We start from the raw sequence: 72089 nt of genomic DNA, 5'->3' as shown, positions 1-72089 counted from the left end.
GGCGGCTGCATGGGTTAGGGAGGGTCTAGAGCACAGCCGGGGGGAGGGGAACGGGAGGTTGGTGGTGGCTTTAGACCAAGATAAAGCTTTTGATAGGGTTCAGTGGTTTTTTCTTTGGAGGTTGTTAGAGAATTATGGATTTCCAAGGGATTGGGTGGCACAGTTACAGTTACTTTACACTGGGGCCAGTTGTTTTCCTCTGGTAAATGGTTGGAAAGGGAAGAGTTTTGGGGTCACAGCAGGGGTTCGGCAAGGGTGTCCCCTCAGTCCTCTGTTATACACCTTCGCAATAGATCCCTTTGTTAGGCGTTTAGAGCAGGGAGGGAGGGAGGGATTTCGGGGGGTGGAGGTGAGTACAGGGTGTCATTTGAGGGTGGTAGCTTACGCAGATGACATCACAGTGTGGGTGGCGGATCCAAGGGAGGGGGAGAAGTTGCAGGAGTTGATTTCCAGTTACTCACGGGCCTCGGGGTCACTGATTAATTTCCAGAAAAGTCAGAGTTTATGGGTGGGTCCACCAGGGCTGGCATTTGCTTTGGGAGGGGGGTTTCCGGCCGCAATTGCCAGAATGAGAGTGTTAGGGGTTTATTTTGATCAAGGAGATTATGCATCTTTTAACTGGCAGCGGTGCATCCAGGCAGCTACAGTCAAGGTTGACAGATGGAAAGGCTGGAGGATGACAATGTCTGACCGGGTTCAGCTGATTAAGAGGCACCTGGTGCCCATGTTCCTGTTTCTCAGTTATATTTGTTTGGTGCCAGCACACTGTTATACTACCCTGTATAGTGTGTTTTTCCAACTACTGTGGGGGAATCGGCTGAACCCGGTTAAACGGAACATTACATACTTACCCCGGAAGGATGGCGGGGTGGGAATGGTGAACCCAGTGTTATTTTTCAGTTCCCTGTTCCTCCAGTTTAATTTGGGACGGGCAGTGGGTAGGGACCCGCCAGGGTGGGCACAAAGTGTCTTGTTATGGTGGGAAAGATTTTGGATTCCATGGCGGATGGGGGGAAGGGTGGCGGCTTTAAAGAAGGGGGCACCCATGCAGGTAGGGTACTATTGGATGTTGGTTCGGTTGGTAAGAGTCTGGGGGATCACGGTGGAGGAAATTAAGGCAGGGAGTAGGGAGGTATGGGTGGAAAGGGTGCGGGCCCAGGCCTTTTCAGCACCCCTGACACTCCGAGATGCACCTGGGTCGGTGCTGCGGCAGGGCTTGCTATTGGTGACATCGAGGCGGATTCCACCTAAGTACAGGGACATTGCTTGGCTGTCCTTTCATGGGAAATTGTATGTGAGAGGAAATCTCAACTATAGGACTCTGCAGGATCGGGATTGTCCAAGGGGAGAATGTGTGGGTACGGAGGAAACAATGGACCATTTTTTGCGGGATTGCCCCTTTTCAAGGACCGTGGGGGATAGAGTGGCATCGCTTTTGCACATTTCTAGCTTCCGGTTGTACTCATATGCTGATTGGGTCTATGGGCGGCAGCAGCGAAGTGGGGGTTTGGATCCGGTGACGGAGTTTATCATTTCGGTAATACTCAGCGGTTGGGCCGCTGGACGAAAATGGTGTTAAAGGGGCGATCAAGGAGGACAAAGCCGTAGCGGAGAAATTAAATGAATTCTTTGCTTCGGTCTTCACCGAGGAGGATTTGGGGGGGACACCGGTGCCGGAAAGAATATTTGAAGCGGGGGAGTCGGAGAAACTAAACAAATTCTCTGTAACCTTGGAGGATGTAATGGGTCAGTTCAGCAAGCTGAAGAGTAGTAAATCACCGGGACCTGATGGTATTCATCCCAGAGTATTAATAGAACTAAAAAATGAACTTGCGGAGCTACTGTTAGAAATATGCAATCTGTCCCTAAAATCGAGTGTAGTACCGGAAGACTGGAGGGTAGCCAATGTTACTCCGATTTTTAAGAAGGGTTCCAGAGGAGATCCGGGAAATTATAGACCGGTGAGTCTGACGTCGGTGCCGGGCAAGATGGTGGAGGCTATTATTAAGAATAAAATTGCAGAGCATATACAAAAACATGGACTGATGAGACAAAGTCAGCACGGATTTAGTGAAGGGAAGTCTTGCCTCACCAATCTAATGCATTTTTTTGAGGGGGTAAGCAAACATGTGGACAATGGGGAGCCGGTTGATATTGTATATCTGGATTTTCAGAAGGCGTTTGACAAAGTGCCGCACGAAAGACTCCTGAAGAAATTGCAGAGTCATGGAATCGGAGGTAGGGTATTATTATGGATTAAGAACTGGTTGAAAGATAGGAAGCAGAGAGTAGGATTGCGTGGCCAGTATTCTCAGTGGAGGAGGGTAGTTAGTGGGGTCCCGCAGGGGTCTGTGCTGGGTCCGTTGCTTTTTAATGTATTTATAAATGACCTAGAGATGGGAATAACTAGTGAGGTAATTAAATTCGCCGATGACACAAAATTATTCAGGGTCGTCAAGTCGCAGGAGGAATGTGAACGATTACAGGAGGACCTTGCGAGACTGGGAGAATGGGCGTGCAAGTGGCAGATGAAGTTCAATGTTGACAAGTGCAAAGTGATGCATGTGGGTAAGAGGAACCCGAATTATAGCTACGTCTTGCAAGGTTCCGCGTTAGGAGTTATGGATCAAGAAAGGGATCTGGGTGTCGTCGTCGATGATACGCTGAAACCTTCTGCTCAGTGTGCTGCTGCGGCTAGGAAAGCGAATAGAATGTTGGGTGTTATTAGGAAGGGTATGGAGTCCAGGTGTGCGGATGTTATAATGCCGTTGTATCGCTCCATGGTGCGACCGCACCTGGAGTATTGTGTTCAGTACTGGTCTCCGTATCTCAAAAAAGATATAGTAGAATTGGAAAAGGTACAGCGAAGGGCGACGAAAATGATAGTGGGGATGGGACGACTTTCCTATGAAGAGAGGCTGAGAAGGCTAGGGCTTTTTAGCTTGGAGAAGAGACGGCTGAGGGGAGATATGATAGAAGTGTATAAAATAATGAGTGGAATGGATCGGGTGGATGTGAAGCGACTGTTCACGCTATCCAAAAATACTAGGACTAGAGGGCATGAGTTGAAGCTACAGTGTGGTAAATTTAAAACGAATCGGAGAAAATTTTTCTTCACCCAACGTGTAATTAGACTCTGGAATTCGTTGCCGGAGAACGTGGTACGGGCGGTTAGCTTGACGGAGTTTAAAAAGGGGTTAGATAGATTCCTAAAGGACAAGTCCATAGACCGCTATTAAATGGACTTGGAAAAATTCCGCATTTTTAGGTATAACTTGTCTGGAATGTTTTTACGTTTGGGGAGCGTGCCAGGTGCCCTTGACCTGGATTGGCCACTGTCGGTGACAGGATGCTGGGCTAGATGGACCTTTGGTCTTTCCCAGTATGGCACTACTTATGTACTTATGACTATAGGTCGGCTGAACAGGTTAGTTGGGACATAATTAGGGGAGTTCAAGAGGTGGCTAAATGGGAACGGGTGACGGAAGGGTTACAGAAGGCAAATGTGTGGTGGAAACATGTTCATTTGAAACCTCCATAGGGGAGGTTTGGTATAGGGTGGGGGTTTTTAGGGGGGGTTTAGTTGGCTTTGTATAGGTGTTTAGGGTCTAGGAGATATGTGGGGGTTTTTATTGCTTGTACATACTTTTGTTGAAGTATTGTTTTGCGTTTCTTTTAATAAAAGAGTTCTCCAAGCATCCACCACCCTCTCCGTGAAAAAATACTTCCTGACATCTTTCCTGAGTCTGCCCCCTTCAATCTCATTTCATGTCCTCTCGTTCTACCGCCTTCCCATCTCCGGAAACGATTTTTTTGCGGATTTATACCTTTCAAGTATTTGAACGTCTGTATCATATCACCCCTGTTCCTCCTTTCCTCCAGGGTATACATGTTCAGGTCAGCAAGTCTCTGCTCATATGTCTTAGAACGGCAAATCCCATACCATTCTCGTAGCTTTTCTTTGCACCGCTTCCATTTTTTTAACATCCTTCGCAAGGTACGGCCTCCAAAACTGAACACAATACTCCAGGTGGGGCCTCACCAACGACTTGTACAGGGGCATCAACACTTCCTTTCTTCTGCTGATCACACCTCTCTCTATATAGCCTAGCAACCTTCTCGCTACGGCCACCGCCTTGTCACACTGTTTCGTCGCCTTCAGATCCTCGGATATTATCACCCCAAGATCCCTCTCCCCCTCAGTACCTATCAGACTCTCACCGCCTAACACATAAGTCTCTCATGGATTTCTACTCCCTAAATGCATCACTTTGCATTTCTTCGCATTGAATTTTAATTGCCAAACCTTAGACCATTCTTCTAGCTTCCTCAGATCCCTTTTCATGCTTTCCACTCCCTCCCGGGTGTCCACTCTGTTGCAAATCTTAGTATCATCCACAAATAGTGAAACTTTACCTTCTAACCCTTCGGCAATGTCACTCACAAATATATTGAACAGAATCGGCCCCAGCACCGATCCCTGAGGCACTCCACTACTCACCTTTCCCTCCGAGCGAACTCCATTTACCACCACCCTCTGTCGTCTGTCCGTCAACCAGTTCCTAATCCAGTTCACCACTTCGGGACCTATCTTCAGCCCATCGAGTTTATTTAAGAGCCTCCTGTGGGGAACCGTGTCAAAAGCTTTGCTAAAATCTAAGTAGATTACGTCTATAGCACGTCGATGATTCAATTCTCCAGTTACCCAATCAAAGAATTCAATGAGATTTGTTTGGCACGATTTCCCTCTGGTAAAACCATGTTGTCTTGGATCTTGCAACTTATTGGCTTCTAGGAAATTCACTATCCTTTCCTTCAGCATGGCTTCCATTACTTTTCCAATAACCAAAGTGAGGCTTACCGGCCTGTAGTTTCCAGCTTCTTCCCTATCACCACTTTTGTGAAGAGGGACCACCTCTGCCGTTCTCCAGTCCCTTGGAACCTCTCCCGTCTCCAAGGATTTATTAAACAAATCTTTAAGAGGACCCGCCAGAACCTCTCTGAGCTCCCTCAATATTCTGGGGTAGATCCCGTCCGGTCCCATGGCTTTGTCCACCTTTAGCTTTCCAAGTTGTTGATACACACTCTCTTCCGTGAACGGTGCTATATCCATTCCATTCTCAGGTGTACTTTTGCCAGTCCCTCGCGGTCCTTCTCCAGGATTTTCTTCAGTGAAAACAGAACAACAGTATCTATTTAGCAAATTGACTTTTTCTTCATCATTATCTACATAGCAGTTCGCTGTATCTTTTAGTCTCACAATTCCCTTTTTAGTCATTCTTCTTTCACTAATATACCTGAAGAAATTTTTGTCGCCCCTCCTTACATTTCTAGCCATTTGTTCTTCCGCTTGCGCCTTCGCCAGACGTACCTCTCTCTTGGCTTCTTTCAGTTTCATCCGGTATTCCTCCCCGTGTTCCTCTTCTTGAGATTTTCTATATTTCTGGAACGCTAACTCTTTAGCCTTTATTTTCTCAGCCACTTGCTTGGAGAACCATATCAGTTTCCTTTTTGTCTTGCTTTTATTTACTCTCCTTACATAAAGGTCTGTGGCCCTATTTATTACTTCTTTCAGCCTGGACCACTGTCCTTCCACTTCTTGTTCGTCCTCCCAGCCCATCATCTCCTTCCTCAGGTATTCCCCCATTTTACTAAAGTCAGCACGCTTGAAATCCAGGACTTTGAGTTTAGAGTGGCCGCCCTCCGCTTCAGCCGTTATATCAAACCAAACCGTTTGATGGTCACTGCTTCCCAGGTGTGCACCCACTCGGACATTTGACACACTATCCCCATTTGTGAGCACCAGATCCAGCATCGCTCCCTCCCTTGTGGGTTCCGTCACCATCTGTCTGAGCAGAGCACTTTGAAAAGCATCCACGATCTCTCTACTTCTTTCCGATTTGGCAGACGGAACCTTCCAATCTACATCCAGCAGATTGAAATCTCCTAATTTTTGAATATCTGCGATCAGATCTTTATCTAGTTCCTCTAATTGTGTCGGGGGTCTGTAGACAACACCCACGTGGACAGAGGTTCTATCCTCTCTTTTTAAGGTGATCCATATTGCTTCTTCTTTTCCCCAGGTCCCTGTCATTTCAGTTGCCATGATATCATTCCTCACATACAGAGCTACTCCTCCACCTTTAAGACCCTCTCTATCCTTCCTAAATAGATTATAGCCTGGTATGCTTGCATCCCATTCGTGGGAACCGTTGAGCCATGTCTCTGTGATTGCAACAACATCTAAGTCTGCCTCCAACATCAGGGCTTGAAGGTCATGAACTTTATTGCTTAGACTACGAGCATTTGTGGCCATCGCTTTCCATCTATATTTCTTGGTATGTGTTTCAACATTAGTGATTTGGGGGTGTCTTTTCACTTTGGGTACCTTCATGTCTTTTTGTTCCAACTCTATTGCTTTTTCCTCTGCCTCAGTTCTATTTTCTACAGTGTAGTAAATTTAAAACAAATCAGAGAAAAATTTTCTTTACCCAACGCATAATTAAACTCTGGAATTCATTGCCGGAGAACGTGGTGAAGGCGGTTAGCTTGGCAGAGTTTAAAAAGGGGTTAGATGGTTTCCTAAAGGACAAGTCCATAAACCACTACTAAATGGACTTGGGAAAAATCCACAATTCCAGAATAACATGTATAGAATGTTTGTACGTTTGGGAAACTTGCCAGGTGCCCTTGGCCTGGATTGGCCGCTGTTGTGTACAGGATGCTGGGCTCGATGAATCCTTGGTCTTTTCCCAGTGTGGCATTACTTATGTACTTATAATGGTGGCTGGTTCAAATCCCACTGCAGCTCCTTGTGATCTTGGGCAAGTCACTTAACTCTCCATTGCCTCAGATACAAAATTAGATTGTGAGCCCTCCAGTGTACCTGAATTTAACTCTACTTGAGCTATTACTGAAAAATGTGTGAGCCAAATAAATAATATGGTCTCTGTTTTATCTTATGGGATACCCATGCAACTATAACACAACAGACATTCCTAGATTTTCCCACTCTGGGCCCTTTTATTGGTCCACATTGTGTCATGACCTCTTCCAAAACATATTCTCACTGGCAGGAAATCTATAGAAAAAATGTTCACAATGATTTAAGCTATGGTTTATACACTCTAATTATAGCTCGGCTAAGGGTTATCTTATAAGATGGTATAAAAAAAATCCCAAGCTTTATTTTTATTAAATTGTGCATAATATGCGTCTTTATATGACCTTCCAGATACAATCAGTATAGTGAATGTTTCTGACTTATCAGTGGCCCATTTGCTCCTGAATGACATATTAGTTGTGTGCACAACATAAAAATATATTTCTTCTGAATGTCCTATTAAGCACATTAAATACATGATTGTGGTCTCTTTTGATCAACCTTTTACCACTTTAAATACATGACTATTGTAACCTGTTGCAACGCTCAGTACAGGATATATGATCTCTCTCAAAAGTATATATATATATTATTTTAATAAGAGGACTTTTACCTGGAGGACATCTGTGGTACCATACCGTGATGCTGTTTTTGCTTATTATTAATGAGGCATCCTCTAAACTAGCCAATGTAATTTTAGATTCTTTTGCTCTTATACCACCCATTACAGAACAGAAAATTGTGATCTTAGCACATGAAGAATATAGTTTCTGAAGGAATATTTCATCCTTCGTTCAGATGGCTAGCACCAAATTGCCTGAATTTGCTATAGTCCATCTCGAGCGGTGAACAATTAGCATTCCAATCTACTCACCACAAGAATGCTCTATCTCTACTTTATTCTCATGGTCAGGACAACACACTGTTATTTACCCTGTTGTTAACATTGGTTTACAATTCGATAATATGCTAATGTATCCTTTGGACCACCTTACCTGGGTGCAGCCACTGGATCATAAATGGACTTCATTCAAGCTTGTGGATCCTAGTTTGTGTGTGCAGACAACCTTTCATTTCCAGTGTGAACCTCATCAGTTTAAAGAGGCAGACAGCTCCTGCTGGAACAATTCTTCATCCTGCTCCCTGACTGCCAAACTCTCATACTCACCGCCTACCTCACACATTTTGTACTACCTTGGAACGGGGCACTTGTTTTTAGCTGTTCTTTTAACAAACTATTTTGTTTTCTATTCCTCTTCAAGGTACATGGCATTTGCCTTCCCAAGAACATTGTGCAGTACAGTTCGAACTAGTTACTGAAAAATACCTGGTGCAGACATATACCCAGTGGTGTGCTGGTAAATGTTTAACAACAGGCTCTCTCCCCGGTCCACCTCTGCGCTCCCCCCCCCCCCCCGTCCACCTCTGTGCCCCTCGTCCACCTCTGTGCCCCCCCCCCCCCAAATTGCAGAGCAGGTTATAGCCGGGGAGAGAGCCTGGGGGGGGGGGGGGGGGAATCTAATTCATGTTTAATGTGGGATAAAATGCCATAAATAAGTAAATAAAAATAAACTTTTAATGTTGAGCACCTGATTCTCAAAGTGGACATATTCCAAACACTATAATGAAAATAAAATGAACTTTTCTACCTTTGTTGTCTGGTGACTTTGTTTTTCTGATCATGCCGGCCCAGTATCCGATTCTGCTGCTATCTGTCCTCTTAACTCCATTTCCAGGGCTTCCTTTCCATTTATTTCTTTTCTTTCCTCCTTTCTTCTTCATTTCTGGTCCTCTGCAGACTTGACTGTCCAGTGGATCCAGCTTCAGCCTATTTTCTCCATCCATGTGCAGTTATTCTCCTCTCTTCCTTTTCCCTCTTCTCATCTCATTCCTCACTCTTCCCTCCCTTCCATCCATGTCCAGCATTTCTTTTCTCTCCCTAACCTCTCCTCCATCCATGTCCAGCAACCCTCCTCTTCCCCCTGCCCTGCCCTCCATGCATCCATGTCCAGCAGCAACCCTCCTCTCCCCTGCTCTCCATCCACCCATGTCCAGCAACCCTCCTCTCCCCCTGCCCTCCATCCACTCATGTCCAGCAACCCTCCTCTCCTCTCCCCTGCCCTCCATCCACCCATGCCCAGCAAACCTCCTCTCCCCTGCCCTCCATCCACCATGTCCAGCAACCCTCCTCTCCTCCCTGCCCTCCATGCTCCATCCATCCATGTCCAGTGACCCTCCTCTCCCCCCTGCCCTGCATCCACCCATGTCCAGCAACCCTCCTCTCCCCCTGCCCTGCATCCACCCATGTCCAGCAACCCTCCTCTCCTCTCCCCTGCCCTCCATCCACCCATGCCCAGCAACCCTCCTGTCCTCCCTGCCCTCCATGCTCCATCCACCCATGTCCAGCGACCCTCCTCTCCCCCCTCCACTGCATTCACCCATGTCCAGCAACCCTCCTCTCCCCTCCATCCACCCATGTCCAGCAACCCTCCTCTCCCCCTGCCCTCCATCCACTCATGTCCAGCAACCCTCCTCTCCCCCCTGCCCTCCATCCACCCATGTCCAGCGACCCTCCTCTCCCCCCTGCCCTGCATCCACCCATGTCCAGCAACCCTCCTCTCCTCTCCCCTGCTCTCCATCCACCCATGCCCAGCAACCCTCCTCTCCCCTGCCCTCCATCCACCATGTCCAGCAACCCTCCTCTCCCCTGCCCTCCATCCACCATGTCCAGCAACCCTCCTGTCCTCCCTGCCCTCCATGCTCCATCCACCCATGTCCAGCGACCCTCCTCTCCCCCCTCCACTGCATCCACCCATGTCCAGCAACCCTCCTCTCCCCTCCATCCACCCATGTCCAGCAACCCTCGTCTCCCCCTGCCACCCCCTCCATGATCCACCCATGTCCAGCAACCCTCGTCTCCGCCCCTGCCCTCCTCCCCTCCATCTGCCTTCTTCCAGCCCCCCCCGGTCATCTATCATCCGTCTTCCCTGTGCTCCCCGACAGACCTGGTTTCCTTCCTGCGCCGCTGCTTGCCTTTAAAAATGTTATTTTCCTTTGAGGCGCGCCGGCGTTGAAGGGAAGGCAGCAGGCTTAGCTCGGTTTCAGCCTTCCGTTCCCTTCCCTCGCATCATGGCTCCGCCCTCTTCTGACGTATTTCCTGTTTGCGTGAGGGCGGAGCCATGATGCGAGGGAAGGGAACGGAAGGCTGAAACCGAGCTAAGCCTGCTGCCTTCCCTTCAACGCCGGCGCGCCTCGAAGGAAAATAACATTTTTAAAGGCAAGCAGCGGCGCAGGAAGGAAACCAGGTCTGTCGGGGAGCACAGGGAAGACGGATGATGGACGACCGGGGCAGCGGGGGTGCAGAGGCGAGCCGGCTTGCACTGGCCAACAACCGGCTCGCAAGATGCCAGTAAATTTAACAAGCGGCTCTTGCGAGCCGGTGCGAGCTGGCTCCAGCACACCACTGCATATACCTCTGGTCTCCATCACTATTAATGGGACAACATATTCCACACTTCTATTTACCAATGACTCTATTGACATTTCATAAACTGCTGAACTTTACTCCAGGCCTATATTGATCATCGTAAGACAGTCTCTGAAAAAGTGAATCATACCATATCAGAATGGACAGATTCAACAAACTGTTGAAAATTTGCTACAAGATGCTCATGTCTCTGTTTGGGAACTTTTATTTGGGTATTCACCTAATGCTGATCATGTCTTTAATGCTCTTATTCACCCTATCCTTATTTTAACTGTTGTACTAATTTTTTGCATTGTCATGATCATGATCTTCCTGTGCTGTAAAATGAGACACATGTTCATCTCCTTGCAGCGCATATCCTACAAAATACCATCAACATTTTAAGGTAGTTACATAAACTTTTTTCCATTACTTTTTCCAGCATTTACCTCTGAAACAGTTTAATTTGGCATTTTCTACTGCATTGCACACACTAGGGTCAGCTGTAGTATATTGGTGTTTCCCAATCTCATACCTTCACTCATGGCATCCTGGTACTTTTAGGCCTTAAACTCCTCAGCAATTCCTGCATTCATTATACACTGTTCATTCTATGACGAGCACTGAGGTGGCATACTGGGTTTTCCCACCCAGCAGTAGGAACTATAATATTAATTATTAAGACACGAGGCTTGGACTCATAATGGTACTTCCTTATCTCCACAGATACAGAGATGATAATGTGCAGGACAGAGTATCTGCTGGAAAGGGCAGAAGTATGATTGGAGGTATGTGAAGCATAAAAGTATGGCAACCGGGCCACTCCTGTGTATAAAGCAGTGTCAGATACATGAATGCTGTATCAGGTACCTGTTTGCCTCCATCTTTTTCTATTAAAAAAAGAAAAGTGTGGGAGAAGTCAGCATCAATTAGCATGAGGCTGCAAGGCCTACTCAGAATGTCAGCTAAAAGCATCTGGGAGATTTTGCAAGCAGCCCTAACCACCTCTCCCCCCCCCCCCCCCCCCCCCCCCCCCCCTCCTCACTAATCTGATCTCTGGTGGTGTGAATACAGATCCCTTTGGGCATATTTTACACCTGTGCTTTACAGCAACAAAAGATACTAGAACCAATGCTCAGCACAATAGGAGGCCAGACCAACTGACTCCAACTAGTGGACTTTAAAAGGCATCCACACCTTATCAGCTCAAACAAACTATTACACAGGAATATGCTGGAAAAAGGGAGATCAGGGATATAAAAGGACACATTCACACCCAGGACAAAGGCATACTCACACCCTCCTACCTGCAGATCTTCTTTCTGAGAAAGCCATTCCATACACATCCCCCTCCTCTGCCCAACAGACAGGCAGGCTCAAACCCACAGAACTAGCTGCAATACCTTTCTGCCCTGCTGCAAGACTAATTTTATATAAAATATATTTTTCCACGCCACATCTGTGTGTTGTATTAGAGTACTATGAAACCCACTGCCACTAAGAAGTGGACTCAAGACCAGGAACCCAGAAGGGAGCCAAAGCTGACATCTGGCTTCTGGGGAACCTAGACCATGACGGACAATTCTGTATTATTTTAGGGCTATACCAAATATTCGTATTGAATTCGGCCCTGAATACATTATTTGTATTTGGTCGAATAGTAATTTAAATTCAAACACAAATAATCCAGAGCTCTACTGTGCTAAATCCTATTGAAATAAACACTTGATCGCTGATTTCACATTGCTTTTTTTATTATGTTAAAAGCTCAATGCCCATTATTCATATTCAGCTGAATAATATTTTTCATTACTCATATTTGGCCAAATAGATAAAATATGCTATTTTGTACAGATCTAATTATTTCCCGATTTAGGAATCAATTACTTCTTACTCTGAAGTGCTCATATACATGGTATCTTTAATATTGCTAATTTACAGAGCAATTCTAAATTGACTAATGTTACCCCCAAACACCAACACGTTTTATGCAGAGCTTGCTTTTAGTTGTGATAAGCAGACAAAACTACTTGAAGAGTTTCCCTTTTTCACAGGAGTATATATATTCAGCCAGCAGCGATCAGCAGTTTTTTGGCCAGTGGTGGCATCATCCCCGAATATTCAGTGCTGGGTCATATCCGGACACAGGCATTGAATATCCAGGTTTTGGTGGCTGGCTAAAACTAATTCGGGTAACTGCGATATTCAGCACTTAGCCCTCGAGCGCCTAAAACAGCGCACTCGAGGGCTCTCAGCGCAAGTAGCATGCAAATGCATGCTAAACAGGGCTTCTAGCGCAATTAGCTTGCAAATGCATGCTAATTGGCGCTTAACGCATTCATCCCCAATGATCAGCGACCAGCGCGCCAAAGATTGTGTCGCTGGCTGCAGCAAAATCAACACCAGCTCCGAGCTGGCGTTAGATTTTGCGGATCATTGGGGAGGAATGGTGAGCCCTGTCCAGCATGCAGTTGCATGCTGGCAGGCCCCCGTTCCCCCCCAAGCCAACAGCACACAGGACTGGAGGTCCGGTGGACCTCCGGTCCCCCCCTCCCCCCGACGATCCGAACCTCCCCGAAAGCTTCGTGGCCGCCTCCGGCCAAGCGTTGTCCCACCCTCCCACCAGCGCCGGGGGGGGGGGGGGCTGGAGGTTCGGTGGTCCTCCAGCCCCCCAAACCCCAAGAAATCCTTGTGGTCGCTGTAATCTACCGACGAGGGGGGTGGGGCTGGAGGTCCACCCCAACCCCCCCCCCGCGTTCTCAACAAATCCCTGGTGGTCCGTGGTGACACGTAACCCCACCCACCCTCCTCCCTCCCTCCCGGCCCCCCTACCTTTTGTTGGAGGAGGGACACAGCCTGCATGCCTCCCTCCTCTTCCTTTCGACGCCACTTCAAAATGGCGGCGCCCAGCTCCGCCCAGTGCATCCTGGGATGCACTAGGCGGGGCTTCATACCATGTAAGGGAATTGCTCCCTTATATGGTATGTAGCCCCGCCCAGCACAGGCTGCGTCCCTCCTCCAACAAAGGTAGGGGGGCCGGGAGGGAGGGAGGAGGGTGGGGTTACGTGTCACCACGGACCACCAGGGATTTGTGGAGAACGCCGGGGGGGAGGAGTTGGGGTGGGCTGGAGGTCCGGTGGACCTCTAGGCCCCACCCCCCCGTCAATGGATCACACCGATTTCTGGGGGTTTGGGGGGCTGGAGACCCACCGATCCTCCAGCCCCCCCCCCCCCCCGTCGCAGATGGGAGGGTAGGGCAGCGTTTCTTAAGCCGGCAACCAAGTCCTCTGGGGGTTCGTGGGGGGGGCTGGAGAACCACCGGATCTCCAGCCCTCCGTGAACATGGGGGGGGGGGTCGTCGGGGGGGACCGGAGGTCTAGCCCCCCCCCCCCATCGCTTGGTGGGAGTCGGTTTGGCCGCCAGCAGCGGTGGCCTCTTTGTTGGGGGATCGGCAGGCCACTTTGACAGTTTTGGGCTTTTGACAGCCCAGACCTGTCAAAGAAGTGCGGGAGGATTGTGCTGAGCGCATGCTCGGGCGCAATTCTCCCGCACTTCAACATGATAATCAAAGATAATAGCGCTGCTTAGATTTGCATGCATTATCTTTGATCATCGATGCAGAAAAGCCCTGCGCTGTCCCGGCGCTATTTTTAGGGCACTGTTTGGAACAGCGCGGGGCTTTTGATCATGAGGGCCTAGGTGTTGTCAGACATACTGGGGGGGGGGGGGGGGGGGGGGGGGGGGGGGCATGAACTCAAGTCTCTATAGCTGCCCTAGCGCAGTGGCTTGGGGAACACAACCCAGTGTCAGAATCAAACCCAGATCTTTTCCATGGTAACATGAAGCATTGCCTCTAAGCTGGCCCCAAAGTATTTATTAATGTACTTTGTAAACAAATATGTCCTAGCTTACAAATTTGAGTTTCCTTATCAAAACATACACTGAATATAGAAGAGACTGACAAGAAGATCAAATTGTCACATTTAACCCCATATATAGTGTCCTTCCTCAGAAAAGTCTATAATTGAAATGTGTGTTCCCTCTAAGCAGCTTTGAGCTGTGCAGAAATCCTTTGCTGGTATTCCTGTTGGGGTGGGGGAGGAGGCAGTGGGGGGGGGGGGGGGGGGCAAGATATTGTACTTTCAGTTGCAAAGGACAGACAAATCCCTTGTGCTTTCAATTGCAAGTGAGGGGAAAGATCAGGCTCAAAGCTGCTTAAAAGGGAACACTGCAGGTGGCTCTGTTTACCTAATATTCAATAGATACGATTAACCAGAAAGTAGATCTATTGTCAAAGGCAATACCGGTTTATTACCAATCTAGTTTCAACATTCAAAATGTTCCATAGCAATATGTTGCAGTCACACAGCCAGGAGGTGAGATGGATATGTACCTTTTAGAGCTCTGCTTCTAGCACTACCCACAGACATAAATGACAATGATGGGAAAACAGACAACCGTATGATAGAAATCTGTTCTTTATTGTAAACCTCATACAAAGTTTAATATATGAAATACTGTGAACTCTTAAAGTAGTCATAAAACTGTTTCCATTTGCTTCTGTACAATTGTATATAAATGAAATCCATTCCAATACTGTTTGAAAGTTAATGTCTTAGATGTCACAGAAAAGAAAAATTAGAGTTCTCTTGCTTTATGCTGAAACGTTAAACTTTTTTTCTTTTAAAGCAAGATTCTGTTAAATATCTTATCTGCCTTCTCCTCCAACTTGCCCACCACTTATGACCTGGGCTAGGCATGCTCCTTACTCTTCCCTTCTCTCTTGAAATCTAAAGTGCAGGGTACAGTTACATTGTTTTCATTCATAAAAAAGGGGAAAATCTGGAAATTTTAAACATGCTATTCATGTATATTTTTGAAGGATGAAAGACAATATTATAAGAAACTGAGCAAAGAAAAAAAAAAGCTAAGAATGTCACACATTAACTAAATTAACAAATATGACTACTTTTGGCTCTTGCCAGTTACTGAGCTGGCTTCTTACATTATCTAGTACTGAAACTTCTTTAAAATTGGCAGTACAAGTTACATTTTACTGAAGCCTTAACAACGGTCTCCATCAACTAGCAAAATCTATCCGTGAAAAGATGGCGACAAGGCTTGAACATCCACTTCTCCTCCAACACTTTGTCCTATGTATAGGATCAGCTCTGTATGTAAAAAAGTAGTAAAGCAAAAACACCTGTATCTACCTCATACTGGGCAGCTCTTCCCAAGTTCCCTATGCCAAACAGTAAAAGGCACCCTATTTTCAGTCCAGAAGTATACTCTCCAGCTGTTTTTAATTCCGCTCCTAGTCATGTTGCAAACAGTTGTAAAAAAACATTATGCACCATTTGAGCCAGTGTCACTTCCATATTGTTTAAATTTCAATAGTGTTCTGAATACAGTGGCTCTCAGGATTCCCTTTTAATTGATATAAGGTGGGTATTGCCACTAGCCACTGGAGCTAGTCTCCTGCCTTTACTCTATGTGATTTGCTGTGACATCCCTGAACGTCAGTATTAGTATCTGTTACAAATACTAAAAACAGAGGCAATTTTCTATCTCAGGCTTGATCTATCTGTAGACAGCATGAACGGATAACACAAAAGGAAGATAACTGTCCCCTTTCCACACCTGTGCTGGTACATCCATCCCTATGATCAGTGTACAATTTCCCTGAACGGACCACAAGGCCTCTTTTGCTAGAACCTTCAAACTCCTTTCCTCTTCATTGACACGTACAAAACCAGTCTGCCAGTCCATCGGACACCTGAGGCACATTCCAACGACTGTATAACTAAATGCAGACGACCTTCACTTCAGTTCCTTATGGTCCTATAGAAGAACCCCCGACCTGGAGAGGAAGCATTGTGATGTTGTAGTAAGGCTGTGCCAATGATTCATTGGCATGTCTCCAAAAAGCGGGCCCTTCACTGGACAGGCATGGAGTTACACGGTGACGCCAGGCCATTTAACTTGCTCACTTCCATTTGCCAATTTGGGAGCTTCTTGGCTGACAAGTGGCGACGGGCATGTTTGGTCAAGTGGTCACTCCGCATGAAGCGTCTATCACACATTGGACAGGCAAACTTCTTCTCACCGGTGTGTGTTCTGCGATGACGAGACAGTTCATCTGAACGGGCAAACTTCCTGTCACAGCCTTCCCAACTACAATTAAAGGGTTTCTCACCTGAAATAACCAAAAAAAAAAAAAAAAAAAAAAAAAAAGAACTAATGAAAGGTAAGAAAGTATGTTGCAATACGAAAGAAAATAAGAATCTTAAAGTGTTGCTATGCATTCTATAAAACCCAACAAAACGTATTACGAACATCACAAAATGATACAAAAGTTCCAAGGGTTAAAGAGTCATTAGTGAACCAGAAAATGCAGAGATGGAGCATTGCATACCTCATGGCTCTTAAAAAAAAAAAAAATCAGTCTATTTATACTTGGCTGCCTTCCACCCAAGAAATCTGCTGCAGCTATACCAGTGGGTACCCCCCATTCCACGGTATAATTACACACAGCACACTTCTCTGCAACCTAAGTTTTCAGAGCCAACCTAATCTAATATACTAAGCTTGAGATTAATAACCACCAAGGCTTTTCTGGCCATGTTCTGCCACAGTGGTTTAAAATGATATCCATACTGAGTATTTATAAAATACATATTTTTATTTGGATTTATTTACTGCCTTTTTGAAAGAATTCACTCAAGGTGGTGTACAGTAAGAATAAATCAAACATAAGCAATAGACAAATTATAGCAGTAAAAATATTCATACATTTGTCCTAATCATCAAGCTAAATTCCATATTTATTCACCCATATTACCAGGCCTGCTGCAGGTTCCAATCAGGATTTTCAGAACCATTAGTCTGTGGTAAACTGAGTAATTGTTCCCCCCACACTAGGACTTTTTTTTCACATTGCTTGTTTTAATGTCTATCCTAATGTAGGTGTCATAGCACAATACACATGCAAGTATCACAACAGGATCAAGGAAGGAATGTGTGGGGGTGGAGAGAGAATCAGGAACAAGTTGATATAAGAACTGTTTTCCAAATGCTACCAAAAAATATTCAGGATATTCAGCAGTTGAAAATTAAGCCAGTGTCAGGCACACTTCTATGGTCTGTGCCTTGAAACTGGCAAGGACAGATCAGGATTGAGTATGCATATGTTATATCATATACTAGAGTTTATCTTGTTGGACAAACTGATTGAATCATGCAGGACTTTATCTACCGTCATCTACTACGTTAGCCATTACAACAAATTCCCAAAGGAATCTTCTCCGAGTACTGCCATCAACGTCAAAGTTATTTCAAATATCAAAACCAATGCATTACCTGTATGAGTTCTCATGTGAGCTTTCAAATGGGAGCTCTTGAAATACGTCTTCCCACACCCTGAATGACTGCAAATGTGACTTCTGATTCTTGAGGAATCAGTCTGTGGCAAACCTTTTGCTGCAGTAGGGATGAAACCTGGAGCAGGAGCAATAGGAGACAGTCTTGTGCCATTAGGGCTTGTCATTTGAGGTTTTTGAGACAGTGGTTGAGGCATAACAAACATCACTGCACCTTTAGGGACTTGAGTTCCCATAAGCATGACAGGCTGGCAAAGGGCTGGCTGTTGGCTAGATGGAGCGTTGGGGACTACTGTTGCCACAACAGGGCTGTTTGCAGAAAGCGGAACCATCTGACAAAGGACAGGCACAGGTGGTAAGCCACCTGTTACAGGAGACGAAGGTACTAAGAATGGAGCTGGTGATCCCGACACAGGAACAGGGAGAGGACCTGTGACTAAAGTCTGTGACAAAGAAACAGAGCAAACACTTGGCAAAGCGTTTTTTTCTAATGCTGCTTCTGCCATGTTCTTGCTTTCCAAGGTTGGAGTAGGTAGCACCGCCGCACACAAATGTTTTCTTGAGGTTTCATTACTATGTTGGGTAGGTTTTATCATATCATTATCCCAACGCTTTGGCAGACTAGTTTTTGCTGGACAAGAGTTATAATCATACAGCAGTGCATCTGCGGTATGGCGGATAACACTTGTTGCCTGAGCTTTCGGTGGTCTTTGTGCAGGGACGCTGTATGACTCTTGATAGGCTTGTGCAACGTTTATCTTTGGGACAGTAGAGGAAGCTTTGCTTTGTATGACAGGCGGTGATGGCAGAACTGGCTGAAGTATTTGAGATGGTTCAAAGTCAGAAGGGCTGTAGGGTGGCGTCAAGCACTACAGGGAAAGAAGAGATGTAATGACTGAGTACAACAATCACTGTGTATTAAAATCTAGAAATAATCAAATGAATATAAAAGAAACAAACTTACAAATGCTGGCATTGTATTAAATTCGGCTGTAGAAGGGAGCAGATGATCTTCCATTTCATCAGACAAATCAGATGCAGGTGTAACTGGGCGAAGATCTGCATGCTTTTTGAAATCCGACTTCCAACTGCAGCTCATAAACATGAGTGCCTCCACTGCCTCAAAATCACTTTTTTCTGTGGTTCTGTTCCATGAGCATTCATGATCTCGCCTGTCTGTCATCTCCATGCCTTCCATCTGTCAGAAACAAATTTTCAAAAAGTCTTTCAGTGTGCAATATAAATACAACCAAGGCTGGAACAAAATACTGTGCCTCAACCACATTTATACCCCCCTGAGTGCAACCCTTCTCCCTCTCCATGAATCATATCAGAGGCCTAGTTGGGAGAGGGGGGGGGGGGTACAAGGGGAGCTGCTGCACCCCTTAATAGATTTTAAATGAAATAGCACTTATGTGGATTGACCCTTCAGCCTTGTACCCATGGTTATTTTACAAAAGGTCTGCTCCCTCTGACAACAAAACCTGGATATACTTACGATTCATATATACCTCCTGTGAATTCCAAATTTGGATATTTGTAAGATTGCAGCAGATTGGGAACTTATTTTGACTAACATAAAAATTATCCATGGATGCCACTGTACAGATGAGCTTGGATCTAAATTGTTGCACGTGTGATCTTGAATGCTCTCTAGATACTTATTAGATTGGTCAAGTTAAAAGCATCACAACCTGCTGCAAAACATCATCAAAACATCTCCAGATCAGTAGAGCGAATGGATATGCCTGTGGCTCTCACAGATGTCTCACTTAAGTGGAGGGAGCTAGCCATGGGAGATACCAGAAAAAGAGAAAGCAGGGAGGGGCGCCTTCTCAGAGGCTGCAGCGGATTGTGGTGACCTCATTTCAACCTCATCACGATTCCCAACCACACGCACCCCTCCCAGCTCCCTTCATCCGCCTCCGCCCGTTTTCTTTCACAGCCAATCACCGCCCCCGCCAACACTGATTGGATGCCAAGGTCACACAGCTCGGGATCCAATTGGCCGCAGAACGGCGGGATGGGCATGTGAAAGGAGCGTGATCGGCTCCTGTTCTACAATGCTCAGGAAACGTGAAACTGGGATTGCCGCCCCAGTCAGACAACCTTTCACCCAGTTCCCTCCGAACCTCAATTGAGCCGCAGCGGTGCGCGTACTGGTACAGAAGCTAGTTAAGCGCAAGTGCAAGAAGAAGGCAGGAGCGCGGCGCGCGCGTGTTGAATGCATGCATACATACATGAATGCTGACAGGGAGTTAAGCGTCCTTGCAGGCTTCCCCGAGTTACTCTCACCAGTGATAATACAGCCACCAAAATAGGGGCTGTCTGGAAAAACGCCACTAACAAGAAAGAAATCCCGAGAATCTAGCTCCAACTCACCCCCTTAGCGATTTATTTACTCAAAGTTTGATGTTTACAAACGTTTGATTCAACAACAACAACTCAGATTCCCTCTCATGCCCAGCATTAGAATTCTATCGCCTACTGTGATTTTCCCTGTGCCACTGGACTAGCTATATATTAAAGCTGAAAGGTTAAAAATCATAAGCTTACCAACTCACCATATTCTGATTCGTTATAGAGAGCTTAAACAGATCATTTTAAACCTCATTTATAACAACGTAACAGTTCTATGGCATTTACTTCTCTACCATTAGACATTAACAAAAAAGAAATCTGTGCTACAATAATCCTTCATCCCGTTACTACAACTGGGGGCGTTACCAGAAAAAAATATTAGCTATATCTGTACTAATAATACTATTATTGGAAGAAACCCGTTCAGATACGATGCACTTACACCTCGATGATAAGGCGAAGTCCCGAAATTCAGCATTGCCACAGCAGAAATGAAAAGGAAGAAAAGCAGGCGTTTGACCGTATGATTATTGCTGTTATAAGTAAATTATCGCTGTGTCGCTCTAGAGGTCCATGCGTCTACAGCCGCTGATACTAAACACCCGGCACTGCCCCTTCGCTGCTTTATTTTCTCTTTTTGTTCCCAGCTGCTCCATTCAGATAGCGCTTCGCTTCCCCCGCACTCCGCCCCCAATGGGGCGGGGCACGCACTTTCCAACCAGCCAGTCCCGGCCAAAGGTGTGTGAGCGGACAGCCAATGGGAAGGCGTGGGGCGCGTGATCAGCGCCTGCTCATCGTCGTGGCCGCCAGAGAACCAGAGCGTGGTGCATGAACGGTGCGCGGCGTGAGGGGGTCTGGGAAGTTCCCTGGCTGACAGACGGTGACTCACTGTCACGTCTTCTCTGTGTCGCCTGCGGTTTTAGCGGGGAGGGGGACGGAGATGGGCGGTGCCTCCTCCGGTTTAAGTTTTGCTGATTTTCTGTTCGCCCGCTAGAAAAAGTTTAACAAATTGGAATTGTAGGAGTCGCGTAAATATGCGGACCAGTTTGGGGGTTCAGGTGGTCTCCTAAAGTCAAGCTCGGGATTCTCACAAGGCGGAGGAGGTGGCTTTACTGAAAAACAAATATGGGTATATCTGATAATATTATTGGAGGTGAGCCAGTCAGATTTGGAGGCATAGCCTAGTGGTTTAAGCAGGCTGAAAACAAGTGAAGCAAAGGTTCAAATTCCATTTGTTCCACTCAAGCTCCTTATTGCTTTGGGCAAGTCACTCCCCCCCCCCCCCCCCCCCGTCATTGCCTTAAGTACAAAGTTAAGACACCCCCCAACTAGTAACATGCATTAATTTGCAACCAGAGCCCAAACTCGGGGGGGGGGGGGGGGTAAATATGGGTAGACACAGAACCCTGGGAAGGGGAGGAGTGTACTGTGCTGCTGTTTTGTATAGTGATGCCACACGGCATCTGGCTTCTGGTACTGAATGTGCGTAATACACACTGACTTCATCCTCCGTTGCTTCAGACGCTGCAAAACAACGGTTCGTTAAACCCAGGAAAATACCTACTGTACCTGAATGTAACTAGCCTTGAGCTATTACTGAAAAAGCAGGAGCTAAATTCAAGTAAATAAAAATTAATGGTCTTATGTTAAATCATATTAAAGCAGGTTAGCAAATGAGGCCTTTAAATTGTAAGTCTTCTGGGGCAGGGGAAATGCCTACCATCAGAACTTTATTTTGTGGGAAATGGGCCTGATCACAGCTGCCACTTTTCACACTCCAGAGCCAGGGGATGTTTTGCTCTAGCCCTCCCTCCCCGATAGCCTGCAGACGGAGCCTAGAGCACTGTGCTCACTTATCCAGCCCCTTTTTGCCTCTTGTAGAGACCATGAGAGGAGGGGGGTGATCCTGAAGCAGACAGTGCAGAGCAATTTGAGCAAAGTACAGATACTGGGGCAGACTTAAAGATCTCAATATGTATACCTTAAAAGAAAGGTGAGAGAGAGGGGAAGTGTGAAAGAAACAGTTAAATAGCTCCATTGCATAAATGCACAGGAGGTAAGTCTTTTTCAATTGAAGAAGCTCTGGAATAATAAGATGAAGGTGAAAGGGAATAGATTCTGGATTAAGCAAAGGAAACACTGTTTTACAGAAATGGTGGTAGATGTGTGGAACTCTCTACTGGTGGAAGTGATGAAGACGACTATAAATTCAAGAAAGCATGGAACAAGTACATAGGATCTCTGAGGGAGAGGAAAGGATAGTAGATGCTATTGAGCAGCTGACTGAACAGACCATATAGTCTGGATCCTCAGAAGCTTAGCCGAAATTGGGTGGCAGAGCAGGTGGGGGAAGAGAGGTTGGTGGATGGGAGGCGAGGATAGTGGAGGGCAGACTTATAAGGTCCGTGCCAGAGCCGGTGATGGGAGGCGGGACTGGTGGTTGGGAGGTGGGAAATACTGCTGGGCAGACTTGTACGGTCTGTGCCCTGAAAAAGGCAAGTACAAATCAAGGTAAGGTATACACATGAGTTTATCTTGTTGGGCAGAATGGATGGACCATGCAGGTCTTTTTCTGCCGCCATCTACTATGCTACTATGTTCATCTGCCTTAGTTTTCCCTGTTTTTATAATACAAGGGGATGAATTATCACAAGTTTGAAATTTATGAGCAGCAGTGTACATCTTCAAGGCTTTGACCCTAGCCTTGATGGTTGGTATTTCTGTTCATAAGTTTCAAACTTGTTAGTTCAACTCTGTGTTGTCTCTGTTAGCCAGGGCTTAATTGCTGGTAGAAAAACCTGCCACAGCATTCCACCACCTTTTTCTGGGCTCAGAGGAAGCAGAGCAGAGGCAGCGTAAATCGCGTCTGGTTCCCCCTATGCAGAACTGGAGTTAGAGGGATACAAATGGCAAATGCCCTAGGCCCCATGCTGTAGGGGGCATCAAGCCTGTCTGAAGTTTAGGAAATTAACAGCTTACTGGTGTGCTTTGAGGCCCTCTCCCAATTTTCTGCCCTGGACCCAAGCATGTGTAACACTGGCCTTGCCCTCATGAAAATGAAATAGAGCTGGTGATGTAAATCAGTTCCAGCTCCCTTGTAGAAATGGAGCAGAGCTGTAGGTGGTCTTAGATAATTTTTGGCTGTCTAATTCCTGGAGAAAGCAAAGCAGAACCAGATGCTTTGGAGCTGGTACCCCGCAAAGTGAGCAGCCAAATGGCCTTAATTTTTGTCTGAGTCTTCTGCATAATTGAGGAAGCCATGAGTGAATGAATGCTTGCTTGTCAGGCTGACAGTTGCTTCTACTATTTGATATGTTGGCTTTCTGACTTCACTGCTGCTTATCAGGTTGGCTTCAGGGGCTCAGTGCCTCTATGCTTGGTGACCATAGTAAGAGAGGGGTGAACAAACATGTGGATAAAGGTGAGCCGGTTGATATTGTGTATCTGGATTTTCAGAAGGCGTTTGACAAAGTACCTCATGAAAGACTCCAGAGGAAATTGGAGAGTCATGGGATAGGATTAAAAACTGGTTCAAAGATAGAAAACAGAGAGTATGTTTAAATGGTCAGTATTCTCAATGGAGAAGAGTAGTTAGTAGGGTTCACCATGAGTCTGTGCTGGGACCGCTGCTTTTTAACATATTTATTAATGACCTAGAGATGGGAGTAACTAGTGAGGTAATTAAATTTGCTGATGACACAAAGTTATTCAAAGTCGTTAAATCGCGGGGGGATTGTGAAAAATTACAAGAGGACCTTACGAGACTGGGAGACTGGGCGTCTAAATGGCAGATGACATTTAATGTGAGCAAGTGCAAAGTGATGCATGTGGGAAAGAGGAACCCGAATTATAGCTACGTCATGCAAGGTTCCACGTTAGGAGTCACAGACCAAGAAAGGGATCTAGGTGTCATCATCAATGATTCGTTGAAACCTTCTGCTCAGTGTGCTGCTGCGGCTAAGAAAGCAAATAGAATGTTAGGTATTATTAGGAAAGGAATGGAAAACAAAAATGAGGAAGTTATAATGCCTTGTATCGCACCATGGTGCGACCGCACCTAAAATATTGTGTTCAATTCTGGTCGTCGTATCTCAAAAAAGATATAGTGGAATTAGAAAAGGTGCAGAGAAGGGCGACGAAAATGATAAAGGGCCCCTCCGAAGGGACACAACCTTGTAGTGGTGGAGGGGCTTCTGTGTTTCAATGACTCAGAGGGCTATGCTGAAGGGTTACCCATATCAGACAGGCCTCTGAGGAGAAACCAGAGAAAGAGTGTCCCAAACTGGGAGAGTGGTAAGATGGCGACCTGAAGTTTATTTATTTATTTATTGCACTTGTATCCCACATTTTCCCACCTATTTGCAGGCTCAATGTGGCTTACAAAGACCTGTTATGGTATCACCATTTCAGGGTACAGAAATACAATTGGAGTTACAAATATATTAAGAGTATCAAGCCTAACAAGTCGATCTAATCAAGCAATTGTGGAAAGAAGGCAATTATAGTAAGGGAGGAGTGGTGAAGTGTTGTGGTTAGTTATGGATTTTCGTGGTAAGCTTTGGTGAAGAGATAGGTTTTCAGCGATTTGCAAAAGTTCGTTATTTCGTTAATTGTTTTCAAGTGATTTGGAAGTGCATTCCACATCTGCGTGCTTATGTATGAAAAGCTGGACACGTGAGTTAGTTTGTATTTTAATCCTCTGCAGCTGGTGAAGTGAAGATTGAGAAAGGTGCGGGCAGATCTTTTAGCATTTCTGGGTGGGAGGTCCACAAGGTCAAGCATGTAGGACGGGGCGTGTCCGTAAATAATTTTGTGAACAATCGTACAGATTTTGAACATGGTCCGTTCTTTAAGTGGGAGCCAATGTAATTTCTCTCTTAAGGGTTTTATATGCCCAACGGTCTTCTTTACGTAAATTTCCTCTCTGCAATTGCAGTTACCTTAACTGAGAGGAAGGCGACAACCAGCGATCAGCCGTCGATGGCCAGCGTTTTGTCCCCTGAGCAGCAAGTGCGGAACCGTTGCGCGACGAACTGCCCACAGATGAAAGGGTTGGCAAGTCCTTTGATTAGCGCCGGCGAAGGAGCGTCGACGCTCTTGGACCTGGAAAAAAACAACTCCATCGCTCCTGAATTATTCAACCACCATGTCCAAAGGAGTGGAGGAGTGAGTTAGAGGCATATGCTGAAACGGAGGACGTTTACAGCAGAACTTGAATCGGCGGAACCACTCCTGAACACCTAAGAGAAATCAACTTGGAGTTTTTGGCTCCCGTGGAGGTTACATTGAATACCATCTGGAAGGCGCTTCGGGACCTAACGGTGGCAGTAAATAATTTTGTTTCAGATATAATTTTATTAGAGAGTTACATGGACAATTCAACTGAACCCTTTGAGAGTAAAAAATTGATTTAACAAATGATTCTACATGAGCAAGAAGTGGTTATGATTTTGAAAATGATAATAGACCAGAAACTTTGAATAATAAAATGAATATTATAATAGATGATTAATATCAAGATTATTGTTTTTTCCAGAGTTCCGGGTATGACTCCTAAAGTTTTCCTCAGAAATATTTCCTCAAATTATTAATTTAAAAGGAGTGAAGCCTGTGAAAACTGGGATTACTTTAATCAGTGGGATTTGAATTAGAGACTTAAGTATATGTATTGTTAAATAACTTCTGGTTTTTAAAAGAGAGAGAATGTAATCAGATGTATTATTTCTAACTAATATTGGACAATAAGTATGTTTTCAATTAAATTATTTGACTATACACCATATTGGCCTTGAAGAAGCCAACCAGATGATCAATGTGGAATAATGAATTAGACGAGTAATATTTGGGGATAATCAGGTTAATACCACGTTTTTATTTTCTGTTTACTATTTAATTGATCTCCTTATCTTGTTTCACTCTCCCCATTTAGTGGTCTAAGGAAGAGAATAGACTTACCTGACTGAAATAATTCCTATGTATTACTTTCTCTGTATTTCCGGCATCAATAATCCACCCCTGCACACTCACAGACAAGAGTAAAAAAGGGTTCCCAAACACACAGCACTCACCCGCCCACCCCCACCCTACCCCCCTCCTCAGCCTCCTCCAACCAGAATCATGCCTGCTAACAACTGAGTAGACACTGAACTGAGGGCCAGATGCACTAAACCTAATGAGCCAATAACGAGCCATTAAGGAACCAGTAGTAAACCCTGGCATGCACTAAAAGCCATTTTACGACGACGGTAGCAGCTAATGAAAATGGAATGCAGATGAGCAAATTGTGTAGAAACCCTATTGTAATGAGATGCACTAAGCTTTTCCAATTGCCTTAACGCTGGAATCTCTAACGAGAGGTCTGTACCTCTCGTTGGGGCTGCGCGGATCGAAAACTGATGAAAAACCGCTATAAAAATCATTCCGCACCCCGCAGTAATAATAAAAAAAAGTGCAGTTGAGGCCGGCCATTGGAAAAAGGCGTCAGTTTTCGCTGTCATTCTGCCCCCTGCCGCAATATAAAAACAAAAGTGCAGTTGAGGCTGGCCACCGAGAAAAGGCGTCCGTTTTCACCATTGTTCATCTCCGCAATAATAAAGAACGCCCTTTTTGGCCGTACTTCACTCAGCTGAGAGTCCTGGAAGTCTCTGAGTCAATCACAGCGCGTTTAGCTCGGCTAAACGCGCTGTGATTGGCTCAGATACTTCCTGGTCTCTCAGCTGTGAAGCACTGCCAAAAAAAGACGTTTTTATTATTAAAAAAGGGGGGAATGGCCGGCCATAAAAAAAACCCTGTCCATTTTGGCCCCTTGCAATAATAAAAACGTCTTTTCTGGCAATGCTTCACTCAGCTCAGATACCAGGAAGTCTCTGAGCCAATCACAACGCGATTTGCTCAGAGACTTCCTGGTCTCTCAGCTGTGAAGCACTGGCAAAAAAGATGTTTTTATTATTAAAAAGGGGGGAATGACGGCCAGAATGGCCGGCCATCCAAAAAAAACATCTATTTTGGCCGTCATTCCCCCTTTGCAATAATAAAAATGTTTTTTTGGGTAGTGCTTCATAGCTGAGAGATCAGGAAGTCTCTGAGCCAATCATAGTGTGTTTAGCCGAGCTAAACACGTTGTGATTGGCTCAGAGACTTCCTGGTATCTGAGCTGAGTGAAACACTCCTAGAAAAGACGTTTTTATTATTGCAAGGGGCCAAAATGGACGTTTTTTTTTATGGCCAGCCATTCCCCCCTTTTTTTTAATAATAAAAACGTCTTTTTTGGCAGTGCTTCACAGCTGAGAGACCAGGAAGTCTCTGAGCCAATCACAGCGTGTTTAGCCGAGCTAAACGCGCTGTGATTGGCTCAGAGACTTCCAGGTCTCTCAGCTGAGTGAAGCACGGCCAAAAAAGACGTTCTTTATTATTGCGGAGGTGAATGAAGGCGAAAACGGACGCCTTTTGTCGATGGCCGGCCTCAACTGCACTTTTGTTTTTATTATTGCGGCGGGGGTGGGGTGAGCGGCGCGGCGTCTTCGGCATGCGCAGAGCAGCCAGCATAACACTTTGCTGCTCTGCTCATGCTCGACCGGCCAATTGGCCGACTGTTTTACGATGAAATAGAGAATGCAAGTGAGCTACAATGAGTAGCTCATTTGCATTCCCTTTCCTTGATGCATAGCCGTTCCCTACCGATTCGCTATGGAATTCGGTAGGGAACGGCTCTAATGACGACTTTAGTGCATCTGGAAGCAGCCAGGTCAGCACCCAACACCATGGGCCATCCCAATTCACACACAAACACTCACAGCCATCACTCCAAACACCCACTCAACCAACAAGCGCACCCCCACATATAAACCAAACCCAAACAAACCATTGTATCAGGGCCAGTACAGTACAGAAGTAACCAAGTAAAGCAAAACGACAGGAACAGGTCCAATCAGTCACCATGCACACCTGAGGCGCAGATCCTCCTCTAGATTTTGCTCCTGCCCTGGTCAGCTTCTATCAGGGGCTCACAGCGGGGCCTCGGGGAGCCTACAAAGGAGCCTCAGATTCATGCAGACCAAAACATCTCTGGGCTGGTTCCAAGTCTGGGACCCCACCATATGATGCACTCTTTCCAAAGTGAAGGATGCAGGGTCGCCCCCAGAGCCTTAATCTTGGATAACTAGGGCACAAATCAGTTCCACCACCTCTCAGAAGCGCAAGTCAGCTACAGTCTCTGGAATGCCCCTGAAGCAAAGATTACTCCAGTGGGACCTATTTTCAAGGTCCTCCAGCTTCAACACAATGTCCTTCTTTTGCTGCTCTAAGTGGCCCACCTGGGACCGGAGCTGGTCAATAACCTCAGTGTTGTCTCCAGCTGGACCTCCGCCTCCCCAATTTGAGTGCCTAAAGCCCCCATATCTTTATGGAGCTCCTCCAAAGCTCTGTGGATGTTGGAATGGGTAGCAGCCAGATCGGTACGGAGCTCCTGGAACCAATTATTGATCTCTGTACAGAGAGCCGCAAGGTCTGTGCCATGTGGGTAAGATGCTGTCCCAGGCTCCGCTACTACCACCGCCATTTTGGGATCAGCAAGCATGAGTGAGGAGTACGCAGCACTGGAAAAAGCCTTGATGTCTGTTTGCCGCTTACAAGTCGCCATCCAGCACACCTCTGAACTCCTCCAGCAAGCGTCCCCCGCAGCGCTCCAAAACCAGCAAACCGAACAGGGTGAGTTAAAACAGAAAATAGTGGGATGGTCCAGAAGCGATCTCTCTAGGCTGCCATCGGCATGACTAATGTCACTTCCTCCATTAACATAATATTCTGTTAGCAGTAGGGATAAAATGTACAATAGCTGTCATAAACATATAAGATCAAGAAAGAAATCCATACCCAATTCAGTGATATATCATCTTGGAAAAAATAGCTTTTTAAAAAAAAAAAAAAACAGTTTGCCTGTATCATTGCACCTGCATTATCAACAACAGAGATAATAATAATAAAAATAACAAAAATAAAATTACACCTGACACCATCACTATGAACACCGTAACGCTGACACCTGAAGAAAAAAGGTGGCACTTCCTTTATATCAAATTTCTCAGAACAAATACCTCTTTTTTATACTTTAGCAAACCAATCTGAAAAAAATATATATATATTTCTCACAGGATGCCTATGTGAAAAGTTCAAAAAGGCACCTGCCTCCAACCTCATATGAAGAGCAGTATGGACTCTAACTCACACAGCCCATTCACTTTGAATAGGCTGTGCCGGCAAAGCCGCATGGAAGCCACTAGTGCGGCTTAGTAAACAGAACCCTAAGTCCCTTGTGTCAAATTATCATCCAATTTCTAATTTACCCTTGGTTGGTAAATGTAGTTCTTCACCATTGGAAGACTTTTTAGAAAAAACCCATGTTTTACATCCTAGTCAGATAAGTTTTAGAAGCAATTTTACTCTTTTGGGATTTTGCCAGGTATTTCTGACCTGGATTGGCTACTGTTGAAAATAGGATACTGGGCTTGATGGACCTTCGGTCTGTCCCAGTTTGGCACTGTTTATGTAATTAAAGCACTGAAACTTCATTTATTAGATGGGCAACTTTGATACATACATATATAGATCAGGATGGTGGGGCTCTACTGATTCTTTTTTTTTATAAATATTTCTTTATTGAGTTTTCAAGATCTAATATAATAATTCGCACCTCCAACGTTCTGAAGCTGACTCCGTAGCAGTGAAGCCGGGTAGTGTTCATAGGGTTCGTAATCGCCCCGCCCTCGAGGGAACTAGTTGCCAGCCCCCGCGCCTCCCTCCTTCTCTCTCTCTGCCCTCCAAGCACGACCTGTCCTCTGACAGCCCCTCGCCTTCCTAAGTGCTGGCTATATTTTAAAAATTCTTACCTTGGGGTGCGGCGTCCATAGTGAAGGCAAGCGGCGCTTCAGACTGCCTTTGCATGTGTCTCAGCTCTGCCTCTGGTTCCGCCCTCATTTCCTGTTTCCGGAAGGGCGGGACCAGAGGCAGAGCTGAAACACATGCGAAGGCAGTCTGAAGCGCCACTCGCCTTCACTGTGGACGCTGCACCCCAAGGTAAGAATTTTTAAAATACAGCCAGCACTTAGGAAGTTAAGGGGCTGCCGGAGGACAGGTTATGCTTGGAGGGCAGAGAGAGAGAGAGGTAGGAGGGCGTGGAAGTCGAAGGAGAGGGGGGGCGTGGACCTCAGAGGGAGAGAGGGAGGGGGCGTCCTGCAACTCGAAAGGGAGGGGAGGTCCTGCAAGTCGAAGGGGAGGGGAGGGAGGGGGGCCTTGAACTTGGGGAGGGAGGGAGGGATGTGTGGGGGTGTGGAAATCGAATGAGAATGGGGGGCATGGAGGGGAGGCAGGGGGTCCTGGAACTCAAAGTGGAGGGGAGAGGATCCTGGAACTCAAAGGGGAGGAGAGGGAGGGGGGCCTGGAACTCGAAGGGGAGGGGGGCCTGGAACTCAGAGGAGAGAGAGATGGAGGGAGGGAGGCCCTGGATATGGGTGGATGGAGGAGAGGCCAGGGGAGAATGCAGAGTTGATGCACATGTAGGGGGGAGGGCAAGGGACAGAGGAGAATTGCTGCACCACGTTGGATGGCGGGATCAGGGGAGAGATGCTGCACATGGATGGATGAAGGGGCAGGGCACAGAGGACGTTTGCTGCATATGGATGAATGCAGGGGAGAGAGCATAATTGGTGCACACGGGACACACACTACACTCTCACTCACACAGACAGACAGACACACACACACACACACACACACATACATTCTCTCTCTCTCTCTCTGACACACACTCTCACACATACTCACTCTCTGACACATACTCATTCACTTTCTCACACATACTCTCTCCTAACAGTGTGACAAGGCGGTGGCCATAGCAAGAAGGTTGTTAGGCTGTATAGAGAGAGGTGTGACCAGCAGAAGAAAGGAGGTGTTGATGCTCCTGTATAAGTCGTTGGTGAGGCCCCACCTAGAGTTTTGTGTTCAGTTTTGGAGGCCGTACCTTGCGAAGGATGTAAAAAGAATTGAAGCGGTGCAAAGAAAAGCTACGAGAATGGTAAGGGATTTGCGTTACAAGATGTATGAGGAGAGACTTGATGACCTGAACATGTATACTCTGGAAGAAAGGAGAAACAGGGGTGATATGATACAGACGTTCAAATATTTGAAAAGTATTAATCCGCAAACGAACCTTTTCCGGAGGTGCGAAGGCAGTAGAACGAGAGGACATGAAATGAGATTGAAGGGGGGCAGACTCAAGAAAAATGTCAGGAAGTATTTTTTCACGGAGAGAGTAGTGGATGCTTGGAATGCCCTCCCGCGGGAGGTGGTGGAAATGAAAACAGTAACAGAATTCAAACATGCGTGGGATAAACATAAAGGAATCCTATTCAGAAGGAATGGATCCTAAGGAGCTTAGCCGAGATTGGGTGGCAGAGCCAGCCGGTGGTGGGAGGCGAGGATAGTGCTGGGCAGACTTATACGGTCTGTGCCAGAGCCAGTGGTGGGAGGCGGGGCTGGTGGGAGGCGGGGATAGTGCTGGACAGACTTATACGGTCTGTGCCCTGAAGAGGACAGGTACAAATCAAAGTAGGGTATACACAAAAAGTAGCACATATGAGTTTGTCTTGTTGGGCAGACTGGATGGACCGTGCAGGTCTTTTTCTGCCGTCATTTACTATGTTACTATGTAACAGTTCCCTTAAAAACATAATTGCCATTAGAGGACAACCTTGCCTGTTTCATTTCTTTCAGAAACGGGCCTTTTTTACTAGTCTAGTATAAAGAGCATACAAAAGAGTATTCATCCAAATGGATGAGCAACAAGCATATACAAAACAAAATGCACCAGACACTGGAACGCCAGAGCTTTTGACTGCTTTGAAGGTCAACTATTTGGAGCCCCAGTGGAGGGCTACCTTTTCCTCATCTTTGAAGGTATTGTCTCATAATTCCTGATGCAGGCCCGTGTCTGGTCACTGATGTACAACATCATTTCTACTTCTATCAATTAAAGGACATGTTCTGTTCTTGAAGGCTCCTGATGCTTTTTGTTTTGAATTGTTTGTACTCTGTATCCCTCTCTGTTTGGCTTTCCTCAACAAACACATACACCAAGATAATCAAGAAAATCAGATGTATCAAAATCACTGGTCTTATAAGTTAAAAAGGATAGCAATGCTATCATGTTGATTCTGATAGATTTGCCAGCTGCATTCAGTCTTGTGAGTCATGCTTTACTGTTGAGGAGGCTGGCAGATATCAGTGCATCAGATACCTTATTGTCCTAGTTTCAATCTTATCTGCAAGATAGGTTTTGTGCTGTTCATTGGCAGAATTCCATCTTGTGCTGCTATCCTCTGAGGTGTAGGGTTATTAATATTCAGTTATTGATTACATTTGATCCTCACAGTTTGCAATTAATCAAACATTGGTGCAAATATCCAGTTCACTCTCTCGGCATACACTTAAATTAAACCCTTATACTACTACTACTAATCATTTATATAGTGCTACTAGATGTATGCAGCACTGTACACATTATATGCAGGTACTTTTCTCTGTCTCTAGAGGGCTCACAATCTAAGTCTTTGTACCTGGGGCAATGGAGGGTTAAGTGACTTGCCCAAGGTCATAAGGAGCTGCAGAGGGAATCGAGCCCAGGTTGCCAGGATCAAAGTCCACTGCACTAACCATTAGGCTACTCCTCCACTCATACAGCATCACCTGTGGCTAATTTGTCTCTAGTAGGTACTGGTATACCATTTGTAGATATAATTAAAGCTTTGGGAGTTGTTTTAGATTGTAAATTGCCTTTTCAGTTACATTTTTCTGAAAGAAGAGCTTTTATACATTACAGATGATTTGTTCAATAAGATCATTACTTGATAAGAAATCTCTTACCATACTCTTTCATGTACTAATTCTTAGTTGTCTGGATTACTGTAATGCTCCTTTTCAGGGACTTCGCCAACAAGATATTAGACATTTACAGATGGTGAGGAAAAGCTTGTGACATGGTAAGACTGTGATTTCTTTTTGACTCTTCTGCTATATGGAAAATGTAACTTTTATTTTTCTCTATTTATTATGGGGTCCTTTTACTAAGGTGCGCTAATGGATTTAGCGCACACTAAATGCCGAGCAACTATATACCTATGGACTGCTTGACAGGGGCCCTTTTACTAAGCTGCGGTAAAAGGTGCCCTGTGTTAGTGGCCGTTTTTGCCCCCGCGCCAGGGCCCCTTCTACCGCAGTGGCTGAAAATAGCCAAAAATGAAATGGCCTTGCTGTATGTTCACACTTGCCTTGCGGCCATTTCGAGGGCAAAAGCTTACCACCTGTAAGGGCTCCTGTACATGACGCTGCCCAATTACCTACGGGTAACCCCTCTGCAGAAATATTTTTTCAACATTTCCACTAGCGCCAGAAATAGCATGCAGTGGGGGTGGATCTAGCTGCGTCACCCACGTTGGGCCAGCGGTAGTTCCGGATTGTCGCGTGGCAACCCTTTAGTAAAAGGGCCCCTTAACCTACACTAATTTGTTAACATACCTTAGTAAAGGAAACCCTATGTGATTATTGTAAACCACTTAGGCGGTATCTTGAAACTATTTTATAAAGACAAATAGGCCCTTGTGTTAATTGTCCCATAAAAGCTGCAGAAATCATGGCTAAATGAAGTTGTGGACATTTATATTTGCTCAAAAACAGGTGTAAATGTTCATACATAAAGGTTCCTGTTTATAAAGCTGTGTTAGCAGCTACCGGTGTAGTAATGCTGCTACAACCCATTCATTTTCAATGGGATGTGTCGGCATTGCCACTCGGCTTTGTAAACTCCACCCAAAATAACATGCCTTCACCTGAAGTAAAAGTATTCACATTCTTGTCATTGGAAGTACTTTTGCACAGGGATCATTTTATAAGCATTTTTAAATGTGTCTACACTTTATTTGTATTGTTTTTATATACTATTTTACTGACTAAGGAGCCATTTTATTAACCTTCAGTTGGCAGTAGTGCATGCCTACCATGCAGCAAAAGCGCTGCTGCGGGATGAGCTGAGGCATGCCACAGTAGTATGTCTGTCAGCGCGTGCTAATCCCGTGCTGAAAAATATATTTTATTTTTCAGTGCTGGAGGTATGACTGGGTGGCGAGCAGGCGTGCCCTGTGCTAATCGGGTAGCATGGGCATATTGCCGCGCGCTTTCTGATTACCACGGGGTTATAGCGTGGGAGCCCTTAGCACCTATAAAATAGCTGGCGGTAAGGGCTCCCACAGTAATGGCCACGCACCAATTGGGAAATTAGCATGTGGGCATTAAAGAAAAATATAGAAATGTGGCCATTTTACCGCCACACTAACAGTGGCCGCATCATGCGGGAAACCTATGTGCTGACAACAGCGCCGCCCGCTTTTTAGTTTGGCTTAGTAAAAGGGCCTCTCGGTAATTCAAAATAGTTTATAAAGTATTCATGTAAACAATTATAAAGATAAAACAGTAAAAAAATCTTAAAAATGAAAATAATAAAACAGATTAAATAATAAAAAAGAAAAAGTGAAAAATGGGCTCCATAATAGTCAAAAAAGATAAGTGTAATGTTTGTATTTTGACTGTTATGGAGCATGGGTATGGACGTTTTTGACCAGTGATGAGTTCAAGCCATGGTGGATGCTTTTTCAGCAATAAAATAAGCACCACAGGCTCTTTTTGAGGTCTTTTTTCTTCCAATACCAATTATATTTATATAGAAATTTTGTTGATGGTATTTGCAGCAAAAGGGTTTCCACAGTCTGTTTTGAGAATTATAGAATACTAGCACAAGTCTGTAGTTTCATGCCTAACTTTAGGCGTGAAACCTTATTGTTTGGCCACAGTAGAAATTTAAATAGCGGGGGTCATGTATCAACACACTGTATATCACCCTCACTAAATGTCTTTTTAGAAATGCTAAGTAGTAGTAGTAGTAACAAATCTCAATGCTACAATCAGTTTGCTCTTGACTTGCCTCTTCATCGGTCATTAATTACATTAATATGTCGTCAAAAAACTTTCATGTTGTAGAAAACTTAAAAATGTCATCTCCTTCTTGACTGTTATGTGGTGGGGCATTTTCGATATGACGTCTAAGGCTGACTTTAGACATTTTGTAACAAACGTCCAAAATCTGAATAGGAAAGAAGTTCATTAAAAAAAACAAAGAAAAAAGTATATCTTCTGCTTTCCAAAATACTGTTTCTGACAAGGTTTTGTGCTTTGGACGTTTTGTTTTTTGGTCCATTAAAAAAAAAAAAAACCCCAAAAACCCGTCCAAGTGAAAAACGTAGAAAATCAAGCCATTGGGATGTAGGAGGGGGTCAGCATTTTTAATAGACTGGTCTCCCAAACATCCCAGGATATAAATGGGGCACCCTAGGGGGCACTGCAGTGAACTTCAAAAACATTCTCCCAGGTACACATCTCACCGTTGCGCCCTTATCTTGTCTGCTGAGCCCCCCAAAACCCACCCAAAATCCACTGTCCAGAACTATACACCACTACAATAGCCCTTATGGGTGAAAGGGGCACCTATATGTGGGTACAGTGGGTGTCTGGTGAGTTTTGGAGGGCTCACCGTTTCCCCCACAAATGTGACAGGTACAGGGAGATGGAGACCAGAATCCCCCACTCCATGGTGCACTGCACTGACCACTATACTACTCCAGGGACCTGAATACTGTTCTAATGGACCTGAGTATAACATCTGAGGCTGGCAAGTAATGTTTTTAATCACATTTTTGAGGATGGGAGGGGGTTAGTGACCACTGAAGGAGTACATCCCTGATTCCCTCCAGTGGTCATCTGGTCATTTAGGGCACCCTTTTGTGCCTTATTTGTTATAAAAACAGGTCTAGCTCTAAGCGTCTTAGTTTTAGTCCCGGACACTTTTGTTTAGTTCCATTATGACTGAAAAACGTCCAAGTGTTAGGAACGCCTAGATCCCACCCTTACAATGCCCTTGACATGCCACCTTGTGATTTGAACGCACTTCTGACGGACTTGGTAGAAAAATGTGTAAAGATTGGTTTTGAAAATACCAATTTGGACGTTTTTATGAGAAAAACATCCAAATGCAGATTTATGCCACTTTTTGGATGTTTTTCTCTTTTGAAAATGAGCTCCAAAGTGTACTTAACTTAAATGTAGTTAGTACTTCCTGGGACCGCTCGCCGACATGCGGCATGTTTCACATATAGCTGCGTCTGGGTTTGGTCCACCAGCCACATCTCATAGTGCATTCAAAGCTATGAGACATGGCTGTTGGACTGAACCCTGATGCAGCTATATGTGAAACAAGCCGCATGTCGGCGAGCGGTCCAGGAAGTACTAACTACATTTAAGTTTGTGATAAAGTGACTGTGATAGTCAAGAGGGAGATGACATTTTATGTTTCAACGTTTTTATTAGTTTTCCATCAGGTTGACATCAAACATACTCCATATATTTTTCACTATACATCAGAAACCTGAACATTATAAATCTTCAAAAATATGCCATCCAAATATTTTCTTTTAACATTTCCTCCCTTCTACCCCCATCCCCTCCCTCCACCCCTCTTATGCCCATTCCCCCCTCTCTCATATACCCCCCTTGAAGGAGATGACATTTTAAAGTTTTCTATAAATTTAAAACATTGAATAAAAAAAAAGTTTTTGATGACTAAAGTAATTAATGACCAATGAAGAGGCAAGAGCAAATTGGCTCTTGTGAAATGAGTCACTGCTGAGGTCTTTTAAAGAAAGGGGCTCTTTTACTAAGCTACTTTAAAAAGTGGCCTGCGGCAGTGTAGGCGCGTGTATTAGGCACGCACCGGGCCAGTTTTTACCGTGTATGTAGAGGAGTGTGGTAGCCGTGTTAGTCCACTCTTAAGGTTATCAATAGAAATCAAACAAAATAAAACATGGAAAAGAAAATAACATGATACCTTTTTTATTGGACATAACTTAATACATTTCTTGATTAGCTTTCGAAGGTTGCCCTTCTTCGTCAGATCGTGTATGTAAAAAGGTTTTTTTTTAAATGTGATGGGAAAGGGCATGTGGTAAAACTGAAACTAGTGCGTGTCTAAAACCAGCCTGAGCCCTTAACGTCATCCATTGATCTAGCAGTAAGGGTTCACGTGCTACACGTGCAGTGACCGGTCGGTGCACACCAAGTGCTGATTACTGCCGGAAACAGCTCATGTGGAGGAAATAAATAATTTATCCAGGCATTATGGGTGCACGCCAAATCTGAAATTACCGCCAGGGGAGTTGGACTGGCCTGGTGGCAGTCTCATTTGGGCATGTGTCGCACGCTCGTAGAGCCTACTGCGGCTTAGTAAAAGGGCCACAAAGTATTTTGATTATGCATGTTGATTGTACTATTGAGGTTTGTTAAAAAGACATTTAGCGCTGGGTAAATTTAGGCGTGAGCACTTACGCCATGTCAAAGGCTGGTGTAAGTGCTCATGCCTAACGGTTGACAGTTAGGTGTGGAACTCCTTATTTCTGTAACCTGCACCTAACTCCTAGGCATGCCCGTGACCCGCTCATGTCCCTCCCACATCCACGTACCCCCCCCCCCCCAAAGAAGTTGCACGCGATGGAACACACAACTTGTAGAATAGTGACTAAGGACAGTTCAGTGTGCAAATGCTTATTGGTGCCAAATAGTGTCCATTCTCACCAACCTAAGTCAATAATTGGCTATTAACGCCAATTAACCACCAATTATTTCATTTATTATGTATTTATTGGGATTTATTAACCATCCTTATGAAGAGATTCACCTAAGACGGTGTACAGCAGGTACAGTTTAACATAAACTTACAATTTTGTTAACAGCGTAACAATAGTAAAATAACCAAGCATAAACATAAATACAATAAATGAGGTAAACCAGAAAACAGTAAATTGAAACCTAATAATAGAACTACTGTGAAAGAATATAAAAAATATACACATTTAACAGCACTGGAATTCAAATCCAGAGATATGATACAATGAGGGCATAATACTAATGATACACCTAATAAGCACAAATTAGAACATTCAAATAGCATACTCATAACTTATTCTATAAGTTGCTTGGACAAAGTTGCATGCTAGTCAGAAATTTGGGTGTGGAACTTTCTAGAATTAGGGGGTAAATCAGGATCAGTAAATCACTTTCATGCACACTAAATTTTTTAAGGCACAATAATGTATGCACAACCCAATTATATACCTGTTTTTCTGTCATTTTCCAAACTATGTAGGAACAGTGCTGTTGGTTAGCAACCTTTTGTGTCATTGAAGGATCTAAAAAGGTAGGCATAGGATAATATCCAAACCAATCTTTGGTCACAAGCCTGAAGATGCTCTATAACAGTTAGGCAGCAGGAAACTGAACCCTTGTACTTTTCTATGGGTGCATGTTTAACAGAACGCTTTCCTCAAAAGACTGTACTATAAAATAGTTTCTTGATGTACTGGCCATTTGAATTAAGCTGCACATGCAACTGCCCTTATGCTATAACTTATGTGTGCAAATTTGTGCACTAGGCATAAATTTGGGTGCACAAGTTTATAGAACCCGGGGGAAGTTATATGAAAAAATGCAAGATACTAAAAAAAATAGTCCTGTTCATGCCCTGTAGTAGCCACGAAATCATTATTGCTATCTGTGTCCTTTTTGGGGTGTTGCAGTGTATTTCTGTTGCTTTTAGTTCCTCTATTCACATTAGTCTATACTTAAACAGCACATTGCCCAACTTACAGTCAAACTGCTATTAGAGGCAAGATGGCAGCTGAGAGGAAGTCCTGAACGGTCTCTCTGTGTTTGGTGTCTTTTTTCCTCTTTAAATGTTTTTCTTGAGAAGTTGCACATTCACCCTGCTGTGCCAACTGGCTGTATCACCGGCTCAATGGACTGTCATCTCAAATTCAGAGGTCTGCTGTGTAATGTGCTGGAACAAAATGTTACATCCTTAGAAAAAAGGATTGAGAAAGTAGAGGGAGAGACAAAGTCAGTGGTCTTCTTTAATTTTTAAGTCGGGGCCACTTTGGATCCAAATAAGCTGAAGGAGAGCCACTAAATATTTTCTCATGTGAGACTGCAACACAGCTGACCAGTGAGTGTCAATGACATCTATCCCACCAGCCCTTCTTTGAACTTTTTTATTGAGGGTATCCTCAAGGAGCTGGGCATTTCCAAATGCATACTCTTCATCTTCTGAGAAATGCCTTGTCTTTCAAGCATACGGGGTTGCCTCCCATCCACTTTCCCCTTTCTGTCATGAGCTTGGGTAGAGAGGCAAAGAGCAGCAGATAGGCCAGAATGACGAGGGCCACCCCAGAAGTCTCCAGGGGTGCCATTGGCCCCTGGGTGTTGCACTGTAGAACACTGGACTAAGCAGTCTTCTGACAAACATGTTGCAAGTATGAAAGGTAAGGTTCTCTGATACATTGTAAAATTTAAAGTTTGGACAGTGTTTTGAGATGTAGGAGATAGCATTTCATAAATTTTCAAAAAGTGCTATCAGTAGCACCTTTAATAATATTCAGGCATTATTTATCTGAAGTTCTTAGGATGAAAAGGGCTGTTCTAGCACCTTATCTTGAAAGTATATTATTTGCTGCCATTTGTTAAAAAGAAACTGATCAACCTTTAGTGCAGGACTCGATAAATCCCAGGCATCTGGTCATCATGGTGACTGGAATTTTGTCCCTGGCACCTGGGATTTTTTTTGCTGATGCGGGAACTCTTGCACTGGTCCCTGCTCCCTGCTCTTTTGAAGCTGCCTCTGTCCTCCCACCTCTTTCACGGCTGCCTGTGCCCTGTGCGTCTTCGGAAGTCTGCCACTGCTCACAGAAAGATGAACCAGTAAGCCTTTTAGTGTCTGGTGCGCTTCCAATACCCTGTCGATCCTGCTGTCTCTGAAAGCATATATCGGAGGCGTGTCAGAGGGGGCGGAACCAAAGGAGTCTTGGACGTGTGCCAGAGTCTGAATGTCACAGTGCTTATTGTTTCATTTTTCAGTGAGCAGTAGCAGACTTGCAGAGATGCAAGGGTGGAAAAAGAGGCAGCCATGGAAGCAGTGGAGGAGGGGAGGAACAGAGGCGTACCTAAAAGCAGGGGGAGGGATGGCAGCAACCCCAGAAGTGGTGGAGGGGATGGAGGCGGTCCCAGAAGCAGTGAGGGGTGGCAGCAGATGCTGGACATGGGCTGGGCATAGGGAGAGGAGAGTGCAGAGGCTGGACATGGGGTGAGGATGCAGATGCTAGAAATGGGGAGAGGGTTCAGATGGATAAGGACTGGACATGGGGAGAGGGTGCTGATGCTGGACATTGTCTGGGCATGGGGAAAGAGTGCAGATGCTGGACATAGGCTGGGCATGAAGAAAGAATGCAGATGCTGGAGATGGAGAGAGGGTGCAAATGCTGGAAATGGGGAGAAGGTTCAGATGGACACGGGCTGTACATGGGGAAAGATGTAGAGAGAGTGCAGCTGCTGGATATGGGGAAAGAAGTGGAGCTGTTGGATATGGGGAGAGAGTGCAGCTGCTGGATATGGGGAGTGGGTGCAGATGTAGGACATGGAGAAAGATGGAGAGGGTGCAGTGCTCAATAGGGGAGAGAGTGAAAATGTTGGATATGAGGAAAGATCAGAAGAGAGAATGCAGATGGTAGACCCAATGGAGGTGTGAATTGGGAGATAGAAGAATCTGGACATGGGAAGGCAGAGGAAAGATGTGTAGCTAAATCGTATTTTCAGTGGTACTGCATTGTACTTCATGCCACTGAAAGTACGTTTGGCCAAGACACTTCAGGTTATATCTGGTTTTGTAATGTTCATACCAAATGTAGCTACAAGTACAGGTGCTGAATATCAGTGTCTGCACATGTAGAGTATATCTGCACTTGGGACATGGAAAGGAAGTTCCAGGATGACACCATTTGTTCTGTTATATGAAACTATACATGTTCTTTTACTGAAAATGGTTTCATAAAGATACTTGGACATTTTGTGTTATGCTGAATGTCCAAGTGTCTTTTGAAAATTGGCTCATGTAATATAGCCTGTGAATATGTTTCATTCCTTGTCACTTGCAGCAGATGAATCCAGGAACTAGTGGGTTAAGTCCGCCTACCAGCAGGTGGAGATAGAGATAAACAAACTAAAGGCAGTGATGCCAGATGGCCAGCTCCTTCCTCAGTTAGTATGTCTCTATCTCAGCAGGTGGTGGACGGCTTTTCTCCAGCTCCTGGGCCCAAGGCCTCTGAGGGTGCTCCTGGGCCGGTGGCCATTTGAGCCGGGGGTGGCGGACTGGTGGTGTCCCCTTTGGCAGCATACTCAGTTGTTGGGTCCCTGCTGCACTTCAAATTCCCTCTGAATAGGTTTTTGCTGTTCCTTTCCTTCCCTGTTTGTTTCTGCCTCCTCACTAAAAAAAAAAAAAAAGAACAGAGAAGTACAGGGAAGTGTGTTTTTGCTGAGAGCAGGTTTGTGTTACCGTTTGAGCCGTTGAATAAGGTTTCTGAGAAGGATCTAACACTTAAGACAGTGTTTTTGGTGGCCATTGCTTCGGCTAGGAGGATTTCTGAAATTCAGGCTTTGTTTCCCAGAGATACTTTTTTGCAGTTTTCTGAAGCAGGGGTGTCGATCTGGACGGTGCCGTCGTTTCTACCTAAAGTGGTTTCTGCTTTCCATGTCAATCAGGTGGTTTATCTTCCGTGTTTTCGAAGAGAGGATTATCCGGGGGAGTTTGCCTCGCTACGTTTCCTGGATGTGTGGAGAGCCTTGTTTCGGTACTTGCAGATCTCTAATGAGTTTCGACACTCGGATCATCTCTTTGTGCTCTTGTTGGGATCGAAAAGAGGTGAGGCGGCTTCTAAGGCTTCCATTGCTCGCTGGATTAGGGAAGCCATTGGAGCGGCGTATCTGCTACAAGGGCGGGTGTCTCCAGTGGCCCTGAAGGTGCATTCTTTTTTTTTTCAATTCTCTTTATTGTCATCAGTACAATACATGCTTGTAAAATGCACGATCAAATCCAAACCATCAACACTTAGAACAGTATGTCCTTTAACACAGAAATATACACAAATATTAGGCGTGAAGCACAATTGCACTAACATTTTCTTCTATACTCTCTTCCCGTCCTCCCACCCTCCCTTAACCCCCCCCCCCTGGCCTGCCCCCTCCCCTCCCCCAAGTGATCATCAATGGTTCTAGGAAACCTTACTATCTTAACATTTCTTCTAATTTCTGCCAAAGCAATGCATATTGTCTGTTGTCCGAATTTGGAGATGTCTTGTACATTAAATTCTCATACTTTGCCATTTCTTTAACCTTTGCCACCCAACAATTATAGGCCACTGGTTCTACCCTTGTCCAACACTGCAGGATAGTTTTTTTAGCTGCCAGGGTAGCCATATACAAAAATCTCCGCTGTGGTTGAGAGTACCCCTGCTCCAGGAAATCTGTCTGGTCTCCCAACAACAGCGAATGATAGGACCATTCTACCTTCTCCTGGATTACTGCGTTCAATACTCCAAAAAGTGGGTTCCATAGTTCCAATTTTGGGCACTCCAGGAAACAGTGTAGGAAGGTGCCTATACCTGCCTGGCATTTGGAGCAAATGTCCGATTCCCACAGATTCATTTTCTTCCCCTTTTCACAAGTAATATATGCCCTATGAAGCAGTTTAAATTGAGTTTCTTGCCAGTCCGCACATTTAACAAATTCTGCTAGTGACACAAACAGGAAATTAAATTGAGGTGGCGAATATTCAGTTCCCAATTCTTTATTCCACGCTAAGACGGCTCCTCCCCTCCCATTAGCTGGCACAGCCATCTTCATCAGCTTATACCACATAGATAATTTATTGCCCTTCGGGGGTAAGCATAGTACCATCTCGTCCAATTTCCCATATGTCCATCCCTTCCCATACTTCCTCCAAGCCTGTGACCAATAATGTCGTGCTTGTAGGTAGTGCAACATTTGATTATTTGGGATCCTCCATATCTCCTTCACTTGCGAGAAGGGAAGGAAACTAGTGCTCTCCATGGATACCAAGTCTCCCCAAGTCACACATCCATTTTCTGCCCATCTTTTAAAGACAGAGGGTCCCATGCCCACCGGGAAATCTACCAGTCCCACCATTCTCTGAAAGGGTGAGGCTGATGGGCTTCTATCCTGTCGGCCTCTCCACCATTTCCACGCCATGCGGAGCGGTGCCAGAAAGCCGAACTGTTTGTTTGCAATGGTGCCTAGTCCTGGCGAGGTATGTATTAGATTTATAAACGAATATGGTTTGCACCAGTCCTCCCACCAATGGCTTGGGGTGAATTTTGATTGGCCACTAATGCCTTCGTATATTATACGCATCAGGGCTGCCACATTGTAAAGGCGTAACTCAGGTAAATTAAGGCCTCCCCTCTCCCTATTGAGTATTAACACATGATGTCCTATGCGTGCGCCTTTATGCCTCCAAATGAATGACCTTATAATGGATCTAAATAGCCTTTCGTCCTGCCTCTTAATCCATATGGGAATTGCTTGCAATGGGTATAATAGCTTTGGCAGCAGAACCATCTTAACCAGTGCTATTCTTCCGTATAGTGATAGGGGGAGATCTTTCCATCTCTCACAAGTTATCCTAATCTTATCAATTTGTTCCAATATATTTTTCTTATACATCACTAATGTGTTAGTACTCAGAAAGATCCCCAAATAACGCATTGCCTGCATTACTGGTGGTATAGGGAGACCGATAAACCTCGAGCTGTCCTGAGTTCCTGCTAGTGGGAGTAATTCAGATTTTTCACAGTTGACCCTTAACCCCGAAACGTCCCCGAACTGTTTTACTAAGAGTAATGCCTGGTCCAAATGGGTAAATGCATCCTGCAGGTATAAAAGGATATCATCCGCAAATAAATTGATGCGGATCTCCTTCCCCCCCACCATGAGGCCCCTAATCTTGTTGCTCTGTCTTATTTTAATCGCCAGCGGTTCAATTGCCATCAGGAACAGGAGCGGCGATAGCGGGCACCCTTGCCTTGTTCCCCTTTGTAACTCAAAGTCTTCTGTTAGGGTGTTATTTATCATCAGCCTCGCTCTTGGTTTAGTGTATAAGGTCTTAACCCACTCAATGAATCTGCCACTAATCCCGTACTTCTCCATCACCCAAAAAAGATACTGCCACGATATGCTGTCAAAAGCTTTTTCCATGTCTAGCCCCGCTATCACCTCACTCCCCTGTGTTCCTTTATAGGTGTGAATCGCTGCCAATGCCCTGATAAGATTCATTGAGGCGTACCGGCCCGGTACAAATCCCGCCTGATCTTCCTGTACCACCCCAGATAAATATAGGTTCATTCTTCGGGCGAGAATAGCTGCTAAAAGTTTAACATCTTGGTTTAATAAAGATATGGGGCGGTAAGATCCCACCTGCCCCGGATCTTTTCCTGGTTTAGGGATTAAGATAATATGTGCTAGATTTTGATTATGTTGTCCGTCAACTCCCCCTCCTGATAGATCATTAAAGAAGTCGACCAGTGGTTTAGTAATATCTGTCATTAAGATCTTATAATATTCAGGCCCATATCCATCTGGGCCCGGGGCCTTAGTCAGTTTTAATGCTTTAATGCCTTGTCTGACCTCCTGCTCTGTTATCGGGGTGCTTAAGTGTTGTGCTTGGTCTGTGGTCAACTGCGGCACCTGCAGGCCCTCAAAGAAAGCATCCCTTTGCAGTGGGTCTAGTTCCCTTACTGCGTACAAGGATTGGTAATAGTGAACAAATTGTTTATGTATTTGAGCCTCTTCATGGTATACTCTGCCTGTGCTATCTTTTATGGATGTAACAATCTGTCTTTTCCTGTAAGGCCTCACTAGGTTTGCCATAAGCTTCCCAGCCTTGTTGCCCCACTGAAATAATTTGAATCTCTGAAAATATATATCCCTTTCCGCTCTGGCATTAAGCAATTGATCAATACATTTACGAAGTTGACCCAATTTCTCCCTGTATTCTTTATCCATGCATCCCATATGTTGTCTACGCACTTGCTGATATTCGGCCGTCAAGGTTAACAACTCTGCCTCTGCTTTTTTCTTTTTCCGGGCAGTGTACGCTAGGATATGGCCTCTCAGTACAGCCTTGGCCGCCTCCCAGTATACAGTTGGGCTCACTTCCGGGGTTCTATTATCCCTTTGATAATCTGCCCACTTCTCTCTCAAGTATGCTTTAAACGCTTCGTCTCTGTATAGAGTGGGGGAAAACTTCCATACTCTCTCCGAGGCTCCCTTGGTATATTCTATGGAGTATGCGATAGCTGAATGATCTGACAATGTGTTATCCAGTATATGTGCTGCTTTTGACACCGGGAATAGGGCCTGTGATACAAGGAAGTAGTCTATTCTAGAGTACGAATTATGCGGATTGGAAAAGAATGTAAAATCTGAATCATAAGGGTGTAAAATTCTCCACACATCAATCCCAGTTGGTGTATCAAAAAATTGACCCCCCCCCTATGCTCCCATCCCTTTGTTTTGGATTTACTTGGTTTACAGTCAATAGTGGGGTCTGCAGTAATATTGAGATCCCCTCCCAGGATTTTCTGATAATCCGGATACAGCGCCATCTGTGCCACTATATCTGAAAAGAATTTGTGGTTGTATATGTTTGGCCCATATATATTACAAAAGCTGATCTTTCGGCCCCACAACTCTCCCATCACTATGACATACCTTCCCTCCTTGTCTTGTAATACCTTATGGATGGCTAAAGGCAGCTGTTTGTGTACTAAAATAGCAACTCCCCTTTGCCTGCTGTTAAAAGATGAATATACCACCTCTCCCACCCACCCTCTCTTTAATTTCACATGTTCCGAACTGGACAAATGGGTTTCTTGGAGAAAGGCGATATCCGCCCCCTCTTTTCTAAGCCAGGACAGTATTTTAGTACGTTTAACTGGGGAGTGAATCCCATCTACATTCAAAGATAATATCTTCAAATTAACCATCTCCCATTTTATAGTCTATAATCCTCATGCCGTCCTTTCTGTTCTTTTTGTGTTCCCGGCCAGCCTCCCAGCTAAGCCCACCAGGAACCCTCTGCTTCTGGCTTTCGGTTCCCCTCAAAAAACATCTCCAGCTTCCCCCCTGCAGGCACTTTACCCCTTCCCTCCCCCCACCCTCCCTCCCCCCTCCCAAATCCCCCTTGCTATCTCCTTCCCCCTCATACACACAGACTCTAGCTCTTCTCCCTCCCATCCCTCCCTCTTCCCCCTCAAAACCCTTCTGATTCCTCCTCTTCATCATCCTTCTCCTTCCCGTTCCCATACAGCCAGGAACATACATCATATTCCCCCCTCGAATTCCTTGCCCAGTTGTGCACCCCCTAACCCCATAACATCCCCCCACAGCCAATTCAACATAACACAACCTATATGCATAATATTCATATAACTTGCTGGAATTGTCTCATTAACTGTTGCTCGAGAGCTCTGCACTTCTCTCTGGATCTTTGGGTTAAACCAACGCTGTGCCAGTATATCGGGTTCATAGTTATTCCAACATCCCTTTGCTTAGTTCCAGACCTCACCGAAACATTGTCCTTAATGATAGCCTGTTCAGGGGGGCTAAAGGTTTCCCTGGATATCTCAGATCAGATCCCATTCTCAGGGTATCTCTTAACACCAACATCAATATTGCCCCCCTACCAGGAATTTCCAGCCAAGCTCTCAATATGCAAACAAGGGATAACTTCAAAGCTAAATCAAACCATTAGATCCTCTTCGATCTGTCCCGCGGAGAGGTATTCCCTTCAACTTTTATTCTCTTGCTGGTGCCTCTCTGTTCATTCTCTCCATAAACGCTTTGGCCTCTGCTGCTTCCTGAAACATCAGCGCTTTTCCTTCATGCCACACTCTTAATTTCGCAGGATATAGAAGCGAAAATCTGATACCTTTGCTGTACATTTGAGAGCACGTGGGGGCCATTGCTCGTCTAAGCTGCGCCACCGCCAAGGAGTAATCATTGAATAGTAAGAGTTTATGTCCATTGTATTCTAGTTGCGTTTGTCTGGATCTTCCCTGCTTTAGCAACGTTTCTTTCTCTCTCCAGTTAGGAAAATGAGCAATTGCTGTTCTGGGTTTGGTGTCTCCCTCTTTCCTGCTCCCTATACGATGTGCGCGGTCACATTGCCAAGCGCCGGTTTCTCCTCTTAGGCCCAACTGCGTAGGGAGCCATTCGCTGAAGAATTTGTAAAGTTCTCCCTCCTTCACTTCCTCTGGAAGCCCCACAACTCGCAGATTGTTGCGGCGATTTCTATTCTCTTGTTCCTCCACTTGTGCCCTGAGAGCTGCTGCTTCTTTTTGCAGGGTTTCGATCTGGGCCGCCATACCCGTTGTCGTGTCTTCTTGAGCTAGCACGCGCTGTTCCACCTCTGTTAGCCTGCGGGCTTGCGTGTCAAATTTCTCATTAATTTCCTCGACTGCAGAGTGGATTTTGTTTAGTCGGTCCTCCAGTGCTGCCGCTACTGTGGAGGATATCTCTTTCGCCCATTCGCCCGCGTTTTTTTCAGGCCCAGGTAAAGGTTCTGGAGACATCGCCATCTTGGCCGCCTTTCCCGCGGTCGCGTGCTTCTGTTTTATGGCACCCTAATTTCTAGTGGGCATACCTCTCGTCCCGTTCCTCCGATTTTAACCCAATTTTTGCTATGAGTTCTCTGTCCCTTCGCGTTATTCTGGGACCCTTCAGGGTGCAAAAAATGTTTCGAATAGCAGGTTTTGCAAAGAATTCGAGGGAGCTCTCCCTTCCTGCTGCTGTTCAGGAAGCAGTCATCACGTGACCCCCCCTGAAGGTGCATTCTACTTGGACACAGGCGGCTTCTTGGGCGGAGGCGTCGGCCTTATCTCTGGAAGAGATTTGTCGAGCGGCTACTTGGGCGTCCTGTCATACTTTTGCGAAGCATTACTGGCTAGACGTGTCTGCTCGGGAGGATGCGAGTTTTGGGTTGGGAGTGTTGGTGCGGGGAGCGTCGGCTTCCCACCCTACTTAAGGAATGCTTTGGTACCTCCCACTAATTCCTGGATTCATCTGCTGCAAGTGACAAGGAAGGTAAAATTATGTCTTACCTGATCATTTTCTTTCCTTTAACACAGCAGATGAATCCAGGATCCCTCCCTAGTTCAGCCGACGTTTTTTTCATTTTCCGCGCAGTGTAGCTATTTTTTCCTTCCGGGTTCTCTTTTGCAGAGTTCAGACAGATATGAGAACACGGAAAGGATTCCGATTTCTGGATCAAGTTGCAGTTATTTCGAAGTTCTTATTTGGTTCTCTGTTTTTCATAGTGAGGATGGTTTCTGGTTGTTATTGGTTTCATATTTTTGGCCTTGGCAAATGCTTATGAATGACATACTAACTGAGGAAGGAGCTGGCCATCTGGCATCACTGCCTTTAGTTTGTTTACCTCTATCTCCACCTGCTGGTAGGCGGACTTAACCCACTAGTTCCTGGATTCATCTGCTGAGTTAAAGGAAAGAAAATTATCAGGTAAGACATAATTTTACCTTCTTTTTTCTTGGGACAACCACCTGATCGGTGTTCAGAGTGAGAGGACCCTCTGCTTCCTGACTGACAGAGCAGAGAGGGGACAACTCTGGGAGGGCATGGTCCAGGCAAGATAAAACTGATCACACCTAAGCCAGAGAGGCTCAGGGAAGACAAGAGCAGTCTTCTGGCATTTCACCACATATATGTAAGCAGCAGAAGCTTGATTCAGGTAGGCCAAGTTTTATCTTGAAGATAATGACTAGTGCACACAGTGGCCTTGTCAGGGACAGGCCATGGGAGATTATCCTTGAATCCAAAAACTACTTTTGTTCTCATTTCATCGTGCCTGAGAAAGAAACAGGCTGTAACCTTCTTTTGGAATATTAATAAAGTGTTTTTGTTTTACCTTCAACCCTCTGACTGGCTGTGCTTGTTAAGGCTCTGCGTCCAACCCTCACTCACAGTTCTACTGTAAGTTTTTATCCATCATTTTCCTCTCACCTTCCAATTCTACATAAAAACATAAGCTTTGCCATATTGAGACAGACGAAAGATCCATCAAGCCTAGTATCCTGTTTCCAACAGTAGCCAATCCAAGTCACAAGTACCTGGCAAGATCCCAAAACACTAAAACAGACTTCATGCTGCTTATCCTAGAAATAACCAAAAGTATAAAGAAATGGCACCGCACCAGCCAAATTCTATTGAAACATACACAACTAAAGGGTGGATGGGGCTTAATCAGCTGTATGTATCATTATTAGATTAGAAGGAAGTGTCTCATACAGTCACTGAAGCACCATTATAGTGTGCTATATCAAAGCATATGCTTATGTGACATTTTCTAATCATAGACAACCTCCAACCTCCGATAGTGCAAACAATTGCTTAATCAGTGTCCTCAAAAACTTAGTCCAAATCAAAAACCGTGAAACAAATTTTTGTTATTTTTATAAGCACTAACAGTGTACACAAAGCTTGAAAGGTATTTATATCAGCAGGAAAACACTTATCTTAATATTAGATGTTCTATAATCTTGTTGTGATTTAAACTTCCTGTGTTTTCAGTTCTCCGTAGTAGTTTTACGTTTTAAGTCCGGTATATGCCAAGTCCCAACAGGAGCCTGTTTCGCACTTCCATGCTTTGTCAAGGGACAACTTTACACATACCTGTTAAAATATAAAAAGAGTTTAGATCATCGTTATTCCTGCAGACATAATAAAAGATAGAGTATTTGGCGTCTGGACCCACTTTAGTAACAACCGGCACCGGCAGAGAACTAGCAAAGATGGCGCCAACGTGATTTTAAAGTCTAAGAGAACCGCCCACTGACGGCTGTGTCGCAATCAGCTGAATCCAATCATAAGAAACAATTCCACTGGAGGTATGTATTTAAACCATGCGGTTCCAGCGTGTCAAGAGAATAAATCCATTGGGTCTCCTTCTGCAGAAGCAATCTGTCAATATTCCCTCCACGGGCATTAGGTATAATGTGATCAATGACCATGCATCGTAAAGATTCACTAGAATGCTGTTTATCTTGGCAGTGTTGTACAAGTGGACCACCAGAACTCTGACTTGCTATCCTAGATCTGTGTTCCACCATTCGAGCGTTCAAAGATCTATTTGATTTGCCAATATATACCTTCTGGCAAGGACAAATAATATAATAAATAACATGAGATGTCCGACATGTAGTATGGTGTTTGAGATGATAAATATGACCATTATGTCGAAAGGAAGTGGTTTCAATTGTCAAAGCACAGGTTTTATAGCCCGTTTTGTTACATTTACAGTGACCATCTGTCTGAGTGCATCCAGTTGTATCTTTATATGTGAAATCGGCTGGACTCAAGATCTCACTTAAATTGCGTGCACGGGAGAAGGCTGTACGTATGTGTTGTTCAGCGAAGACTGGATGGACCCTTACTATATCCCAGTGTCTTCTAATTATCTTTGCAGCCAGCTCACTGCCTGGAACAAATCGCATAATGAAGGTCATAATCTGATCATCAGAAGATTCTTGTTTACTGCTCTGTAGAAGGAGCTCTCTATTGTTATATTTTGCCCTAGTGTAGGCTTTTCTAAGAACCCGCTTAGGGTAATTACAATGTAACATTTTAACCCCAAAAGAACACGCTTGTTGCCGAAAATCGTTGTCATCAGTGCAAATTCTTCTAAAGCGAAGGAACTGGGAAAACAGCAAGCTGTCATGCAATGATCTCGGGTGACAGCTGCCGTATTCCAGAATTGTATTTCTGTCAGTGGATTTAGTATAAACCTTAGTCTGAAAGGTATAATGTTTCAAAGTAATCTCCACATCCAAAAAATGTATGATGTTATTTGAAATATATATACCTTTCAAGCTTTATGTACACCGTTAGTGCTTATAAAAATAACAAAAATTTGTTTCACGGTTTTTGATTTGGACTAAGTTTTTGAGGACACTGATTAAGCAATTGTTTGCACTATCGGAGGTTGGAGGTTGTCTATGATTAGAAAATGTCACATAAGCATATGCTTTGATATAGCACACTATAGTGGTGCTTCAGTGACTGTATGAGACACTTCCTTCTATCCTAGAAATAAGCAGTGGATTTTCCCAAGTCTATCTTCATTCATTTGAGTATTTATATACTGCTTAGACCTAAGCGGTTTACAGTTTCATTTTACAGGTATTGGGTCTGTCCCTAGTGGGCTTACAGTCTAGGTAGTACATTGTACCTGGGGCAATGGAGGGTTAAGTGACTTGCCCAGGGTCACACTGAACTGTAGAGGGAATTGAACCTGGTTCCCCAGGATCTCAACCCACTGCCAACCATCAGGCAACAGCGGGACTTGAACCGAGCTCCCCAGGTCCGTAATTCGCTACACTAACCATAAGACCACTTTTCTTTTAGGACATTATTCAAACCTTTTTTAAACCTTGCTAAGATAACTGCTTTTCTCCGAGAACAAGCAGGCTGCTTGTTCTCACATGTGGGTCGACGTCGACGTCCATTTCGGCCCGGGAATCGGCAATTTTGCAAGCAAAATATATAAAAAAAAGTTTTGCCAGAGTCTTCTGCCGTGCGTGCAGCGCACACCACGCATGCACGGCTGTCTTTCCTCCCGTCACGTGAGCATTCCCGCTCAGTTATTTTTTCTCCATGGTGAGGTGCGGTCGAGTTTTCTGACATTGTCTTTTCGACCTTTTTCTTTCTTTTTCGTAGTAGAATTTACAGTTAAAAAAACCCAACCTCCCGTAGTTTTCTTATTTTTTTGCTCCTTTTTAAGTTTCCTTTGTTTTTCGAGCCTGCGGTCAGGTTGCTCCCTTCTTTTCGTGCCCTTTTTTCTTTTAACAGGCACGATTGCGTCTTTTGATTTCGCCGAAGCCATTTTTTCTTCATTGTCATCGAAGACACCCAGCGGCTTCAAACATTGTATTCGTTGCAATCGGACTATCTCGGGTACCGATACCCACGCTTGGTGTATCCAGTGCCTTGAGCCGGACCACAGCCCTGCTGCTTGTAGTCTGTGTCTTCATATGAAGAAATGGACCCAAGCGTCTCGAGAGGCCCAATGAGAGAAGCTTTTTGGGGCTCAGTCCAGTCCTTCAACATCGACATTGGTACCGAGGTCGGCGAAATCGACATCGAGGGATGCATCGACATCGGGAGTGAAGGTAATGGCTGCGGAACGACCAACTCGTGCTGGGAGCAGTGAGGCATTGAGTGGGTCTCCACCTGTCTCGAGGCCTCCTGTTATGTAGGCCCCCCGGGACAGACCTTCGTTGGACCCGGCCCCGAGGAGACGTGAAGATTTCACGTCTTCCTCATCGGTACCGAGGAGTCTCATTGACGGACGTCGAGCGAAGAAGCACTGTCATCGTTCTCCTTCGACACATGGTGCCGAGAGCTCCGGGGCGTCAAGGGATTCGGCACCTGAGAGGCGTTGGCGCCAAGAGGATTGCTCCCCCTCTATTCAGGAGGTGCTGATGCGTCAGTCTAGCAGCCCGGTACCTACTCCCCAGCCTCGACAGATTCTGCCACCGGCTCCTATGCCGACCCCGCAGCCTTGTCCGACGGTGTCTCTTGATGAGCGTATCAGGGCCCTGCTTCCAGAGCTTCTGGAAGGGTTACTGCACCAGTCTGCTTTGGTGTTGGGGGTGCTTGCGCCTTCCGTACCGTTGGCTATAGCGGTTTCTGGCCCTTCGCCTGTGGTGAGGTCCCCGACCTCGGTGTCGCCTGCGGCATTGGTGTCGGCTGACACCCAGGTCGACTCTCCCACGGGCGCGCGTAGATGCTTATGCGGCTCAGTAAAAGGGGCCCTAACTTAGGCACGGATTTGTGCCTAAGCGTGTACCCTTTATAGAATCATGCATAGTGCTGATTTTTTGGGGCGTGGAATTTTGAGCACCATTTATTGAATTTCCATCTTAGTATTTTTTCCATTCTTCCTGGTTGTGTTCTTGCACATAGAGATTATACAAACACAGAGGTCCTTTTACTAATGCTTAGTGTGCATTAACAGAATTAGAGTGTGCTAAATGGTAAGAAGCCCATTTTATACCTATGGCTTCTTAGTGTTTCGTGTGCGCTAATTCCATTAGTGTGCGCTCAGCTTTAGGAAAAGGGCCCCATAAAGGTTATATAGCACAGAGCTTCCCAAACTCTGGGTTCGGACTCCAAATGGGTTCACAAAACCCACATGGGATCATGACCTGAGTGGGCTGTCCATAAGTGCATCATTATTCCATACTTCCAGAGGTCACCCACTAAATTTTATTTGGCTGTTATCATGGGGTCACAGCCACAAAAGATTGATAAGCACTGATATAGCAAGTATCTTTAAAACATGTGAGCAGCATAAATGTTGTGATAAAATAGAATGTAAAATGTGGTATCATTCAGCATAAGATGTGTTCATACGTTGCTTCCTGTGGTAAAGAACTCTCTTGTAATTAATTATTCTGTTAAGAAATATATAATACTCCCAAACATCCTAGACTACTTCGGGATTGGAGGAAATGTACTAAGATGGTTTAAAGGCTTCTTAACAGCAAGAACTTATCAAGTGATTTCAAACTCAAAAACGTGAACACCATGGAAACCTGAATGTGGAGAACCACAAGGATCACCGCTCTCACCAACCCTTTTTAACTTAATGATGACACCTTTAGCCAAATCGTTATCCAACCAAGGACTCAACCCGTACATCTATGCTGACAATGTCACAATATACATCCCGTACAAACAAGACATAACCGAAATCACAAATGAAATCACACACAGCCTCCAAATAATGAACTCATGGGCGGACGCATTCCAACTAAAGCTAAATGCAGAAAAAACACAATGTCTCATCCTGTCCTCACAATACAACACAAATAAACCCAATACCATAAACACCCCAGACTACACACTTCCGGTATCAGACAGCCTGAAAATTCTGGGAGTCACAATTGACTGAAATCTCACACTCGAAGACCATGCGAAAAATACAGCAAAGAAAATGTTCTACTCAATGTGGAAACTTAAAAGAATCAAACCTTTCTTCCCAAGGGAAGTATTCTGCAGCCTAGTACAATCAATGGTGCTAAGTCACCTAGACTACTGCAATGCCATTTATGCCGGATGCAAAGAACAAATCATTAAGAAGCTTCAAACCGCTCAAAACACAGCAGCCAGACTCATATTTGGGAAAGCGAAATACGAAAGCGCCAAACCCCTAAGAGAAAAGCTACACTGGCTCCCACTAAAAGAACGAATTGCATTCAAAGTTTGCACCCTGGTCCACAAAATCGTCTACGGGGAAGCCCCGACTTACATGTCAGACCTTATAGACTTGCCTATTAGGAACGCAAAAAGATCATCATGCACGTTCTTCAATCTCCACTATGCTAACTGTAAAGGGCTAAAATATAAATCCACATACGTGACCAGTTTCTCATACATCTGCACACAGCTCTGGAACGCACTACCGAAGGCCATAAAAACAACGCAAGACCTAACCATCTTCCGAAGGCTACTGAAAACAGATCTTTCAAGAAGGCATACCATAAACATCCATCTTAAATACTAAATAATAACATTATACACGATCTATACAAAACCGAACATTTATCGCATGACAGCTTAACCTCTTTGCTATTAATGATCAAGCACTACCACTCTATACTTTATGTCGAATAGGGTCTCTCTATAGTCGATGACCTAATGTATGTTACAATCCAATTTATTACTCAGGAACCTTCAAGCAATACCATAATGTATTCTTCTTTATCATGTATGTATGCACCTGATCTGTTCCATATATATCATGTTCCATGTATGCTACCATGTATGTATGCACCGTAACGCAATACCATTTGTAATTCTGTTACCCGGAAATGGCAACCGCCATTACGGCAAATGTAAGCCACATTGAGCCTGCAAATTGGTGGGAAAATGTGGGATACAAATGCTACAAATAAATAAAATACATTTAAACATCCATTAGGTCAGTGGTTCCCCAAACCTGGTCCTGAAGACACCCCATCCAGTCAGGTTTTCTGGATATCCACAATAAGTATTCATGAGAGAGATTTGATTGTACTTCTTCCACTGCATGCAAATCTGTCTCATGAATATTCATTGTGGTTATCCTTAAAACCTGACTGGCTGAATGCCTATAGGACCAGGTTTGGCAACTGCTGCATACAGAAAGTTTAAAAATATACAGGAACGCAGAAAACATGAAAAGGTTTATAAAACAGCTCCTTGGAGATGTAAACATCGAACATGATGGATACTCAGTTTTCATTTTTATGTGGTCCATATATGTTTCTAAGATTCAACCAAGTACTATTTTACATATATTGATGTAGTTACTAAGGGGCCTTTTTACTAAGCTGTGCTAGTAAATGGGTTTAGTGTGCCCTAATGCAGGACTTTTCCATGCACTAAACCTATTTCTAGCATGGCCATAAATTTGGCCTTTTTCAGTTATTTTGTTTTCTGGTCATGCACTGGACAGTGGTTTAGAAGCACTTCATAGAAACAATGAGGCTGGCTTTGACTGGCTTTTTACACCTGACAGTGCACACAAGAATAATATTTTCCATTTCTTTCCTAATAATTCCTAACATTCTGTTGCATTTTTGGTTGCTGCTGTAGTACACTAGCCAAAGATTTCAACAAATTGTCCACAATGATTCTTAGATGCTTAGTGCTGATTCTTAGTATGAAACCTAGCATCATGTAGTTATAGCATTTTCCTCCCTATGCCCATCACTTTGCACTGTCTAAATTAAGTTCATCTGCTATTTTTGTACCCAATGTCCCAGGGGCAGGAATATGCATCCATACCCTGTTCTCACCAAACCCTTTTATACCTTCGCATCAATGCAGCATTGTCCCTTCCCAAACAAAGGCTACATAACATAGAGACAGCATCACAAACAATGACTTTATTCAGGATTTCAAGCAGACATTTTTAGCACCAGGGGCTTACAAATTCAGTGTATTCTAACAGAACCATGGTACTGTAGGCAGTCATTTGAGCCAGCAAAGATACATTCCCTTCCCAGCATCCCAATATAGCTCATGAGAGACAATGAAAGAAAGCCAGATAGTATACAAGCATTGTGCAGTTATGCTGAGAGCTATGAGTTGACTTTACTTTTTAGTAAAGCCCATTCTCCGAGGACAAGCATGCTGCTTGTTCTCACATATGGGTTGACGTGTGCGTCGGCCCAGGAATCGGCATTTTGCAAGCAACATATAAAAAAAGTTTTGCTAGAGTCTTCTGGCGCGCGTGCGTGGACCGATTTCCCGCCTGTCGCGCAAACGTGTTCCTCAGTTTTCTTTTCTCCGTGTTGAGGTGTGGTAGAGTTTTTACTTCGCTCCTCTCAGGACCAGGAAAGAGTCTTCATTCGTTTCGTGGCTTTTTGCCTTATTTTCTTTTCTTTTTACTAACAAAATTCTACAGTTAAAAAAAAAAACACTTCCCGTCGTTTATTTATTTTTCCTCCTTTTAAAGTTTCCTTTGTTTTCGACGCGGCCGGGTTGTTCCTTTCTTTTTGTGCCCTTTTTCCTTCTAACAGGCACAATCGCGTCTTTTGATTTCGCCAAAGCCGTTTTTCCTTCCATGTCATCGAAGACACCCAGCGGCTTCAAATGTTGTACTCGGTGCAACCGGACCATCTTAGGTACCAATACCCACGCCTGGTGTATCCAGTGCCTTGGGCCCGACCGTAGCCCAGCCGCTTGTAGTCTGTGTCTTCGTATGAAGAAATGGACCCAAGCATCTCGAGAAGCCCAATGAGAAAAGCTTTTTGACGCTCAATCCGGTCCTTCGACGTCGACATCGCCATCGGTACCGAGGTCGGCGACTTCGAGGGAAGCATCGACCTCGGGAGCAGAGGTAATGGCTGCTGAAAGACCTATTCACGCTAGGAGCAGTGAGGAATCGAGTGGGTCTCCACCTGCCTCTAGGCCTCCTGTTATGCAGGCCCCCCGGGACCGACCTTCATTGGACCCGACCCCGAGGAGGCGTGAGGATTCCACATCCTCATCGGTACCGAGGAGTCTCGATGACGGGCGTCGAGCGAAGGCGAAGAAGCACCGTCATCGTTCTCCTTCGACAGACAGTGCCGGGAGCTCTGGGGCGTCGAGGGAATCGGCACCCGAGAAGCGTCGGCGCCGAGAGGGTCGCTCCCCCTCTATTCAGGAGGTGCTGATGCGTCGGTCTTCTGGCAGCCCGGTACCTGCCCTGAGCCTTGACAGATTCTGCCACTGGCTCCTTTACCGACCCCGTAGCCTTGTCCGACGGCAGCTCTTGACGAGCGCATCAGGGCCCTTCTTCCAGAGCTTCTGGAAGGATTGCTGCACCAGTCTGCTTCGCTGTCGGGGGTGCTTGTGCCTTCCGTACCATCTGCTGTAGCGGCATCTGGCCCTTCACTTGTGGTGAGGTCTACAACCTCGGTGCCACCTGCAGCATTGGTGTTGGCTGCCACCCAGGTCGACTCCCCTTTGACGTCGGTGGAGGAATCTTCGCCGGAGTCCAGACGGGTGTCGACTTCTTGGCACTGCCATTGAGGATGTCGTTCCTCGGCGTCAAGGCAGGCTCAGCTTCGGACTGCTCTGAGGGATGTCTTGTCCGATACTGAAGATGAGCGTTCGTGGGAGGAAGAGGAGGATCCCAGGTACTTTTCTTCTGACGATTCACATGGGATTCCCTCTGAACCTTCCCCTCCACTAGAAAGGAGACTTTCTCCACCGGAGAGACTATCCTTTACCTCCTTTGTCCGGGAAATGGCTGTGGCTATTCCCTACCCTATGAAAGTTGAGGATGAGCCCAGGGCTGAGATGCTTGTGGTCCTGGATTATCCTTCTCCACCTAGAGAGGCTGCAGTGGCTCCTTTGCATAATGTACTGAAGGAAGTCCTTATGCGAAATTGGTCGTTCCCTCTGTCTATCCCGTGATCCCGAAAAAAAAACTGAATCCCAATATCAGATCCACGGGGAACATGGATTGATGAGGTCTCAGCTACCTCACAATTCCATGGTGGTGGACTCCGCTCTCAAAAGAGCCAAGAGCACTAGGGACTATGCCTCGGCATCCCCAGGCAGAGAATCTAGAACCTTGGACTCTTTTGGGAGAAAGGCGTATCAGGCCGCTATGCTCGCTGCCAAAATCCAGACATACCAGCTCTTCATGAGCATCCACTTGCGGAACTCAGTGAGGCAACTGTCTAGCTTGGTTGATGTACTCCCTCCGCAGCAGGCCGAGCCTTTTCGCCAGGTGGTCAGGCAGCAGAAGGCATGTCGAAAATTCCTGGCCAGGGGTATGTTCGACACTTTTGATGTAGCATCCAGGATCGCTGCCCAAGGTAAAGTGATGCGCAGACTCTCATGGCTGCATGTCTCTGACCTGGATCATTCGGTCCAGCAGCGGATGGCGGATGCTCCTTGCCAGGGGGGATAACCTTTTTGGTGAGAAAGTAGAGGATCTAGTTGACCAGCTCAAGAAGCACAATGATGCTATGGATTCTCTCTCCCGCTGGGCGTCTTCTGCTACTACCTCCTCATCTAGGAGGTTTTTTGGAGGGAAGAGGAGTGCTCCCTATTCCTATGCTAGGTGTAGGTACACTCCTGCTTCTCAGCAGCCTGCCCATGCTCAGTCCCAGCGCGCTTGTTCTCGTCAACAGAGTGCAACTAAGGCCACTGTGGCTCCTCAGCAAAAGCAGGGGACGGGCTTTTGACTGGCTCCAGTTCAGCATAGCCTCGGTAAACGTGTCTGTACTGAATGACTTGCCGGTTGGGGAGAGGTTAATGTTTTTTCACCAAAGGTGGCCTCTTATAACTCTGACCGGTGGGTTCTTCAAATTGTCTGGTTAGGATACACCCTCAATCTGGACTCCAAGCCTCTAAATTGCCCACCGAGAGCTCAGTCCTACAGCTCCCAGCACAAGCAGGTACTTGCAGAGGAACTCTCCACCCTTCTACAGGCCCAAGCAGTTGAACCCGTTCCACCAGGGGAAGAAGGGCTCAGATTTTATTCCAGGTACTTCCTTGTGCAAAAGAAAACAGGGGGGATGTGTCCCATCCTAGACCTAAGGGCCCTGAACAAATTTCTTGTCCGAGAGAAGTTCAGGATGGTTTCCCTAGGCAACCTTCTTCCCATGATTCAGGAAAATGATTGACTATGCTCTCTGGGTTTAAAGGATGCTTACACACACATCTCAATACTTCCAGCTCACAGGAAATATCTTCGATTTCGGCTGGGAACACAGCACTTTCAGTACCGTGTACTGCCTTTTGGCCTGATGTCTGCGCCCAGAGTGTTTACCAAATGCCTAGCTGTAGTTGCAGCATTGCTATGCAGACTGGGAGTGCATGTGTTTCCTTATCTCGACGATTGGCTGGTGAAGAGCACCTTGAAGGAAGGTGCTCTTGAGTCAATGCGAATTACTATTAGGTTGCTAGAACTACTGGGGTTCATCATAAATTATCCCAAGTCCCATCTCACACCAGTCCAAAAATTCATTGGAGCTCTACTGAACACTCAGACAGCTCAAGCTTATCTCCCCGAGGCAAGGGCGGACAATCTTCTGTCCCTGGTGTCCACGGTTCGATCGTCTCAGCAGGTTACGGCTCGGCAGATGTTGAGACTTCTGGGGCACATGGCCTCCACAGTTCATGTCACGCCCATGGCACGTCTACATATGAGATCAGCTCAATGGACCCTAGCTTCCCAGTGGTTTCAAGCTGCGGGGGATCTAGAGGATGTAATCCAACTGTCCACCGGCTTTCGGAATTCTCTTCAGTGGTGGATGATTTGATCCAATTTGACCATGGGATGACCATTCCAAGTTCCTCTGCCATGAAAAGTGCTGACAACGGATGCATCTCTCCTGGGGTGGGGAGCTCATGTAGATGGGCTCCACACTCAGGGAGCCTGGTCCTTTCAGGAAAGAGGTCTGCAGATCAACCTCCTGGAATTAAGAGTGATCTGGAACACTCTAAAGGCTTTCAGAGATCGGCTGTCCAACCAAGTAATCTTAATTCAGACAGACAATCAGGTTGCCATGTTTTACACCAACAATAAGGGGAGCACCGGATCTCGCCCTCTGTGTCAGGAAGCCGTCCAGATGTGGCTTTGGGCTCACTGTCACGGCATGTTTCTCCAAGCCACTTATCTGGCAGGCGTAAACAACAGTCTGGCCGACAGGTTGAGCAGGATAATGCAACCTCACGAGTGGTCACTGAACATGGGCGTAGTCCGCAAGATCTTCCGAGCATGGGGCACCCCCTCGGTGGATCTTTTTGCCACTCAGATCAATTACAAGGTCCCTCTGTTCTGTTCCAGACTTCAGGCCCATGACAGACTAGCGTCAGATGCCTTTCTCCTACGTTGGGGGACAGGCCTTCTGTATGCATATCCTCCCATACCTCTAGTAGGGAAGACTTTGCTGAAACTCAAGAAATAGGGAGATTATGGATGCCTGTCAAAGTTCCTTGCTTAGACAAATGGTGACGGAACCCACGAGGGAAGGGTCGATGCTGGATCTAGTGCTCATGAATGGAGTAAGTGTTTCTAATATCCGGGTGGGTGCCCACCTATGTAATAGTGATCATCACACCGTATGGTTTGATATAAGAGCAAAGGCAAGGCGGAGTGCGGACACACAAAACTCAAAGTACTGGATTTCAGATGTACTGATTTTGATAAAATGGGGGAATACCTGAAAAAGGAGCTGTTGAAGTGGGAAGGCGTAGGAGAAGTGGAACCAGTGGCGTCGTGAGGGTAGCTGGTCGCCGCTGCACCCCCCCCCCTCCGGGTGCAGCGTGACGCACCCTCCCCCCTCTGTAGCGCAACCCCCCCCCCCCCCCCCGTGAGAACATACCTGGAAGGCGGTGAGGGCGGGCGGGAGGGCCAATCCGCTGAGTGCACACCGCTGGGGGGTGTCGGCGCCTCGCTGGTTCCTTGCTCTCTTTGCCCCGGAACAGGAAGTAACCTGTTCAGGGGCAGAGAGAGCAAGGAACCAGTGAGGTGCCGACACCCCCCAGCGGTGTGCACTCAGCGGATTGGCCCTCCCGCCCCCCCCCCCTTCCTATGCCACTGAGTGGAACATCAGTTGTCAAAGCTGAAGGCTGCTATAAATATGGCGACTGATCTTTACGCGAGGAAGGTATACAAAACCAAGATAAACAGGAAGCCTATATGATTTTCCAACCAAGTAGCTGAAAAAATAAGAGTAAAAGAGGCTTTGTTCAAGAAATGCAAAAGAACGCAATGAGAGGATCACGGAAAAGATTATCGGATTAAACTCAAAGAAGTGACGAGGGAAATACAGCTAGCGAAAGTGCGAGCGGAAGAAAAAATGGCTAAAGATATAAAAAGAGGTGACAAGACCTTTTTCAGATATATTAGAGAAAGGAGAAAAGATAGGAATGGAATTGCGAGACTGAAAGATAATGAGAATGGTTATGTGGAAAGTGAGGAGGATAAAGCAAATGTGCTAAAGAATTACTTCTCTTTGGTGTTCACAGAGGAAAATCCTGGTGAAGGACCGCGGTTGGCTGCCGAGGGAATATCAGGGGAATGGAGTGGATACCGCGCCATTTACGGAAGAGTTTATAAACAGCTGGAGAATCTGAAGGTGGACAAAGCTATGGATACTGAGAGAGCTCAGAGAGGTCCTGGCAGGACCTCTTAAAGATTTATTTAATAGATCTTTAGAGACAGGAGAGGTTCTGCGAGATTGGAGACAAGCGGATGCGGTCCCTCTTCACAAAAGTGCAGACAGGGAAGAAGTGGGAAACTACAGACTGAAAAATAATGGAATTACTGCTGAAAGAAAGGATAGTTAATTTTCTAGAAGCCAACGGGTTACAGGACCCGAGGCAACATGGCTTTACAAAAGGAAAATCCTGCCAAACAAATCCTATTGACTTCTTTGACTGGGTGACCAACGAACTGGATGAAGGATGTGCGCTAGATGTAATCTACTTGGATTTCAGCAAAGCCTTTGATATGGTCCCCCACAGAAGAATCATGATTAAGCTGTAAGGGCTGAACTTAGGACCAAAAGTGGTGAACTGGATAGGAAACTGGTTGACTGACAGGTGGCAGAGGATGGTGGTAAATGGAAGGTGAGCAGTGGAGTTCCTCAGGGGTCGATGCAGGGGCCAATTCTGTTTAATATATTTGTGAGAGATATTGCTGAAGGGTTGGAAGGAAAGGTTTTCCTTTTTGCGGATGACACGAAGATAGCCAATAGAGTGGATACCCTGGAGGGAGAAGAAACAATGAGAAGGGATCTCCAAAACTTTGAAGAATGGTCGAAGGTCTGGCAGTTAAAATTGTGCCGGGATTGTCTGACGTAAAGACAGTACAGGTCAATGAGCACATTTTGTTGGGACTGAAGGGACCCGTTATAGAAAACACAGCATTCAAGAAAAACAACAAAAAAGAATAAGAAAATTGTCACAACTACAGCCTACAGCTAAGTACTCCTCCTTTAAAAATTGTATTAATCCTGAAGTTGACTGCATAACTTAGAACACAACATACACAGGATAGGGAGGTTGGATCTATGCAATGATGGTAATGGCTGTGAATTACACAACAGGGAAGGGCCTGAAGTCCCCGGGTTGGTGTAATGCACTAATCTGAGCACAAAAAAATAATTTAAAAAATTCTTTTAGATTTGATTCACAGATTTTTGTGATCATTTAGACAAAAAAGGTTTTCCACATTTTGTTGAAGGTAAAATTTAATGCCAAGAAGTCCGGAGTGATGCACTTGGGGTGCAGAAACCCAAACGAGAGATACTGGATAGGAGGGGAGAGATTAGTAAGCTCAACTCAGGAGAGAGACCTTGGGGTGTTGGTGTCAGAGGATATGAAGGTGAAGAAAAAAATGTGACAAACCGACGGCTGTGGCCAGAAGGATGCTAGGGAGGTGTTGATGCCCCTCTACAAGTCGTTGGTGAGGCCCCACTTGGAGTATTGTGTTCAGTTTTGGAAGCCATATCTTGCTAAAGATGTAAAAAGACTGGAAGCGGTGCAAAGAAAAGCTACAAAAATGGTATGGGATTTGCATTGCAAACTGTACGAGGAGAGACTTGCCAACCTGAACATGTATACCTTGGAGGAAAGAAAAAACAGGGGTGACATGATACAGATGTTCAAATATTTGAAAGTTATTAATCCACAAACAAACCTTTTCCAGAGATGGGAAGGTGGTAGAACTAGAGGACATGAATTGAGGTTGAAGGGCGGCAGACTCAGGAGTAATGTCAGGAAGTATTTTTTCATGGAAAGGTTGGTAGATACATGGAATGCCCTCCCACGGGAGGTGGTGGAGATGAAAACGGTAATGGAATTCAAACATGTGTGAGATAAACACAAAGGAATCCTGTTTAGAAGGAATGGATCTATGAAATTTTAGTGGAGATTGGGTGGCAACGCCGGAAATTGGGAAGCAAAACCAGTGATGGGCTGACTTCTACGGTCTACACCCTGATCGTAACTGAATAGATATGGATGGGCTGGAGTGTAAATTTTAAGGGGCTTTGATATTAGCTTCAGAATTTTTAGTACAAGAACAGTGCTGGGCAGACTTCTACGCTCTGTGCCCTGAGAATGGCAAGGACAAATCAAACTCGGGTATTGAATTATTTTGGGGTTCAGTGTCCCCTAGGTTCTGCCTGGTACAGCAGTTCTGCTGTCTAGTACCAGGGAGAACCCCGAGAAGGCTGATTGCATCCCAAGACAGACTCCATTACCGGATAGAATAGTGCACTTATTCTTTAACCAAACCAAGGGATTATTAACAGATGTTAATGAAGAGAAGGAGAGATAGTATAGTTCTAAAGGTTATAAATTTATTTACTTACCAAAGACACCAAAGAATATACAAGTGGCATGTACAATCAATTGGTTGTAAGAATATAGTATCCCAGCTGCAAACTGGTGCTATCTGGATCTTAGTCTTGTGAGATATATTTTACCACTGAAAGGTATACATGGGAAAGCAATTGGGTAATTTGCCAATTCTGTTGCACTTCATTGGTTTCCCCTGGAGAGAGAGTAGAGACCGCCCCTCTCTCTAACTTGAAGCTGGAAGTACGCTGATTTTTATAGGTTTACTCAGGATATGGGTAATATGACAGTAAGCCCATCTGATTGGATCTATTTTAATGTCATGGTTAACACTGATTGGCTATGCTAATGAATAACTTCAAATCTTAGATTTAACCACAAACTTGTGCAATTCCCTTACACCTGGCCAGTGTTGCCAGGTGGGCAGTTTTACCGCCCAATTGGGCGGTTTTCCACGACCCGCCGCAGGAAATTTTTGCCCGCAGCGGGTTGCGGTTTTTTGGGCTTCTTTTTTGTTTTTTTGGCGTTTTTTTCGGCCGCGGGGGGCGGGGTTAGTGACGTTTTGTGCGGGGCCGATGATGTTCTGGGCGGGGCCGATGACGGGGGAGGCGGGGCCGATGATGGCGGGGGCGGGGTTGATGACGGCCGGGGTGGGGGTGTCGGGGGCGGGGTTTGAGTTTGGGCGGGTTTTGGGCTGGATTTAGGCTGGTTTGGGTGGGAAAAAAATTTTCCACCTGGCAACCTTGCACCTGGCCTTTGTTTCCTGTGAAGCCATGTGTGTCCTGTTTTTGAGGTTTTTGCACCCTAGCTCCTTCCTTATTTTTGCTGCATGGTGTGTCCCAATAGCTCATGAGCTTGCTGGAACTTCAGAGTTCAGATTACGGTTAAAGGCCTGTACTTTTCTTGTCATTTTTAGATCCTGAACCAAAGTCTCAGGCCTGGGCTGCCAAATAATTATACAGTATACATATAAAGTATCATATACCATGTAAAATGAGTTTATCTTGTTGGGCAGACTGGATGGACTGTTCAGGACTTTATTTGCTGTCATTTACTATGTTACTATGTTTGTGTACCCAGTTCCCACCACTCAGGGCACGCATTAGGCAGCTACCTAGGCAATCATCAGAACCATGGGTTACATTTATATCTGTGTTGACTTTCTGTGTGACTGTAATTGGGAGAGGAGATGAGAAGGGAAGGATGTTTGAAAAGCACAATTTCTTAATCACTGTGTTACAGTTACTCTGTATAAGTATGCTGCAGCTGTTTGAGCTCCTTCCTTCATAGAAATGTTTTGGGGCATTTTTTTTGGTTGGGGGGGGGGGGGTGTCATTTCTCTTCAGCTTCCCACTACATGCAAAAACAACTTCTATAGCACATGAACTTCCCTCAGCTCACCTCCTCCCTTGACTAGAGATGCCTAGCCCCATTGCCTTCCCATTGGCTGGACCCTACCGAAAGTCTCTACTCCTAGTTACATTGGAAGCAAGCAGGGCGGGCTCACTTACACAGTGGGGAGATTTAGAGAACTGCAGATAAAGGTTTTAAACTCAGAAAAATTTTCAGACACATTTTCTACCTTCTATACGTTAAAAATTCTGTTGAATCCAGAAAAAGGGAAGGAAACCAACAAAGCAGATCAGTAGTAAATGTAAACACATTTTATTAATAAAATAACATCTAGAGTATACTGCCCAACACAGAGCGTGTTTCGCCCAGCAGGGCTGCGTCAGGGGCTACTCATTGATCCCTACTATAAATACTTTCTGATAAATGTGTGTTCTGGTAACAATTAAAGCTTAAAGTTAAAAAAAACCCAGCACAAACCATATGATAACATGTAGAGACTGTCATGCATCCTCACTATTGAGACATGAGGATGCATGACAGTCTCTACATGTTATACTCTAGAAATTATTAATAAAATTTGTTTACATTTACTACTGATCTGCTTCGTTGGTTTCCATCTTGGAGTTTGCGGATCGTTTGCCTTGTTGTTTTCTTGAATCCAGAAAAAAGACTGGCAATTAGCAGTTCTAACATCCTGAGTCCTGAGCAAATCTCACAGGCCTCCATAAATATTGGACCCAAAAGTATGTGTGTGGCTTGCCAATGATTTAATCAGGTCCTGTCCATGGCAACAGATATTAGTTGGGAGTATATATAGCAACCAATAAGAAAACTGTGTGAATCATTCACTAGTTTTCATAATAGAATTAGCAAAGAAAATGAAATATAGATCAAGGACAAGGAAATGTTTGCAATCCCTTTGTGCATGTGTGTCTGTGTTGGTATACATGTATTTATTTGTATTCATCTATCACTGTTGTGTGTTCTGTGCATGTGTTGTGTCTGTGCAGGAGAGTAGCTGGAGGTGGTGCACTTGTGGGGGGGGGGGGTAGTTTGGGAGGCAGGTACAGTTTGGGGTATCTTGGGATAGTTTCAAGGAGCATAGTTTTTGGGAGTGGGGGCAATTTGTGGAATGGTGGGTAGTCACAGGTTAGTAGATTTTGGAGATGGGGCAGTTGTGAGGGGGTAGATTTTGAGGGTGGTTGGAGCAGTTTTAGTGGTATGTTTTAAGGGTGGGTCAGTTTGTGGGATGGTGACACAGTTGTAGGGCAGTACTTTTGGAGGTGTGGCAGTTTGCAGGGTGGTTCTGCAGTTGTGCAGTGGGTAATTTTTGGGTAGTGGAGTATTTGTAGAGTGGTATGCAGTTGTGTGGAGATAGGTGATGGCAGTTGTGCAATGATAGTATTTGGGGTTAATGGCAGGGGATAGTTTTTGCGGTGTAGTTGTGGCGGTTAGTTTCATGGGTGAGGGAAGTTTGTGGGGTGGTAGAGCACTTGCAGGGTTGGTTTTAGGGAGTGGAACAGTTTGCAGGGAGACTTGGCAGTTATGAGGGGTTAGTTTTTGAGGGTGGAGCAATTTGCAGAGTAGTGGAGCAGTTGTAAGATGTAGTGTTTGGGGATGGGCAGTTTGTGGGGTAGTAGTGAAATTGTGATTTTGGGGAGTGGGGTAATTTAAGGGTGGTGGAGGTGTTTGCAGAGTTTTGGGGCAGTTGCAGTGGAGTAGTTGGGTCACCTCAGAGAAGTTTCATACCCATTGAGTGAGAACTGAAGAGGAAAATGGTCCCTCTGGTTAGCAATGAGAGCCTACACACTCTCGAGGAGAGTGTTGCTGCATCAAATATTTGTTCAGCTTTCCTTTCATTTGGCAATGAGAGCTTACACCACTTTTGACCATGAGAGGGGAGTGGTGCTCCACCAGTTTCTCACACAGCCACACAGCGCAGAGAAAGTAAAGTCCGAATTCCACTTTCTGCTACCAAAAAGGTACACGTCATTCCATTTAAGAAGTGTGTGTATGTGGGGGGGGGGGGGGGGGGGGAGTTTGACGATTAATGAGCACATAGCAAGGTGCATCAGGTTTTTAACACTCTGGTTGTGTCCTGTGAAGAGGATTTTCTTACTCTGCTTCCTTGGTCCTTTTCAGAAATTTGCCAGCAATTCATACAGACTATGGCAGGTGATGCTGGCTGTACCCTTGAGACTTTTGAGCAGGCTGTAAATAAAACCCATTATGGTTTGTACAATAATGCTATTTCTGCTCAACAAGTGGCTTGCAGTATGAAGTGTGAACCTGAGAAGAAACCAAGAGAGTATGCTTACCCTTTGAGATAAACTTTCTTCCATCAAGAACCAAGAGGGTGGAGACAGAATTGGTGAGTTCAAGACGTTACCCACTACCCTTAAGGTGCCACTAGCTAACAAACGCAATGAACCTCTATCTTCTCTGTGAACATGTGGAGAGAATTTGAGTCGTACACAAGAGCAAGGCTAAGGAGCAGAATCAAAGTGTTGGTGCTGTGCAAACTTCCTTGTCTCTTGAAAACAACTCTTCTTCTTTTGATTTCCAGAATACATCTAGTGTAGCCCAGAAGGAGCAGGCTGGCAACACATGTTCACAGAGTAAAGAGAACAATCAACAACAGGCCCAACAACAGAAAGTGTAACTGGAGAAGCAGGGCTTCAGTAAAATTCAGGCCCCGGAGGACAAGATAAAGGAGTTAAAGGCCTCACAGGGGCAAGCCACTGCCACCCCGTAGAAAGCCTCAATAGCAGAGGGAGAATATCAGAAGCAAAAGAGAAATCTGCTGGGTTCAAAAGCAGTCTTGGGTCTATCACTGATTCAATGGAAATTTTCAGTGTGCCTTCCTCAGACAATGAAAGTGAATGACTAACCACCTGTATGTCTTGTTCACAGGTTCAAATTGCCAGTGTACAGGGAAGTGCAACATTTTATACCACTGGAGAGCCTTTCTCACGCCACAAGTGACCTGACAGTGGAGAAGGATTGGGCCCCATCCTTGGACTCCATCAGGAAATACCAAATGCAGATGTACACCTTTCCTATTCAGGTATACTACTACTACTACTATTTAACATTTCTAGAGCGCTACAAAGTGTAGGGGTAGGGTGGGTAGGTATAACAGGTGTTTCTGTGTGATGGTATGATAAATTTAGCCATATAGGTCATTTTGATTTTCCAGGGTCTTTTCAAGAGGCTAGAAGTTTCTTTAGGGGGTCAGGATACCTTTGAATTGCTCCTTGTAATTTGCCACTTATGTTCTATGGGAACCAAAACAGTTTGTCACATTGGGCTCACCCTACAGCAGGGGATGCTGACAGTCCAACACCCTGTGATTATTACCAAGTGTCTTGAGGAGGCGAAGTTAATTGGGAATGAACTGTTCAAGAGGTTATGCCCCATTGTGGGCTACATCGACAATGTGGTCTGGACACAGATCAAAACACTTTCCAGTTATTTAGCCTGCAGGGAACAGGACCTACTATTTTCTGCTCAGTCTCATCCCAGAGCTTGTGAGGTTGGTTCTGAAACCATTGAACTGCAGCTGTCACTTGTGCTGCCGTATAATAAAGGATTAAGTTAGGTATTCCTACATGGCCTGTCTTCCTGTCCTGAAAGAGAACTTTCCTGGAAAATCTTGGCTTTTTGTCTTGCCAAGTAAATTTAAAGATGCCATTCTGCAAGGCAGTGGTATAGCCACTAGTGGTCCCAGGTGGCCACCCAATTTCTGTTTAGGCCTACCCAGTGGCAGCACATGTCAGTGTAGCTAGCGGGGATCCTCAAGCCCCTCCAGCCAAAGAGTCCTCTCCAGAGCCTCCCCAAGCTGTTTTAACCCCCTGGAAAGTTGATACATGCTTCCTTCCATCTGCCAGTGCTGAGGGCCCCACTGTGCGTACTGTCAACGACTGTCCTGGTTAGCAGCAGCAAAGGGTTACATAGCCAAGACAAAGAGCATCAGAGAAAGGGGGCAGCCCTACCATGTGCCTCAACCTAAAATAAACAAGTGGAAGAACCTAATGGTTAGTGCAGTGGCCTGAGAACCTGGGGAATTGGGTTTAATTCCTGCTGCAGTTCCTTGTGACTTTGGGCAAGTCACTTAATCTTCCATTGCCTCAGGAACAAAATAAGTGCTGTATATAATGTGTAAACTGCTTTGATTGTAACCATGGAAAGGCAGTATATCAAATCCCATCCCCTTTCCCTTTAAAAAGTCAAAATTACCCCATTAATTCGCAGACAAGCCTTAGGGCTAGGAAAAAAATCCCGTCCCAACCCTGAAAATAGGCCCCAATTTCCATTTTTTCAAGTACACTATTCAGAAAGTCCCAGTGGACTCTATTGAAGGCTTTCTTTGCATCGATATTCAAAAGAAGTATGGGAATTGCTTTTTGCCTAGACACAGAAATTAAGTCTACAATTTGCTGAATATTGGCTTGTCTACCTGGGGATAAACCCCACTCAGTCAAGCTGAATCAACAAGGGCAAAAGTTCTCCAAGTCTGACCCCCATCACTTTAGTCAAAAGCTTCACATCCACATTTAGTACTGAAATAGGGCAATAAGATTGGCAATCAGTTCTGTCCTTACCCTCCTTTGGGATCGTGAAGATCAAGGTCTATAACAGACAGCTTTTTTTCTCTCCTAACTTTATGTGGTTACCTAGCTGGTTAGCAGACTGAATATTGCCAAACTGCACCCCTGGCCCAGCCCTAACCTCACTGGTTGAAGGATGGTTGATTATGAGGAATATTTAGCAGCACTGTCCAATTAAGTGCTTCTGAATATCCCTGCATAGCCAAAACCAAACAATTAGCCAGGAGCCTCTCCTGCCCATTTAAATTGCTTTGAATACCTACCCCCCCCCCCCCCATTCCTTATGAAAGGGTGAAATAGCAAAAAGGGGGTCAGTTGTTCCTATTCTATAGAGATTAGGGATAACTGTTATTGAAATAAATTTTCAGTGGTCTGCCAATCCTCAGGTACTAGAGCTCAAGTATAAAACAACTCCAGAGGAGGGTCAAGAGAACAGTAAAGTAATTGTGGTCAGGAGAGATCTGATAATGAATATTGTTCTTGATGCTGACAGCCTGAAGATAATTTTGAAAGACCCACCTGCTCAGTGAAACCAGCCTGACACCTCCTCCAGTACTTTCCAATCCTCAACTGACCTCAGGATGGAAAGAAATCCACTGAGTTTTCCAGAGTTGCACACTGCCCTTTTCTCTGGGCAACCTATTCCTCAGATTTGTGAGGTGACATATGCTTCAGATATCCAGATTCTAGGCAGAGTACATGATTTCTCTCTTATGGTTCATTTAGCTCAGGGTCAGAAGTTGCTGGACAAACTGGGGGGGGGGGGGGGGGGTTCAATCCCAGTTTTTACTTCAGTGGACTAGGGTTATCCACCTTGCATTAAGGTATCTGGTTCCAGCTTGTTCTTGCTGGTCACAGTCTTCAACTAGAAGAGGTTACAATGACCCCTAGAGAGGCCTTGGGATTTAAGTGTGTCACTTTGTATCATGTGTAATGAGTGTATCTAATTGGGCAGACTGGATGAACCTTATAGGTCTTTATCTGCTGTCATCTACTATCTATGATAAGGAAGGCAAAGAGGGAATTTGAAAAATAGATTGCATTGGAGGCAAAAACACATAGAGGAGCATTTTCGAAAGGGATGTCCAAGTTTTGATTTGGACGTCCTCACAAAACGTCCCGATCCAGGGGCGGGGAAACTCATATTTTTGAAACAAGATGGATGTCCATCTTTCATTTCAAAAATACCATCAGGGACGTCCAAATCCTTAGATTTGGTCATCCCTACACATGGACATTTCTGATTTTCGGCGATAATCGAATCCAAGGACGTCCATCTCAGAAATGACCAAATGCAAGCATTTGGTCGTGGGAGGAGCCAGCATTTCTAGTGCACTGGCCCCCCTGACATGCCAGGACACCAACCGGGCACCCTAGGGGGCACTGCAGTGAACTTCCTAAATTGCTCCCAGGTACATAGCTCCCTTACCTTGTGTGCTGAGCCCCCCAAAACCCACTACTCACAACTTTATACCACTACCATCGCGCTTACGGGTGAAGGGTGGTACTTAGATGTGGGTGCAGTGGGTTTCTGGTGGGTTTTGGAGGGCTCGCTGTTTCCTCCACAAATGTAACAGTTGGGGGGGGGGATGGGTCTGCCTGTCTGAAGTGCACTACACCCACTAAAACTGCTTCAGGGACCTGCATACTGCTGTCACAGACCTGAGTATGACATCTGAGGCTGGCATAGAGGCTGGCACAAAATATTTTTAATGATGTTTTTGAGGGTGGCAGGGGGTTAGTGACCACTGGGGGAGTAACGGGAGGTCATTCCCGATTCTCTCTGGTGATCTTCTGGTCATTTCGGGCATCTTTTTATTCTTTAGTCATAAGAAAAACATGTCCGGGTGAAAACATCCAAGTGCTCGTCAGGGACGTCCTTCATTTTTTTCCATTATGGGTCAAGGATGTCCAAGTGTTAGGCACGCCCAAGTCCTGCCTTCGCTATGCCTCTGACACGCCCCCTTGAACTTTGGTCGTCCCTGCGACAGAGTGCAGTTGAGGACGTCCAAAATCGGCTTTCAGTTATACCAATTTGGACGTTTCTGTGAGAAGGACGTCCATCATCCGATTAGTGTCGAAAGATGGGTGTCCTTCTCTTTCAAAAATGATCC

General features: G+C 45.3%; 1 protein-coding gene and 1 long non-coding RNA gene across 3 annotated transcripts; both read right to left on the bottom strand.

Annotated features, from left to right (window-relative positions):
• Positions 1–14811: 14811 nt before the first annotated feature.
• On the bottom strand, positions 14812–20725 carry KLF10 (Kruppel like factor 10). Of its 2 annotated transcripts, none has more exons than XM_030217514.1 (4): positions 20532–20725; positions 18693–18926; positions 17709–18597; positions 14812–16545 (listed from the first exon to the last, which is right to left on the bottom strand). In XM_030217514.1, exons 1-4 carry the CDS (start codon positions 20565–20567, stop codon positions 16286–16288), a joined length of 1419 nt encoding a protein of 472 aa, XP_030073374.1. In that variant the 5' UTR covers positions 20568–20725; the 3' UTR covers positions 14812–16285. The 2 variants fall into 2 exon arrangements, with proteins under 2 accessions (XP_030073374.1, XP_030073383.1); XM_030217523.1 differs by lacking the exon at positions 20532–20725 and adding an exon at positions 19227–20512.
• A 12340-nt stretch (positions 20726–33065) lies between these two features.
• LOC115460422 lies at positions 33066–68426 on the bottom strand. Its single transcript, XR_003940486.1, has 4 exons — positions 68277–68426; positions 67331–67336; positions 58701–58711; positions 33066–33135 (listed from the first exon to the last, which is right to left on the bottom strand). It is a non-coding gene; the product is annotated as an uncharacterized LOC115460422 (long non-coding RNA).
• Between the last annotated feature and the right edge of the window lie 3663 nt (positions 68427–72089).

Source organism: Microcaecilia unicolor, chromosome 1 (assembly GCF_901765095.1).
Source record: "Microcaecilia unicolor chromosome 1, aMicUni1.1, whole genome shotgun sequence".
Taxonomy (NCBI): domain Eukaryota; kingdom Metazoa; phylum Chordata; class Amphibia; order Gymnophiona; family Siphonopidae; genus Microcaecilia; species Microcaecilia unicolor.
Note: the sequence above shows the minus strand (reverse complement) of the source record. Positions and strands in the feature narration are given on the sequence as shown.

Excerpts from the sequence above, each read along its gene's own strand:
- KLF10 (XM_030217514.1), bottom strand. The coding sequence starts at position 20,567 with ATGCTGAATTTCGGGACTTCGCCTTATCATCGAGGT. Across the intron at positions 18,927-20,531 it reads CTTCGCCTTATCATCGAGGT|ATGGAAGGCATGGAGATGAC; the intron begins GTAAGTGCATCG and ends TGTTTCTGACAG. Across the intron at positions 18,598-18,692 it reads TTAATACAATGCCAGCATTT|TGCTTGACGCCACCCTACAG; the intron begins GTAAGTTTGTTT and ends CTTTCCCTGTAG.